This window comes from Neofelis nebulosa, chromosome 9 (assembly GCF_028018385.1).
Source record: "Neofelis nebulosa isolate mNeoNeb1 chromosome 9, mNeoNeb1.pri, whole genome shotgun sequence".
In the NCBI taxonomy this organism is placed as follows: Eukaryota; Metazoa; Chordata; class Mammalia; order Carnivora; family Felidae; genus Neofelis; species Neofelis nebulosa.
In genome coordinates, this window is record NC_080790.1 from 140,956,644 (window position 1) to 141,025,214 (window position 68,571).

General features: G+C 63.3%; 2 protein-coding genes and 1 long non-coding RNA gene across 19 annotated transcripts in view; 1 reads left to right on the forward strand and 2 right to left on the reverse strand.

Moving 5' to 3' along the window:
- Window positions 1–419: 419 nt before the first annotated feature.
- Window positions 420–53,199, reverse strand: KCNQ2 (potassium voltage-gated channel subfamily Q member 2). Of its 17 annotated transcripts, XM_058686226.1 has the most exons (19): window positions 52,785–53,199; window positions 36,343–36,433; window positions 35,545–35,671; window positions 34,954–35,129; window positions 34,088–34,213; window positions 31,136–31,246; window positions 30,335–30,430; window positions 25,675–25,769; window positions 24,500–24,529; window positions 21,567–21,635; window positions 18,327–18,356; window positions 14,442–14,531; window positions 14,288–14,341; window positions 10,876–11,099; window positions 10,224–10,329; window positions 9,762–9,893; window positions 7,947–8,054; window positions 5,323–5,446; window positions 420–5,066 (listed from the first exon to the last, which is right to left on the reverse strand). In XM_058686226.1, exons 1-19 carry the CDS (start codon window positions 53,078–53,080, stop codon window positions 4,374–4,376), a joined length of 2,778 nt encoding a protein of 925 aa, XP_058542209.1. In that variant the 5' UTR covers window positions 53,081–53,199; the 3' UTR covers window positions 420–4,373. The 17 variants fall into 17 exon arrangements, with proteins under 17 accessions (XP_058542209.1, XP_058542194.1, XP_058542193.1 ...); XM_058686211.1 differs by lacking the exon at window positions 14,442–14,531; XM_058686210.1 differs by lacking the exon at window positions 14,442–14,531 and having other exon boundaries at window positions 10,224–10,332.
- A 121-nt stretch (window positions 53,200–53,320) lies between these two features.
- LOC131486083 (uncharacterized) lies at window positions 53,321–59,774 on the forward strand. Its single transcript, XR_009249179.1, has 4 exons — window positions 53,321–53,826; window positions 55,726–55,800; window positions 58,586–59,204; window positions 59,438–59,774. It is a non-coding gene; the product is annotated as an uncharacterized LOC131486083 (long non-coding RNA).
- Window positions 59,775–65,460: 5,686 nt separating this feature from the next.
- EEF1A2 (eukaryotic translation elongation factor 1 alpha 2) overlaps window positions 65,461–68,571 on the reverse strand; it is a 9,380-nt gene continuing 6,269 nt past the window's right edge. Inside the window, exons 6-8 of the mRNA XM_058686227.1 lie at window positions 67,388–67,644; window positions 66,485–66,719; window positions 65,461–65,878 (exon numbers count right to left, since the gene is read on the reverse strand). Coding sequence (XP_058542210.1) covers window positions 65,751–65,878; window positions 66,485–66,719; window positions 67,388–67,644 — 620 coding nt within the window. The 3' untranslated portion in view covers window positions 65,461–65,750. The remainder of the gene's footprint in view (window positions 65,879–66,484; window positions 66,720–67,387; window positions 67,645–68,571) is intronic.

Sequence of the window (68,571 nt, forward strand, 5' to 3'; positions counted from 1 at the left end):
CACCTCCTACGGGAAGCCCTCCCTGGTCGTCTCTCCTACTTAGTGCTCAGCAGGGGCCCAGCGGAGCCTGCCCCCCGGGAGCAGCCACACAGGCTCCCCTGGGTGCTAGAAGCAGGCAGCCCATTACTTCTGGGCCCTACCCAGCCCTCCTGCCCCTCACCCAGCATTGGCACATCCAAGCAGGTGGCCTGAGGACCGGCTCCGGGGTCACAGAGGGCAGGTCTGTCCACACCACCGCCGGAGGCAGTGGAAGACCACGCAAGACAGCGTCGGTCGGGGAAGGGAGCGTCTGCCTCGGAGCCGCTGAGCATGGGGTGGGGGGAGGGGCACCAGGGGCACAGAGCCGTCCTGCTGCTCAGAACCCAGCCACCCTGCTCGGGTGCAAGATGTCCCCAAGCCCTCCATGGGGTGTCAAAGTGTCCCTCTGCACACCGTGTTTATTTCAAGGGCTTGTGACATCAGAGGGCGGGGACACTGTCGTCACTCTGGTCTCGCAGCATGACGTCAGAGGCAAACAAACGCCTGCACCACAGTCTGTACGCTATTTACAGTTCGGGGTGAATACAAAATAGATACAAAGAGTCAGCATTTCTACAAAGGCCTCCCAGGGGCCCTCCACACCTCTGGGCTTCAGGAAGCATCTAGAACGGTCTCAGGGCCGAGTTCCATCCACAAACAGCAGAGGCAGGGGCACCTGCTTTATGGGGTGCCCCCTGAATGTGAGGGCCAGCAGAAGAGAGGGCACCCCTCTCCCCCCCGCTTCTCTCCCGTGTTAACGTGCTGAATCCGTGAGCCTAGTACAAGGGACAAGGTTAGTTCACGATGCCGCCCCACCTGGCTGGTTCATGTGCTCGGGGACCAGGGGCAGCCACAGGGCAGTTCCCGCTCTAAGCAGATGGGCTTCTACAGAGCACCCTTTGCAGTGTGGGGTCCCAGAGCGCAGGCACCTTTCCAGCCTCCAAACGGGCTTGAGGCGAGCGCCCCTGACGAGGGGAGCGCCCTCCCGTACAAGGGGCCAGGCGGGCAGGCCGAGGGAGGCCTCTGCCACCTGGCCAGGGCCCCTCCATCCTCCAGGGAGGCCCAGCGAGGCCATGGCTCATGAGTTCATGTGGGCAGGCAGGAGATGTTGGGCCAGAGGGTGCCGGTGAGGGACAGGGTGACGCCCGTGTGGCCAGGGAGGGCAGAGGGAGCCGGTCAGGGCCCCAGGGTTACAACCGGACACCCAGGCCTCCCCAGCCCAGCCCAAGTCACGTCGTGGCATCCAGCCGAACGGAGGCTCTGGACAGCCGCCGGGCCGGCTGACGTGAGGCGCGTGGGCCCCTGACGGGTCCCGGTGGCCCCTCTGCCAGAGCTGCCCAGGAGCCTGGGACCGCCGGCCACCTGCCACTCAAAGTTGTTAGCTTCTCAGGGCATAAAGCAGACAGATCCAGAGAGAGAGGTCAGACAAAGGGCCACCAAGGTCAGATGTGCAGCGTGCACGCACACTGGGCAAGGGTGTGAGAGTGCATGCACGTGGGCGTGTGCATGTGCGAGTATGTATGGGTGAGCGTGCATGTGTGAGCTTGTGTGCGAATGTGCACGCGTGCATGTGAGCATGTGTGGGTGAGCGTGTGCGTGTGAACTTGTAAGTGTGTGTATGAGTGTGTGTGAGCATGTGTGGGTGACCGTGTGCGTGTGAAGTTGTGTGTGTGTGAGTGTGCACGTGAGCTTGTAAGTGTGTGTATGAGTGAGCCCGTGTGTGCGCATTGTGTGCATGTGTGGGTGGGCTGCACGTGTGTACGTGTGCACGAGTGTGTGCGTGCATGTGAGCGTGTGTGTGCCAAGTTACATCCCCATGGGTGCGCTTGTGTATGTGCGTGTGCTGCACGTACGCAAGCGTGTACATGAGCACAGGGCCGTGGGCTTGTGGGGGCACATACTCTGGCCTAACAAGCGCCCTTGTCTTAGGACACCTTTGCCACACCTGCCAAGGGTGACTGGCCAGCTCCGTACTCCCATCACGCACACGCCCAACCAAGGGCTCACGCTCCCTGCAGAGGCCTCCAGTCTTTTCCTGCTATGCTTCTCTGAGGGTGGGACCCCGGGGCAGGGGGCGGGTGCCGTGAGGGACACGCACCGCCCGGGCCTCGGTCCGGGCGTCCCAAGAGGGGGCCTCTATGACATCATCTCCCAAAGCCGAGCCCCTAAACCATCCCCCAGAGCTGGGTGCCTCCTCCCTTCGGAGGGGCCAGAGATCTCAGGCAGGAGGCCTCTCGTCCCCCCTGTGGACGTGGAACATGCCTGAGACCCCCCCTGCTGCGGCCTGAGAGACCCCTCCCCCTGTGCAGCGGCTCTGTGGACAGGGAGCACTTCTGAGGCCAGCTCCTCCCGTCTGCAGGGGCACACAACACAGGGAGCATGTAGGACGGGACAGCAACCTTTCTCTCGGGACAACAGGCGCCTCCACCCAGGGCCTGGAGTCCTCGATGGCCGAGACCCAACAAGGCGGGTCTGTCACCGGCGACATGCTCTCTCACAGGGCCTCGAGATCCGACCCGGCCTTGCCCGGCTCAGGGGCCGCCCACCCCTGCCCTGCCTGGCGGTCTGCAGCTGGAACCCCCCTCCCCTCCCCCGTGCCGGGAGGGCGAAGGGGGCTCAGCCCAGAGGGAGATGGCGATGGGAGAGGGACCTTCCCCGGGCCACTCCGCACAGGCCACACCAAGGCCCGCAGCGTCTGCACGGGCAAGGACTTTTCCCACCACCCTGAGGCCGGAGAAACACGGCCCTGGAGAAGGACGGTCCTCAGCATGAGGGAGCCAGCACGGCCCCAGAAGCGCTCCTTCCTGGGCCCCGTGGCAACTTCCACACCTTCCCCTCCCGGAGGCTGGGCCCTGACAGCAACAGCGGTTTCCACCTCTGAGCCTGTGCCCTCCGCCCTCCACCCTCCGCTGTGGGCAAACACAGACCCAGCACAGCCACCTGCTGCCCAGCCAGCAAGAGGTGCCTATGGTGGGACCCGGGGTGTCCTGGCAAGGGGAGGCGGCAGGCACAGAGTCCACAGCAATGGCCCCTGCCCAGTCAAGAGACATTACTCCCTAAAGAGCTCTGAGCACCCGGACCTCATGCCCGGGGCACATGACTCTCAGATACTGTTTTCCAAGCCCTTCTCCGAGGACAAAGGCAGACTCTCTCGCCAACCACTTCTGGTCCGAGTCATGACAGAGCTCCCCCAGGACCTAGTGTTTGGGGCGAGGTCACTCCATAGTGGGCTTGGCCGCGTCCAGCCCGACCACACGCGGGGGTCACTGCCGCAGAGATAGCCAGGTGCCCGGGCTGCGCCTCCAAATGCCAGATGCCTCCCACCCCACAGAGTGCTGAGACTGGCTCAGAGCTGCTGTTCCTGGGGCCAAGGTGCCAACCACAGGAGACAAGGGCCCCTGCTCCCTGAGGCTCAGGCTGGAGATGGTCATCCTTGACTCCCAGGATACCAAGAAGTCACAGCCAAGGGACCAGTCAGTGCAGAGCGGGTGGGTGGACGGTCAGCCGCAGCAGGGACGAAGGAGGCACCCTACAGGACAGGGCTGCTTCAGCTCCACGGGGGGAGGGGGCCCCCCAACCTCTGGGGGGCTTTGAAGGCTTTCCCCAGGGGTTATAGCATCGTCCTGCCCTGGGTCCTGTTGAGGCACCAGTGGGGGAGCAGTGAGGCAGGGCCCCCAGGGAAAGACAGCACGTGAACCTGCTCACCACGACCTACCCGGCCCTGGGGCCTAGAAACACCAGCCCGCGACCACCCAGCATGCTCCCTGCACACGGGGCTCTATCCGGTGCTGGCCGTGGCCTGGAGCACATGGGGGTGCCCATCCCCAGGTCTCCGGTGGCTGCAAGAGCCCCCCGCAACGGCCCCGTTCCAGAAGCCTGTGGAGCAGGCCCCTCCCCACAGGAGCCGAGGCCGGGAGGCCCTGAGGTCTCACCCCCTCCTCTGCAGGCCAGCAGCTCCCTGGAGGAGAGAAGGCGTCGTCGTGCCAGCCTTGCGGGGACAGAGGGACAAGACCAAGCCGCGCCCACGGGGCAACAGTGCTTCCTTCAGCCCAAGCTCCCTCCCCACGGGCCTCAAGGCCATCGATCCTGCCCCTCGCTGCCACCCTCAGCGGGCCCTGCTCCTTGACCGCACGCCTCTTCCCTACCGCCAGGGGTCTGTCCTCTGCCATCACCCCTGCTCACACCCCAGCCAGCGGTCTGCAGAGAGGGCACGGCCGGCCTGGCGGCCCCTTGTTAAGAAATAACTTCTGCCAGACTTCACTTCTCGAGACCAAGGCGCCCCCGCCCACGTCGCTGAGGAGCGTCCCGTCTGCAGACCTGGAAAGCCAGAGTCGGGGGGAGGCGGGCGGGCGGCCTCACTTCCGCGGCCCGGCCCAGCCCACGTCGCCGAAAGGGCCCTCCCCGGTGGCGGAGCGCGGCGGGGGCCCGCACGGGGTGCACAGGTCCGAGTCCGTGTCCGACTCGCCCTCCGCGATGTAGGGTCTGACTGTGGCGCAGGGCGCCGCGGCCGCGTAGCAGCTGTGGAGGCCGTCCAGGTTCTCCTTGGACTGGGAGATGCTGAAGCCACTGAAGGAACGTTCCAGCTCCTCGTGGTCCACGGACGGGATGGAGATAGACGTGTCGCTGTCCCGCAGGGCGGTCTCATGCCGCAGGAACTCCGTGCTGGCCCTGTTGCCCCCGCTGCAGGCGGACAGCGAGCGCTCGTGGGCGGGCGGGGGCGGGATGCGCACCAGCGAGCCGTGGTCGCCCACAGGGGAGGTGCCGTGGCCCTGGCGCGGGTGGCACTGCTGCTGCCACGAGGTGGAGGGCGGGCACTGGGCCGGGGGCGCCGAGAAGTTCTTCTGGCCCGTGGAGCTGGCGGAACGGATCAGCTTGATGATGCAGCCGTTCCTGTCCCCGTGCTCGCGGCTGTCCTCGGGGCTGTGGTAGGGCGGCGCCGGCTCGGGCTCCTTGGCCCCGAAGTACGCCTCCGTCTCCGTCGGGGGGATGCCCATGCGCTGCATGTAGATGTTCACCAGAAAGTCCAGCTTCTTCTCCATGGACAACACCTGAAACAGGGGCCGCTGGACCAGGCCTGCAGCTGCCGGGAGGCAGGCGGGCACCCTCCCCCGCGTGGGCGCAGAAGCAAATGCACGAGGGGCTCTGCGCCTGACCCCACCCGCCAGCCTGGGTGGCCTCTGGGCCGCCTTGCTGTCCACCGTGGGTCCACCCCTTGGAGCAAACCGTCCAGAGGGAAGGAAGGGCCGTGGCCTCCCCCGTCCCACCCCCCCGCCCCCCCTACCTTGGGCTGGGGGACCCTCCTACCTGCTTCTCCACCTTCCCCAGCCGCCCCATCATGCTGGGGTCCTCGGGCAACTCGGCCTCGGCTGGGCCCTTGGTGCGGTCCTTGTCTGTGATCGCCGGGCCCCGCCCCACGATCTGGTCCACTCTGCCGGGAGGAGACCCCACCCCCCAGCATGAGCTCGGGCCAGGCCACGGGCCCCCTCCGGGCTGGGCCCGGAGCCGCCCGGGGCGTGGGGGGGTGGGGGGCAGCAGGGCGCCAGGGCAGGTAGACGTGGGGCACCTGGTCTCGCCCTGCTCTCTCAGCCTGAGGGGCCTGCTCCCACCCACTGCGTTCCAGCGGGCGGCACATTAATGAGGAGTAAAGTGGAGAGGGATCGGACCGCTCACCCCCCAGCTGCCCTGCCCCCCGTGCCCCGCCCCCTCCCCTGAGCTTTACTCCTCTAAATGTGACCTCAGTCAGCCCAACCGGGGGCGGGGGGGGGGGGGGGGGGTGGGCCTGGGGAGGGCGGAGCTCCACGTCTGCGGCAGGAACAGAAGCAGATGATGAGGGCCGCGGCTCCATGCACACCGGACAGGGAGGGACACAGACCAACACAGGAAACCGCCAACGCACAACACGGGGTGGGGGCAGACAGAGCCACTGCCAACCAGTCTGTGTGCTTGCTGGGCGTGTGCACGTGTGTGTGTGCGCGTGTGCTCGCGCGTGTGGGACGGACAGCGCGGCTGAGCTCAACTCGAAGGAGGCCACGGGTCCCGAACGGCAACAGGAGGTGGAAGGTTTCCATCTGGGAGGCGGACATCGGTACGATCCCCGGCCGAACGGGATGGGCCACCGACAGGCTCGGAAGGGGCCACCGCTGCGGTGTGGGCTCCTGACACTGAGCCAAGACCCACAGGTACGCGGGGGCTCACGCGGGAACAAAGTCCCGGGCTGTGTGCAAGCCGCTGGGTCAGCCCTCCGACCGGCCCGGCAAACGGCCTCCCCGCCGGGCGGTCAGGAGCCTCCAGCACGAGGCACGCTCCTCAGGTCTCAGAGTGCAGGAGGCCTACGTGAGCTGGCCGGGGCCACGTCTTGGCCTCCTTCCTCACCCACAGGCTGCTCTGTCTGCCTCTGAATGGGGAGCAGGGCTCGGGGGGATTGTTCTCTTTCTGTTGCACGAAGCAGAAGAGGGGTTCAGGCTTGCGTCAGCCACAGTACAGCCTCATGCTCTGTCTGAACTTCATGCTTGACTCATGCACGAAGGACCAGGAAGGGCGGGGGGCAGCGGGGGGACCCTCGGGCTCCAAGCAGACGCCAGTGGAGAGGGAGGAGGGTTCCCTGGTGTTTCCAAGTGTCCACACAGTCCAGGCACAGGTGCTCAGCGCCTTCACCCCTGCCACATGACGGGCCACCTGCCTGGCCGGTCCCCCCTGGGAGCCTGGAGCTGACGCTGCCGGGGTTTGGGGGAGGGGCCTCTAAGGGGCCTGTGCCCTCCCTCCCCCTGGCCTCGGGCTGAGGGGTCAGGCTAAACCCCCACGTGCCCACGCTGTGTCTCCGGCCCCTTCTCTGTGAGAATCTGCGTGTCCTCTGGCTGCAGCCGGTCCGGAGGCCCGGGCAGTTCCGAGGGCTACAGACCCCTCCCAGCTCACGGCTCTGGATGCCCACCCCTGCCCCCTGCACAATGCCCAGGACGGGCTGGCGTCTCAAGGCGGGAGAGGACGGGCAGAGCAGCGGACCAGCAAACACTGTCAGAGGCTGCCCCGGGTCAGGCCTCCTTTGTCAGGGACCCCTTTCTGACGGAAGAGCCACCAGGCTGAGAGGTCCAGCATGCTGACCCTCAGCCTCACGTGCAGAAACCCTGGCACGCGGGGAGGACGGGTCAAACACACCAGTCCCTCCAGCGGCCAGCCCGGATCCACGTGGCAGTGTCCCTGCTGGCCTCCGGGATGCTCCTGGGCCCCTCTGCCCCTGAGCTGCCAGCAGGCCAGGGCATATCTGCCCTGGCCCTCCTCTCTGCCCTGGGGGCTCCGCTGTCCCTCGGCTGAGCAGCCCTGCCCAAGGGCCACAGGTCACGGCCACCATCTGTCCCAAGGAGGCAGAAAGGTACCGAAGTTTGAACTCGTCACTAGAACAGCTGCTTCTGTGAACTCCCCACCTAACCGTGCCCTCACCTTCCACTCCGCCCATCAGCCGGGACCGGCTTCCATACTATTCTGCCCGCTGGACATGACGCAGTGAACTGTCACGCGTCCCCTTGGCACCCGGCTGAGTGCTGGGTGCCTGAGGGGGGGGGCTTCCTTACTACTCTACCCGGGTGGCTCCAAGGCGGGAGAAGCAACAGGCGCTCCTCAGATCCACGAGGCAGCCCAGGTGAGCCCGGAAGCAGGGAGGGCGCAGGGGGAAGGGGCAGGGGGGCTGGGGCGGGAAGGACACCGCCAGCTGGGGGGCCCCCGCCCAGGCTAGACGTCACTTGGGATGTCCGTGGAAAGGAGCCCCCCACGGAAAGCTTCCCCGGGACCCTGACACAGCACCCCCCGCCAGGAGCAGCCCCCCCGCCTCCCCGATGTCCCGTCGGGATACAGGCCAGGTGCTGCCGTCATGTGGCCTGGAGCGAAGGGGGCTGGCCGTTCCACAGACACAAGGCGGGAAGGGCTGGCGTCCTGACCTAGGTGAGTACTGGGGTGACTCTCTCGGAGGGGCCGCGAGTCCTTTGCTGGGGTACTTCTTGTGCCGGGGAGTTGAAGGGGGTGGGGGGCCCACAATCATATCTATCCTGGCGAGTGAACAAGAAAAGAGACACCACCAAATGCATCGTGAAACAGCGCGGAAGGCGCTCACCTAACCTGGGAGGCGCCCGAGCGAGCCCAGAACTAGGGGGGCCCGCAACCACGCGGCTGGCCCCAGGCCTGCCCGGGCCAGCAGGTGTGTGCGCCGGAGCCACCGCAGCCGGGGCACGGCGCCGAGGGTGCCGGCGAACCACGGTGGGGCCCTGCCAGTGAGGGGCAGGTGTCCCAGCTCCTTGGGGCGGCCCATGTGCTTTGTTCTTCCGGTCAGAAGGGGGAGGGGGGCGGGTAGGACAGAGGAGCCTGGTTAACAAAATCAACCTCGGTGAGAGAGACATGGGAACAGGCCCAGCGGCCGAGCCGCTGCAGTACTCTGTCTCACACGCCCCTGTGCACGTGCACGTCCACACTCTGCACGCCTCAGCTTGCACGCACGCTGCACAGGCACACGTTTGCTTGCATGTGCATAATTGCACACGCACACACTCGCACCTCACGTATGCCCACGTGCACGGCACAGGTCTAGCTGCTGCCCCGGGGCGGTGGGGGACGGTGAGCAGCTGACCGCGCAGCCTCAGCCGTGTTGAGGACAGGGTCACCCCCCGCTACCCGCCCGACGGGAGCAGCTTAAGGCCCAGAGAGACCCTTCCCTGGCGTCCAGGTGCGGGAGGGGCACACTGACCTTCCCAGGACGAGGACTTCACTACCGCCAGGGCCTGGGGAGCCGGCTGAGCCCTACAACTGTCCCCTGACCGTCCGGACACTGCTGCAGCCAGGACCCAGGTGGCCGGGGCAGACCAGTGGAGTCTGAGGGACCACGGGCAGGGGCGGGGCTCTCGCTGGAGGAAGCGTGTGACTCACTTCCGGAGAGACCACGGCAACAGCCACGTGGGCTCCTTACACCACACACACGTGTGTGCATGTGTCCGCGCCTGTGCTCGGGTGTGCGCCCGGGTCCATGGACACGCGTGTACGTGCCCTGCTGATGCCAACCCCTCACATGTGTCCTGGAACGCAGGGGGCCGCCCGTGAGGGACAGGGGTGGACAAGCCCCTGTCCTGGAATAAGCAGCAGCTCCCGGCGGGGCTCACAAAACCCCCTCTCTCGAGGCTCCCTCTCTCGAGACAACTACCCTCACCCCCAACACACACGCACACCGGTGTGCACAGGTGCACACGTACATGCGTGGACCCACAGCACACACAGAGGCACATGCACACGCCACACGCATGCATAACGTGTGCACACACGTGCACCTGTACCGTGGCCGCAGGTGCCCACACCCGTGCACGCGCGTGTGTGCGTTCACACGATACACGCACGCGCACACGTGCATGTGAATGCACACACACGTACGCTCGCCCACCAGAGCGGGGGCAGGAGGGCAAGAAGGGAGAGACAACGGAAAGATTACAACAGACAGACCACACGAGGGTGTGCAGAAGGCCCACGTAGGGCCGGCGTGGGGCCCGAGAGGAAGGGCCCGGAGGCGGCGGCAGGCAGGGCCGACCACCGCGTCCCCACAGCCCTGTCTGCCACCCCCCCTCTGGGGGCGGCACGAGGACCCCCACGTCGCCCCCCACCCCCCGTGCTGGCCCCTGAGGGATGCCAGCCCTCCAGAGCCACCCCGGCTGTGGCCCAGAAGGACCCGGCCTCCACGCCCCAGGGCTGGCAGGTGGGAGGGGGGGAGCTCTTGCCTGGACTGCAGGTTCTTGATGCGGGACAGCATGTCCAGGTGGCCGGCCGAGTACTGCTCGATCACGTCCATCACGTCGTATGGCCGCAAGCTCTCTTTGAACTTCCGCTTGGACACCAGGAACCGCATCACACTGGGGTGGGGGCAGCCGTGAGCCCCGGGCACCCCCCAGCATCTCCAAGAACAGGCACCGGCCGACGCCACGATCATCCGGGCCGGTCACCCACCCTCTGTGTACACGGGCCACTCCCGGGCCGCAGGGTGCAGACGACCCTTGTCCCCCCCACCCCCGGGAGCCGCCTCCCGGTAGCCTCCGTGCTCTGCACCCAGGACGGGTAGGTGACAGCCGTGGCATGAGGGGCCACGGGAGCCACAAGGCACAGGTGTCTCACCAGAGCACATGCCCCCACACCAGCCCCCAGAGGGCCCGCATCCCAGGGAGAGCGGAAGCTGAGTCCCTCACCACACGGCCCGGATGCTGACTTTGAGGCCTGGGGTCAGATCTTCGGTCACAAACTCGCAGTTACAGCTCTTGTTGTCCTCTGCAGCGTCCTCCCCGGGGAGGCTCGCTTCTGGGAGGGGGCGAGACGCGGCCCGTGAGGGGCGGAGTTGCACCGAGGACAGAGGGGCCGCCCCCCTCCCCCGAGCAGTGCCCTGATTCCCCGGGGAGGCCACCTTCCAGCCCACCTGCTCCCCTCAGCCGAGCGGCTCACAGGACGGCTTCAAAGTGGACAGAAACCATGGAAGATCGTCCAGCCACGAACAGGCATGAAGCCGATTTGTGGCCCCGCATGGGCGTGTGAGCACACAGCACGTGACTCGCTTGTGTGAAAAGTGCAGAGGAGGCCAAGGCACACGGGAAGCAGCAGCCTGGCAGTGGCCGGGGCTGGGAGGGGCCCTAACAGGTGCAGGTCTGCTCTGAGCCAAAGAATGTGCTGGATTGAAAGCTGAGTGTACTGCCACCAAAGTGCTCACTGTGATGTGGCCGACCCTACGTTACGGGAGTTGCACCTCAGAAGAAAGGGTCGAGGAGAGTCGCTGCTCAAGGGGGCTCCGGGGCCCTGGGTGGTGCTCGGGGGACAGCAAGAGCGCAGGCAGACGGCGGCCTGACCCACCTTCTGAGTTCTGTCGGGACGCGGCGCCCTTGATCCGGAAGGCCTGGCGTGCCCGGCTACGGTCCCCGAAGCTCCAGCTCTTTGGCACCTTGCTGGGACTGTCCTCCAGACTCTGGTCAGCACTGGGTGACCGGCGGACGGTCTGGGCCTGCGGGGACCCCTTCCCCTTGGCGGCCACGCCTCGGGGGCTGGAGAAGACACGGTCTTTCAAACTGACCTTCTGACTGCTCCCACGAGGACCGACAGGGGCGGACACACAGAAAGACAGCAAGAGAAGTCACTGTGCAAAGGACACTCACACCCCAACGTCCGCTCACAGCCCACGCCGACAGGTGCACACACGGGCGCCCCTAGGGCCCCTCAGTGCTCGGCATGGCCGGTGGGGGGGCGGGGAAGTGGACTCTTAAATCACTTTGGGTGCTACGGAAAGGTGCTGGGCCTTCTCCACACTGTCCTGCCAGGTCTCCAACTCCACGGTGACACTCTGCGGCACGAGGGCCCCAAAATGCCCCGTGGCTGTGGCTTTTCCCTGGCAACCTTCTCTGGTTTCCCTGCCTGCCCCTCCATACCCCGTAACTGCCCCAGGGTCTGGGGCGGGGGGTGAGGTCCACAGCTGCCAAAACCCCCTCTGCCAAACCCCGGGAGCCACCTGGAGAAAGGTTTGGAGCAGGAGCAGGAAGCATGGAAGCGTGGAGGGGGCCGGGGTGTCCTGTGAGGCTCGTCTCCTCTCCCCGGCACCAGGGCCAGCACAGGCTCCCGCCCCCACATACAGGATGCATCCGGGAACTGAATGCCCACACTTCCAGGGGGTGGTAGGGACGTGCCACAGGGAGGGGCTACCGTGGCCAGCCAGGGGTCCTCAGGCCTCCCTGTGCAGTTGGGTCTGATACCCTCTGGGCAGCAGCCACGAGACAGGAGTGGGTCACTGTGATCCGGGGGCAGGTCAGGCCCAGGGACCAGTTGGCCCCTGGCTTCCTCCCACTGGACAGTTTCCACTGTGGAAGAGCATGGCTCTTGTGAACTGTGAACCTGCTCACACCCAGCACATGCAAGGAGCCACAGAACTTTCTAGAACAGCCTCTGAGCAAAGCCCTGCGCTGCTCCCGGGGCCCGACGGGGGCCTCTGCTGTCACCGGGAAGCCACCATCACCTGCTCACCATTCAGACATCGCCAGACCCCACTGTGGCTCCCCTGGGTCAGCCACCCCCATCGGCCCCAACCAGAACCCACAGCCGAGACAGGTCCCTGAGACGGCGCAGACATGACTGGCCACGGAGAAGAGACGGCCAGTGGCCTGGTCTACCCAGCCTGGAAACAGCATCCCCTCCCACCTCCCTGAGCAGCTGAGATCACCCGTCTGCTAGTGAGCAGGTCTCCCCAGGACAGGGAAAAAGGGAAGAAAGGAGCCTGTAAGAGCTAGGAGTTGAGCTGCGGTGTGGATCCCACTCGGGTGGAGCAGGCATCTGCTGGCTCGGGACACTGGCCCGAGCCCGTAACGGCTGTGCCCAGCACAAGGCCAAGAAGGCCAGACGGGTGCGAGGGACGCCGGAATCCAGGCACCGTGCGGCCCTCCGCACAGACGACCTCCTCCTTCCCAACGGAGATCAACAGCTGGTGCAGGGAGACCGGACGAAGCAACGGCCCCGCTGAGCCCCCGGAGCTGGGCCCCACGCAGCCGTCTCGAGGACGGAGCCACAGGAAGGCCTTGCTGTCCCAGCTCTCGGAATGTGCAGACCGGTGAGGGACGCTCTGCCGCAAGAGCCCGCCATGTGGGTGCCCAGACTGCACAGCTCAGTGTGTGCAGCACCCGGCCCCCGGCCCCCCAGACCCGCCCCACGTCCAGGTGTCCACGCAGCCCCTGCTGCAGCAGGTGTCGAGGGAAGGACTGCCTTAATAACCTCACAAGCCAAGGACAGAAGCGAACCAACGCGGGCTGGGGCTCTGGCCACCTGCTCCGGCGGAGAGACCCCCGGACGAGACCGCCGTGGGTGTGCAAGGGCGGTCTCTCCTGGCACCGGTGCTCTGGCATTCACACGGGACAAGGGGAGCAGGTTCCGGAGGGTCTGGGGGAGACAGCCAAGCCCCAGCCTTCTCCTCCCCTGCCTGCTGCCCACAGCGAAACCCTAAATACCCGGGGGAGGGGAGGGGAGGGGAGGGGGGGAGGCCTGCACCGACATCGGCCACGCTTGGGTCTGCACAGCCGGGGCCCAGCTCAGCGGGGAGGGAGCCAGCATCCGCGGGGAGGACCTCCCGCCCGCGCTCCACCACGGATGTGCCCAGGGAAAGTGCGAACGATGACGGGGCATCCGTGAGGCTGAGCTTGGCCTGGGCTCCTGGACTGGCCGTCTGGTCCCCCAGCAGCCTGACCGCGGCCCCTCACCCGAGGGCCCAGCCTGTGGCCAGAAGCCCCCTGGACACAAGCTCTGGACAAGCGGGTCAGCTTCTGCCGGGGCCCAGCGCCTCTGGTCCCGGAGCTGCAAGTGTCCCCCAAGCGCCGCCTCCGGTGGGGACTCGAGGCATGCAGAGATGCAGGTGGGCAAGCATGCCCCTGCCCCTGGTCCTGCTGCACAGCCCCTCCCCATGCCCGCCGCTCGACACCCGTGCGCCCAGGGCCAGCACCGCCACATGCACAAGATGACAGGCGAGTGCAGCTGCCCACACGCCGTGGGGCTGCGTGCTGCTCTGGCCGGGGAGGGGGGCAGGCGGGAGGGGGGCGGGGCGGGGGCGGGGACCCAGAGCAAGCAGGACAGACGCTTCCACACACCCCACAGCAGACAGTGGACGGAGAGTAAAGGTGCGGACAAGGAGCCCACGGGGCAGGGGGCCGTTTCCGGTCCGCCCAAAACCAGGCCTGTAGGGGGAAGGGGGAGCCGTGGGCCTCTGGCTTTCCGGCGCGTCTGGTGTGTCAGGGCCTCGGGGAGCCCGCACACACAGGACGGAGATGCCTCCCGCAGGTGAGGCGGCCGGTGAGGAGTGGCCACCCTCGGTGCGTAGTAGAGGTACTAGATGGCGAGCCCCGGAGGGAAGGCTCACCGGAGAGCGATGAGGACCCCGGAAACCACCGGTGCCCTTCCTGGCCTCAGAGCCCCTGGCCGGCCCCCAACCCCCCCCCCCCCCCGCCACCTCCTGCTTGGAGCAGGGCATCGTTTGGCTTGGGGACAAAAGCAAGTGTGCCGCCAGCAGCCAGCACCATCACCGGCCGTCATTTGGAATCAGAGGGGGCCCGGGGCTCCGCCGCGAGGGGCCGTGGAGGCCGAGTTGCCAATCAGAATTGGGGCCTGGGGGGCCGGGGCGGGGTGCCAGCCTCGCCCTCACTCATCTAGAACCTCTAATAAGCAGTGTTTGGAGCGGGAGAGGAGGTGGAGTACAGCCGTGCAGCAATGGTCGGTCCGTGCGACACGCCCGCGGTACCTAGAGTGTCCTGGGCAGCATCCACACAGGGACTCTCTGCACGGTCTGCCTTTACTGGAAATGAGGAGAGCACAGTTAGTCCTGGGCGCGCCCAGAGGGGCCTGGGCCGGGCGAGCGGGCAGAAAGCACAGGTAAACTGAGGCACCACGCCGACCCTGATGCAGCCCTGGGCTCGGGGTCCAGCAGCCGCACTTGGGTCTGAGCAATGACAGTGAGGGGCCTGCACAGAGAGTCTTCCGCCGGCCTGGAAAAGAAAATAGTGCCCTATTTTTGGAGAAAAAAATTCCCGTTTTTTTCCTCCAAAAATACCTTTTCCTTCCAGAGTCAGAGTTTTGGGCCACGTCTTCTTAAAAATGTATTATTTTTTGCTATCTTCATGCCAACCAAAAAATAATACACGGGCGAGACTTGGCAAAAGGCTTGTTCTAGATGGACAGGATTCCGGAAAGCACACATTTTAGGGGGGGAAAGCGTGCACTCTGGCGTCACAAACTGATCACCGAGGCTTTGCCGAGCCCAGCCAGCCGCCGGTCAGCAGTGGCCTCGGCACATCCAGGAGCCAGTGGCTGCCTGTCCCTGGAGGGACGCTCGGCAAAGGGGCCTTGGGGGCACCGCCCAAGTCAGTTCGTCTGGGTCTCGGTGCTGAAGCCCTGGGCTGGGCTGGGCTGGACCTGCCGGGCAGCTCAGAAAAGGCTCCCCCAGTGGTCTGCGGTCCCCAGGAACCTCCCCCGAAGGCCCCAGATCTCTCTGCACTACATCGTGCACATTTTTAAGCAAAAGTGAAAACACACAAGAGTCTTTGGTCTTCCTGAGGCCACCCTCCCTCCCCCCACCCCTGCAGCTATGGCCTGAGACAGTTGCTCTCAAACCGCGGGCACAGGAACCAGACACGCCGACCCCTCCCCTCCCCCCTGCTCACACAACCCAGCCCCAGGCAGGGCTGCCCGACGTCCACACACATAAACACTGGCGGCACCTGCCGGCGTCCCCACAGGGCGCCTCCGGTCCCCAACACTTAGCTCTCCCACCAGTGCACAGCTCAGACTGCCCAGAGCGCTCCATGCCGGCCCAGGGGCCGAGGGCCATGGGCCCCCCAGCCCTCTCCCCTCCAGGGGGGACTTCCTCCCTGTGGGGTCCTCTCGGTGAGGGAACTGGGGTCCAGCTGTATCAGAAAGTGCCCTCACGTGGGGGCAAACTTCCCTGTGACTCAGTATCCCCAGGACCCAGACCACCCTCCCCCCGCCCCCGCCACCTAGCAGCTCTGTTCACAGAAGACCCTCAAATTCGGGGCAAATGCTCTTGCCCAAGGCACACCCTTACGTCAGCCACAGTCCCACCAGAGCTAAAGACTGAGAGCCCCTTGCTGCCTCCCCCTGCCCCCCGGGGCTCCCTGGGCCTGCACACGGCCCCCAGCCCCCGCCACCCGGAGGCTCTGTCCAGGGCAAGACGGTGATGGGGGGATGGGCTTTGCCTCCAGCGCCTTAGAAGGACCTTAGCTTTGTCCAACCCCCCAAACAGCTTTGCTGCCTTCAAAACTCCCAGCATAGACGCCGGCCCCGGAAGGGCCCAACACTGCCTGGGGACACGTTCCCAGCTGCACCGAAGACATAACCACCCACCTGTCCGCCCGCTGCCTGCTTCCTGAGCACCTGCGTCAGAGGACTGGCTCTCGTGTGTCGTAAAACCTGAACCGGTCACATGTGGCCAGCGGCGCCCCCATGGGACAGTGCGCTGAGAGCCTGACCAGAGCCGGGGGGTACCCATGGCCTCCCTGAGCACTGCCCCACGGGCCTCGTGTCTCAAGGCCCCCCAACTCAGGCCCGTTCCTTCGGGGCTCAGGCCAGCGCTGGGGTTTTCCTGCCCACAGCAGCCAAGTGGAGCTCTGGCCGGTCTGAGAACCGCCAGCAGACAGCAAGGGTCCGGGAGGGGTGGGCAGGCATGCCCAGGGGGCCTGGGGGTTGCGTGACTGGAAGAGGCACCCACAGACACTCACCAAGACCAGACTGAACAGACAGGCACTCGGACACAGCACGTGGCTGCCTCGACGAGGAGGGACCCACACAGACAAGGGGAAAGCAGCTGGAGGACGGGGGGTGGGGGGGGTCTCCTCCAGGCACGGGGGGTGGGGGGCAGTGAGAAGTGGGATGGGGCAAAGGGCAGATCAGACACACCCAGAGCGGCACAGCCCGAGACCCCGCGGCCTGCCCCCGCACCCTGCCCCGGCACACACGGCCTCGGTCTGACACTGGCCCAGCCAAGGACCCCAACACAGCTGGGGCGCATGCCCGTCGTGAGCCAGGACTGGGAGGGGGTCTCACGGCAGCTGAGTGAGGGTCCCTGTGCCCACCCATCCACCTGCCCAGACTGGTAAGTGCCAGCGGATCCTGGCATGCAGGTGGCAGGAGGCCACTACCTCCCACTGCCGTGCAGGAGGGGCTGGGGAACCACACCCCCGTTAGCACTTCACGCAACAGGGTCCCCTTGCCCGGCAGCCCTGGGACAGGCCCACCCCCTTGGGGGCCCTGGCCGCAGAAGAATTTCTGGCATCCCTACGGTGCTCTGGCTGCCGAAAAGGGGATCTGTGGCCACCCCGAGTGAGGGGACAGAAATGCTGCCCTCCGTCACCTAGCTGACAAGTGTATGTCCCAGGAGAGGCCTTCTGTCCCCAGGGCTCAGCCCAGGGTGCGCCAGGAGGAGGGCCGGGCCAGGCCAGCCCTCGGGGAAGCCACTGGGTCACGGGCAGGCAGGGACACATGGATACACAGGGAGGAGACAGAGGAGTGGTGTGCGGAAAGCAGGGAGAGGGGAGCCACGGAACGTACCGGAGAGCCCGGGGGAGGGCTCCCGTGTGTCCTCACCTTGAGTCCTGCTTTCAGGGTCAGCCACCTCCTCCCCAAAGACAGACGGACGTGAAAGGGGCCCAAGAAGGGCAGTGACAAGATTAAAGGCACTTGGGGGGGCAGGCAAGAGTGTCCAAATTGGGGGGAGGGCAGGAGAGAGAGAGAGAGAGAGACGCTGAGACGAGAGTCGTGGGGAGGAGAACGAGAGGCCGCATGAGGCCGGGGGGCCTCAGATGGACCGGGGCAGAGCTGCGGGCCCGCCTCCCCCGGGCTCAGGGTGCGGAAGGGCCGACACAGCAGCAGCGATGGGGACTGAGGACGCGGGGGGCAGCCCCTGGTCCCCCACACGCCAGGCCGTGCTGGGCATGTGCTCTGCATCCCCCCTGATGGTGAGCACGGGGTCTGCGTGCCAGGTAAACCAGCCAGGTCCAGGGTCGGCTTTCTTAGCTGCTTTGAGGGGCTGGTCACCCTTGCTCCAGCGGCTGGTTCGGGGCAAGAGTGTGGCCAGTCTTCTGTCACCCCCTCTGGGGGAACATGGGGGGAGGAGCGTGCCCTCCCCCGGTGCATGGAGAGGGTAGGGCTCAGCCTAACTTGAGCGGCCAGTTAAGTGGCCTGCGGTCCAGAAGGGACTAGACTCGCGGCAGGGTGTTGGGGGGGGGGGGGCGCGCCCCGAGCTCAGCATGGTGATACACAGGCAGGCTGGGGTTTATCAGACTTGGAAGTCATGAAACAGTCGATTTTCTTCTTTGTACAGGAAAACATCAGATTGCTATCAGCCCTTCTCTGCTCCCAGCAGAGATAACCCTCGGAGTCCCCGCACACGGTGGGGTTGGGGGCGACCCCGTCTCTAACCTGCCTGACTGCACACCGGAAGGCGGCACCTGCAGGGGCCGGACAGGCGAACACTCACAGGGCCAGGGCTCAGTTTCCACCAAGGAGGCATGAGGCGGGGAGAGGGCGTCTGGCCCTGCCCTGGACTAGGGGTGCTCACAGAGGTCTCCTGCCTCAGGGCCAGGGGCGGACGGGGGGCGCTGAGCACAGGCAAAGTGATTTAAGGGCCCACAGCGTGGCCGGCAGGGTCCAGACACACAGTTCCACACGTGGGCACAGGGCCCGCGATGACAGTGCACAGACACGGAGGGGCCAGCCCCCACGCACGGCAGCATACCCGGGGCAGCGGGGGGCAAGCGGGCACTGACCTTGGAGAGGGCTCCGGCTGAGGCTCCTTCCTTTAAACAGAAGCGACAAGACTGTTAGCAGCAGGTGGGTCAGGCGGACACCACCCCACGCAGGGCCCAGTGGACCCTCCCCCCAGCCCCACCCAGCCCCACCTCAGGCCCACCCGCCCCGAGAGCCCCTGGAGGGTCCGAGGAGGCAGGTCCTGAAGGCAAGAGGGAATTCTGGAAGTGCTCGAGGCCCCACGTTAGGGGCACACGTTTTAATGAGAATCGCCAACGTTAACTGAGCGTAGATGGAAACGCTGGAGGGTTCCGGCTCCACAGCCAAGGTTCAGGACGGACAGTTGCCCCAGTTCTGGCTCCCACTGTGGCTTCTTGGGGTCACTCTTCTCCGTGATGTTTCCCAGCGGAGAGGCCACGGGGCTGTGGTCCTGGGCCTGTGCTTGGCTCGGCCCAGGGCAATTCTCCAGCGCACCCTGACTGGGGGTAGGTGACTTCCAGGGCCCACGCTCTTCATGAACTGAATGGAAGGCTGGCGGCTTGGACTTTCCTTGGCTGAATCACGGGGCGACCCCAGGTGACCCGAGTGGGCTCTTCGGGGCGTGTCCAAAGTCTTGGCGGAACAGGTACCATCCTGCTGTGGCTGGCGGAGCCGTGTGCCAGAGGAGGCAGGAGGGGTGCCAGACCGCCCACAGTCCAGCGACGCGGGGTGCAGAGGCCTCCGTGGGACCCCTCATGCCCGTCCTGTAGCCGCCCTGGAGCTCAGACGCCAAGAGCTGCGCGGCGAGTCTCCGGTGACAGCATTACAAAGACCCACAAATCTGGCGGCTTAAGACCACGGGAGCTTCTCTTTCGGTTTGGAGGCCAGAGTCAGAAATCCAGGTGTCCGTCCGCAGCTCCCCGCCTGGGGCCGGAGCGTGGGGTCCCTCCTCCTCTCCCAGCCCCTGGGGGCCCCTTGCACTCCTGAGCTTGTGGCCGTGCCCCTCCAGTCTCCGCCTCCCTGTCACAGGGCTTCTCTTCTGTGTCTGGTCTTTTCAGGACACGTGTCCCTGGGTCTAGGGGCACCCCAATCCAGGATGACCTTCCCTTGAGATCCTTAGCTACATCTTCCAACCCCCCTTTCCCAAATTAGGTCCACTCACGGTTCAAGGGCATGGACATCTTCCGGGGGCCACCACTAAACCCACTACGATCTGTGCCTTAGCACCCCAAAATTCATGTCCACCTTATACCCCAACACCCCAAAGTCTCAACCCATGACAGCATCAGCCCTACGTCCAAATCTCAACTAACGCTCAGTAGCTCAGAGAACCCATAATCGCGGGGTCTCGTTCATCTGAGCCACATGCGAGGAAAAGTGCATGTGATCCACACTTGGGTAAAAGTCCTCTCCAGGTGGGGACCCGTCAACTCTAGAAAACCAGTGATCTGTCCCCAAAATACAACAGGACAGACAGGCCCAGAGAGGCCCACCCAAACAGGGAGAAGTTGGAAGGCATAAAGGGTCACCAGTGCCCAAGGTCTGAGACCCAGCAGGAAACCCCTCTTGGTCACAAGCTCCTCGGTGGTCTCCAGGGGCCCCGGCCCGAACCCGCCCCGCACCTGCCCGGGCCCCAGCCGTTCTCCCCTCGCCCCGAGGGCCCGGCATGTTTGTGGCTGGGGAACTCCGTCAGCCTGTCTCCTGCCCGCGGGTCCCCAGACTGCCAAGCCCTCCTTCGCTCAGTCTGTCTGTCCCTGCCGGCCAGGGCATGCTGCTATAAATTCCTAACAGCCGCGTGGGCCTCCCGCACACACCACAGTGACAGGCAGTTGTGCAGGAGGGTTCCCACACATCTCTCCCGGGTGACCCACCTTACCGCCTCTGCCAAGAGAGCTTAGACCCGCCCGTCAACACACCGAGCTCTCCCACCAAGGCTGTCCCCGCCCACGACCCTCCTTCCAGAGCGCATCTCCTAACTTTGTGTCCCCCGCGGTCTCGAGGGGGCCGCGGCCCCGAGTCTTCAGGCACTGGCTTCTCTGCTCTGAGGTTGATTCAATTCCCCCTCACCGCCCCAGACAGTGTCTTCCACGAGGTTCGGCCTGTCTGCCACCGTCTGTGACAAGAGTGGCCTTCCTCCCTTAGCCGGCGATCCCCATTTCCATGCAAGACCTCACCAGCAGCGCGTACGGCACCCTCCAGCGGCCTGTGCCCTGACCAGACCGTCCCCGCCACACTCCTCACTCCCCAGAGCTCTTACTGGAACCACTCCCACGGCCATGTTTCCCGTCAATCATTTCCTCCAGGGAACCCAGGACTTTCCTGTGTCTTTTTTCCATTTCTTCCAGACCGTCCTCTCCCATATCCCATCCCAGGCACCGTGGGTAGTGCCACAGGCTCCTAACGTCTGGTTACAGACCTGCACTCATCTGCCAGGCCGCACAGGAACACAAACCAGGCAGCCTACACAACACAGGCTACTCCATCGAGCTGGGGCAGCCGAGCTCCCCTGAGGCTCTGGGCGGGGCCTGAGGGGGGTGGGTCCCTCCTGCCTCTCCCAGCTCCTGGTGGCCCCAGGCATCCTGGGCCCCTGGCCACATCCCTCCCACCTCTGCCTCCCCTCATGCGGGCACGCTGTCTTGGGATTTAGGGCCCATGCTAATCCAGAATGGTTTCGTGTTGAGATCCTTCACATAATAACACCTGCAAAGCTTTTTTCCAAAGAAGGCTGTGTTCACGGGTTCCGGGGCACAGACATACCTTCAGGGGATGGGGGCCACCGCTCAACCCTTACGGGCGGCCCACCCCGCTGACCCCTCTTCAGAGGCGGCAAGCCACGCGGGGCAGCCCTCTGCGCAGGGGCCCAGGCGGCCACCCCTCCACACACCCGGCTCTGTGCCCCTGCACTCGAGTCGCAGATTTGGGGGGATTACGAGAGAACCAGCAGGCACCGTAGCGTGTGCGTCCGCCTGCTGCCCCAGAGAGATGTGGGGATGGGCTCTCCCCCGCCTGGGACTGGCACGCCAGCCACGGGAGGAGCCCCTGGCCCCACACGGAGCAGCACCCTCTGTGCCCACCCCTCACACCGGCCACCCTCTGGAGATCGGAGCCTCAACCAGGTCAGCAGAAGCTTTGGAAACCACCAAGGCCACCAGGCCCCGTGGCCAGCAGTGCCGGGGACCTCCTGTGGCTGCCTGCCCCTCACCGAGGACCCCCAGGAGGGCTGAGACACCCCCCCCCCCGCCGCTGCCCCCCGAGCTCCAGCCCAGGTGCCCTCTGCTGACCTGAAGGTGAGCCCAGATTTACTCTTGAGGTTCCGAAGCAGCTCCAGCTGGTTGAGCGGCGGGATCAGTCTGTGGCGAGAAGAGGCACAGTGAGCTTCTGGCCACCTAGGCCTGGGGGACCCTCACCCCTGCTCTCACCAGCATCCACTGCACACACAGGCACCTACGGTGTTAATGCTGGGGGCATGGGTGTGGCCTGTCCCAGGCAGAGGGAGGGGACGGCTCCCCGGCAGTAGTGGCCCTGGGGGGCCACCCGCACTCTCCGGGCTACACCTCTCCCGGGGTCCGTGGCACTGGAGGCGGGCAGTGAGCAACATGCACGGCAGGGGGCAGGAACAGCACCCGGGCCGTCCATGGAGAGTGTGGGGAGGGTCTAGAAGGGCACTGGAGGACAGGTTGGGGGGCCATGTACTGTCTCCTCTCCCTTCCCAATCCCTGAACACCCCTGAGGGGCAGTACCGTTGCAAACAGCATCCCAACATACTCATGGTCCCAGATCCCTCCCTGCAAAGCCAGGGCGGGGACCGAGATCACAGAAAAGGGCTCTTTGCTGGGCAGAGAGAAGTCCGCTGCAGATGGGCGGCCTGGACAGCTGGAAGAAAAGGCTCTGCTCCAAGCCCCCTCTACCCAGACCGGGCCACGCCCACCCAGGACAGCCTGCTGCCCGGCCCCCGCCCGCAGGTGGGCGTTCGCCCATGTGGCCACTGGGCAGCTCCAGGCAGGACTTCCACAGGAGCCAAGGGGACAATCAAGTCTCCGCCTTGACACCAAGGCAGAGATCTGTAAATCCTGCCAGGTTCCTGGGGGACCTCGGGCCTCCCCCACCCCAGCCGCAGGACCAGAGGGGCTAACGGGGCGGGGGGGGACCCCAGTCCCCTCCCAACTTCTGGGGCAAGTTCTGTCCCTCCTCACCCACCCTCCCCTGACTCGGGAGCTCACCACTTTCTGCCCTCACACATTTCTCATCTCAGCGTAAGGAGGAAACGCCCCTGCTCCTTCCTGACCCAGCCCCCATCCTGCACTGTGACCCCCCCCCCACCCAGCTCTGTGACCCCTACTCGTCCTCAAGTGGACTCCCAACCACTCCTTTAAAACCATGCTCAAAGACCCCCACCCAGCCTCAGCCCCCCTCCCTATCGTCCTGTCCTCAGCCCCTGTCCTTCCTGACCCTGGGGACCACTGCCCCGCCCAGACCCCCCCTTGGCCCTGGTCAAGGATCAACGTCGGAGCCTTTACTTGGTGTGGAGGGTACGGCCACTTCCGGCTCAGCCCTCACCTGCTATCAGGTGTGATCCGCTCCACCCCCCCACCCCCCACCGCCCGCCTTCACGTGACGTCACTCAATGGCTCCCCCGTGCCTCCACAGTAGGCTTGCTGGCTGCCCTGAGTCCTCTGTGCTGACGGCCAGGCCTCTCCACACCCCTCCTTGTCCAGCCACACTTCCCTGAGGGCGGCCTGCCCTTGGTCTGAGGTCACAGCCTCAGAGCTGGCTGTGAAGGGGAGACCGGTGAGCTCGCTCCCCCTCCCCCCTCCCCTCCCCTCCCCTCCCCTCCCCGCAGGGCTGTCCCAGTCCCAGTGGGTCAGGACGAAGCAGGAGGTATGTGGGCAGTCAGGCTGGCTCACGGCATGGGCACAGCAGAGGCCGCAGGACTGGACATGGTGACAGAACTGGCCTCCCCACTGCCCCTCAGGCACCCACCCCTGGGCCTGGAGCAGAGACCCTGGACAGCACCCCCCACTCGGCCCCCACACACGCAGGTCCAAGTTCAGGGACACACAGATACACAGATAGGACGTCATGCCTTGGACACAGAAGCAGGGGACAGAACACAGAGGGGCAGGGTCACGGGCAGGGACGTGCACACAGCACACAGCCCCGATGACGCTGAGGGCGGTTGTGGAGGACGCGGGAGTAGGGACATGAGGGGGTGCCCCACAGGAGAGAGTGGCGGCTGGCCGGGGGTCAGCCAGCTCCGAGAGGACACCTCCAACCACCCAGGCCGGGGAGAAGCTGCTCCAGACGGGAGCCAGGGACCGGGTGGACAAGACGGACAAGGGAGGAGAGGAGCCTATAGCAGGGAACCCCCAACTGCCCGGGCAGCGATGGGTCAGTACACAGGGGGGCAGGGGGATGTACACTGACCCCCCACCCTCTCCTCTGGGCGAGGTCTCTGGGGTGTACGGCCAGTAAAGGGCAGGTGCTGGGGTGGAGATGCCCGTGGGATTCGGGGGCTGCCCGGCCCTGCCCCCACAGCACCCCCCCTCTTCCGGAACGTTCAATCAGTTCCCACGCAGGGCACCACAGGCAAGAGCTTTTGCCAGGGGGATCCCAGGCTTGGTCTACACAGGGAGGGTGGGCCCTGGGTCCAAAGGCCTGTGCCCGATGCCCCACCCATCCCACAGGGAAGGGCCTGCCGAGACGCTGCCCTGTGCAGCAGCTAAAGGTCAGCGGGAGTGAGAGCCCCACCCCCACCCCGTGCAGACACAGCAATTGGGACAGCGCTCACGGTCCTCCCGGGTCCAGGGAGGGAGCACCCCTGGCTGGGACAGCGGAAGCCGTGTCCACCCGCTCTGTGCTCTGCACATGGGGCCTGTGGGGAGGGGGGGAGGGCGGGGAGGGGCTCAGCTACTGAGACGCGAGGCAGAAGCAGGACGAGGAACAGAAGACAAGGCAGGACAGACGGATCCAGCGGGAGAAAGCAGCTGACGGGGGAGGGGACCAGTCGAGGGGGGAACCGGGCTCCAGGCAGGGAGGCCACAGGGGGACCAGGGCAGCGCCTGCGCCCGGCGTGGGGGACACAGGCTGGGCACGGGTACAGGGCTGCAGGCCGGGGCGGGCCGGGGGCCGGGGGCCGGGGGCCGGGGCGGCCCTGCACCGTCCCAGACAGAGAACAACCACACCACACACGCTGTCCATCCCATGCATCTCCTACCTGGAGGCCCCGTAGGATTGAGTTTGCGAGCTTTCAAGTGTTTTCACACACACACAAAGGGAAGAGAACGGAAATTTTAAAAGAACGGGATAAGAAAAAGAAAATGAACCAAATGGTTGAGGAAAGTGGGGGAAACAACAGAACAAAGAAAATTAGCGCCAGGGTCGGCCCACTCAGGCCCGAGGGACGGTGCCGGCAAAGCCAGAGCCTTCAGCACTCCCAGGGAAGGGGGACGTTCCAGAGAGTGCCCGCCACCGTGGCTGCTGAAGGAGGGGCGGGGCCGCGGCCTCTGCCCAGGTGACAGAGCGGGGCGGTCGTACCCTGCCTGGACATCGCTACCTCAGGATCCCCAGGGGGACGTCGTCCCAGCCCAGAGCCCCAACCCGCTCTGGCAGCCCAGGCCACTCCTCCGGTGAGGGCTCCTGGCTGGACACCAGTAGGTACAGGTAGGGGACATCCAGGGGCTCGGACGCCCCCGGGCTCAGCTTCGCCCCCGCACCCCGCCCCAGGCAAGGATGGGCCTGCAGGGCAGTGTCTGCCCCGAGGGTCCCCAGCCCCCCTCGTCTCAGACCTTGTTCTAAGCCAGAGTCCAGCACAGACAAATCCTGGGGGTGGCCGGGGACTGCCACCTGCTGGTGACCACGCTGCCTCCACCAAGTGCCCCCAGCGCGGGCTTCCGGCCCTTCTGTCCCACCCGAGGGCGCCCTCAAGCGTCTGTGTGCTCTGTGCTGTTGGGGACTCCTGCTCCTACAGCCTCGACGTGGCCCCTCCCCCACACAGAGACCCTGGTCCTCACTGAAGGACAGAGGTTACCCTTCACTTCCAAAGCTCCGGGGCCCGCCCTGGCGGGCACTACGCCGGGCCGCGGGCCTCCGCGAGTTCTCGGGAGGGGCCTGTCTTCACGATGCTCACAACATAACGTGACCCACAGCAAGGAAGGGAAGCAAAGGGTGGGTGGAGGTGGAAAGTAAGAGCCACGAGCTATAAAACAAAGAACAAAATTAATGCTGCGAAATAAATCACACACAGAACTCCGTGGAAAGTATACACGTTGTTTAAAAAAAAAAGGAGAACTCAATTAAAATAATGAACAACCAAAAAATGGGGCTTCAGAACAGACACGATGACAAGCAGGCGGTGTGCCGTGGGGCGGGGTCCCGGCGGGCAGGCGGTACCTGTACATGGGCACGGTCACCGTGCGTTCATAGTACTGCCACGTCGAGTGCAGGTCTGTGCGAGACAGGTTGGTGGCATAGAACCTCCAGGCGGACTGCGGACGGGAAGCGGGCGAGGGTCAGACCATGCCCACGCCCCTGAGGGCCTCGCCCCTGCCCGGGCCCCGTCCGGCCCCACCCCCGCCTCAGTTTACCCCCGGGAGGAGGGGCACACGCCACCACAGGTCACGCTCGCAGCCCGTCCACAGCGAGCCTTTCGTCGTCCGCCTCACCCGACCCTTGGCGGTTGGGACCTGCCACGGCGGCCGCTCCTGCACTCCCCGAGCCTGATGGGGACACCACCCTGGGTGCGGGCGGGGGGGTGGCTCAGGAGCCGGGGGGCAGGGGCAGAGCCAGGGACACACAACCGGACCCTCCCCAGTGCAGTGGCCCAGCCTCAGCCACACAGCCGGCCTGGGCTCCCGTTCCCTTTCCTTCCAATTGTGGCGAAACACACAGAGCACACGGTCCGCCGTCTCAAAGCGCGCAATCCGGGGGCAACAGGTCCACTCACACTGCCGTGCAACCACCCCCATCCAGCTCCACACTCGCATCCCCCCAAAGGGGAACACGCCCCAGCGCGGGGGCGTCGGGCATCACCTGCACCCGTCTCTACGGCGTCCCTGTCCTGGACACAACCACACAACACGTGGCCTTTTGTGACCGGCTGTTTTCACGAAGGTTTCAAGGCCCGTGCACGTCGTAGTGAGCGTTAGCGTTCTGTTCTAATGATCGAATAACGTTCGACGGCACGGAAACACCGCATTTTGTTCGTCTGTTCGCGGACATTCGAGTCGAGTCGTTTCCACTTTCTGGCTGCTGTGAATCCCCCAGGAGCAAATGTTTGTGGAAAAGTTGTTGGTTGGACATCTGTGTTCAGTTCTTTTGGGTACACACCTGGGGGGGGTTGCTGTGACGTAAGGCAGCACTTACCCCTCTGAGGCACCACCCAGGGTTCTCAAGGGGCCGCACCCCTGCACCCGCCACCAGCAATGCGCCAGCCTCCCGATCCCACCACATTCCCACCGCCTGAGGCGCTTCTGACTCGCGTTTCTCTCATGAATGACGTGGAGCATCTTTTCACGTGCCGACTAGCCGCCTCGACATCTTCTCTGGAGCCACGTCTGTCCGAATTCATCTCCTAATTGGTTTGTCTTTTTGTTGTTCAATTGCTGGAGCCCCTTACGGATTCTGGATACCAGAATCTTACCAGACACAGGATTTGCAAATACTTTCTCCCATTCTGTGGGTTGGCTTCTCACTCTCTCTACAGTGTCCTTTGATGCACAAAAGGTTTTCACTTTGATAAATTCCCATGGGTTTTTCTCTTCTGCTTGTGCTTCAGGTATCAGATCTGAGAAACCAAAGCCATGGAACTCTACACCTATTTTCTTGTAAGGACTGTATAGTTTTGGCTCTCAAATTTAGGTTTTGACCCATTTTGAGTAAATTCTGCATGAAAGCAAAACTTCACTCTTAAAACTGGATCTTCAGCAGTCCCAACACCATTTGTTGCAGAGACATTCTCTCCCGTTGGAGGTTTGCAACATCATAGTTTGGGGGATTGTTTGGGGGCCTAAAACGTGGTCTATCCTGGGGAACACTCCCGTGGGGCTGACAGGCTGTGGGGGGCTGCCCTGTGGGTATTTGCAGGTCCTGTACATCCTGCGTCCTTGTACCCAGGATGGGGGGTGGGGGTGGTGCTGACATCTCCAGCTATTATACAAGCATCTAGGTCGCCCTGTAATTCTGTCAGGCGTTGGCTGCACATACTCTGGGGTTCTGCCCCCAGCGTGGACACGTCTACCCCCGTCCCTACAGTCGGACTCTTGTCAATGTGTCATCGCCTCCTGGGTCTCTCTTAACAGTGTTTGCCTTAGTGTGGTTTGTCTGACCCGACCACAGCCCTCCCAGCTCCCCCTTCGGGCCACCGTTCCCTGAGGGGTTCCTGTCTTCGTTGCTGCACTTTTCAGCCTGTCGCTGTCCTTGGGTCTAAGGAGTCTCCACAGACAGCACACCGCCAGGCCCATCTCAAATCCGTTCTCTCAACTGCTGCCTTTCAAGCGGGAGAGGGGGGTGCACTTACGTGCAAAGTGATCACGGACAGAGCCCTCTGTGTGTGCGTGCTCCCAGCGCCTCGTTTCTGCCTTCGGTGCTCGCTTTTTCTGCTACGTTATCTTGAGCCTCTTCGGAATTTTTAGAAATTGTTTTCTTAATGGCGACCGTGTGCCTCACGGTGAGCGTCTCACAGAAGCATCTAGTCTGAACCAGCTTAGCTGCCACGGCGCACGCCCCTCCTCCACTCCCTGCCTCTCCTCCACCCCTTGCCCCTCCTCCACCCCCTGGTGTTGTGCCCCTTACATCTCTACACGCTGCACACCAGAAAAACGGATCTGTGATCACTGCCCTATACGTCTGCCTTTTAAATCACATGAAGAAACAAAAGACGAGTCACAAGTCAAAAGCACACCACGGCCGGCTTTGACATTTACCCCGCGGTTACCTTCTTACCAACGCTCACAGCCCCAGGGCCGCTCCAGCTCTGAGGTCTCCAGGCGGACAAAACACAGGCAAAGCCCTGTGCTGACCTTCTGGAACAAGGCCACGCCAGGGACTCCCCAGGGCGGAGGGCAGGGGCAGGCAGGTGCCTTTAACCCCACACACAGCCCACAGTCCTGTGCTCACAAGCACCCCCTCCCCTGGTTGTTGTAAAATTCTGATTTAGCTCCTGAGTCCCCAAAACAGGATCCGGACAGGTTTGCTAATCTGTGTGCCTTTAGCACAGAAATGAGGTGCCGGAATTCTGTCTCCCGCCACGTCCAGTGACCTCCCTGGTCCCTAAGCTTTAATCCAAACCCTCGACTCGAACATGGGGTCTTGAGAGAGAGGCTCCGGACCCCTGCACCTGTAGTCTGAGCGGTGCCTCCCCATCACCTGCCCACCGGCCCCGGGGACTCCCCAACAGGCTCTCCACGGCTCGGGGCCCCCATGTTGCCCCCTTCCCTGCCTGTGATGTTCAGGGCCCGGTATCCTCTGCACACGCATCTCCTCTCCTGCACCTCTGCGTCCAGCCAGGGCCTCACCCCTCCACTCCAGGCCTCTGGCCAGCCGCTGTGCACACCTGCCCTTCAGGGCCGACCGGCTTCCCAAACCCCACACTCCAAACCTCCTCTCAACCTCTCCACCCTCCTGGACGCTCCTAGCAAAGCCTGGGGCATCTCCTTCTGCCCTCCCCTCCCTCCCTCTCTGGGTCCTGTCCCTCCTGCCCCTCCCTCTCCAGGCCCCCATCTGGGCCCACCCTCAACCCGGATTCACAGAGAACACCAGAGCACCTTGCCCACCTGTGGGGACCTCAGCACAGGGCAGGGGATGCCTCCCCTCCCTGTCCCACTGCTATTCAGAGCCTGTCCCGGGCCATCCGAGGGAGGATGTCCATTCCCTTGGCGGTGGGGGGGCACTCTGGCAAACTGTGGACCACGTGCAAAGGCAATGGGGTGGATACCAGCCCGGGCACCTTAGCTGCCAGAAGGACACAGACCATTGGAGACTTCCAGAGCATAGAGGGCCCGGGCCTCTGCTGGGGCTTCCCCCGCTGGTCTGTTCCCGTCTGGGCGCCGGGAATCGCAGCCAGGTGACCAGCTACGCAGCTGTGCAGCTGTCCCAGCCTGTAATCCCGAGCAGCGGGGCTGCGGTCCCACCACCTGCCTCCAAAGAAGGATCCCCGAGGAGACGCAGTCCCCCGAGGCATCGCCCGTGACCGCGCGCCACTCGTGCACCGGGACTCCCTGCAGCCCCGCCCACAAGCTCAGTGTCCGTCCACCGGGTGGACACCCGAGCCTCGCCCCTGAGCTGCCTGAGTCCTGACGGGGGACAGGCACGCAGGACACTCACGGGGGGAAGCGGGACAAGCGTGCGGCTGCTGAGAGGGCCTCACACCTCGGCCCCACGTGCACGTGCGCGGTGAGGCCGTGGCCCTTGTCCCTCATGCTCTTTCGCATTTGAAAAATAGCCACTTGCAGCTTTTATGGTGAAAGGTAAACGCGCACGCGCACACACGCACGCGCGCTCGCACGCATGCAGTACGCGCACGCGCACGCCACCTGTACACACTCACACGCCGCACGCATGCGCAGGAGGCTGTCCCCAGGGAAGACCGCGGCTCCCCAGGTCCGCCGGCGCCCATGGGCTTTGGAGGGGCCCCTCGGGCAGCCTGCTGCTCAGGCTCGGGAGGCACTGCTAGATCCCGAGGGGCCCCTGTGTCCCCAGCAGTGGGGCGGGCTGTGTGAGCGCGGGCAGCAAAGCTGAGACGCCACACCTGCCCGGCAGGGGCCCCGTGAGCGGCACGTCAGGGGTACCTGTGACCGCCTGGTCTAGGGCCCGGGGCCCACGCAGGACAACGGCCACCCACTCCCCCCCCCCCCACCGCCCCCCTGGGTGTCACTACAGGTACTGCAGCCTTAGGCGTCTGCACCTGGCTTCCGTGCCCAACACGTTCCTGCAAAGGAACAAGGGCCGTGCACGTCGCCGGGGCAGGGGAGACACAGGGGCCAAGGTGGCCCCCCCTTAGCAGGGCCGTGCCAGGAGCGCCCCGGGAATCCCATGTGGGGCCACCTGGACTCACCTGGATCAGGCCCGCTGCAGGGTTCCGCCTCTTCTCAAAGTGCTTCTGCCGGTGCTGCTCTTGAACTTTCAGAGCAAAGCCAGATCCCAAAATGCCCTGCAGATCATCAGGGTCAGACCACGTGCTGGGGACCACAGCCCCACCCCCGCCCCAGCCTGCACACCCCGGGGCCTCGCTGGCTCTGCTTTCCCTCCTCCTCAGTTGCCCATCACCTGGGGACCATGCTGGGGAGAAACACTCGGATTTAGGGTAAAGGAAAACCTCCACCTTGCAGGAGAGGGCCGGGCCCACAGATTACCCTCCCTCCCGGTTGGCCTGCACTGAAGCAAGTGCAGCCCAAGCTCTGGGTGGCAGCCACCTGAGACAGCTGTGTCCCCACCAGCCACCCCTCTGACCTGTCCAGCTGTAGGTGACACCAGAAACACCCCCCCCACCCCCACCCCCGGAGATCTGACAAGGCAGCCTCATCACCACTAAGCACTGCTCTGGCTCACAGGGACCCTACTGGTCAATCCCATAGGGCTGGGAGGGGCTGACAGTGACCACAGATGCAGGGTCTGAAGCCACAGCTGGAGGACGGTCAGTGTGCTCCCACGGAGGCTCACAGAAGCCACCCGCACCCTGCCTGCACAGCCCGGGAAAGGGTGTCCTTGCACCATACCTGCTGCCTGCGACTCCTGGGGTGCCAGGGACCCTGCTGGCAGCCACGCTCCCGTCCTAGGGACCCCAAGTGGACAGGTGCCCCAAGCTGCGTGTGGCCACCCGGGGGCTCGCCAAGGCAAGAGGGGCCACAGGACTTACCGCAGGAAGAGCAAAGAAGGAGACGCCAATGAGGGTGAATGTTGCAGCCAGGAGCCTCCCGTTCCAGGTCTGGGGGTACTTGTCCCCATAACCAATGGTCGTCAGAGTGATCTGTAGGGCGGCAAGGCCAGTCACTCGGCCAGCTTGGCAGTGACCGCCGTGGACACCTGCAACCCTGAGCTGGACACTTCCAAAGCCCCCGGGAGTCTTACACGCAGCGACCTCCCACACCGTTCGGGGTGAACTGGACAGGCATGGGGACCACCCTCCCCATCACCATCCTTCCCCCCCTGCAACAACCACATCAGAACTCTCCGGATCCTTTGTCTTGCCCTACGTGCCAGGGCAGGATGTGGGGGTCACCGGAAGCCTGTGTTACCATTTCACACGCGTGAGGGCAGAAGAACCCGTCAAGCGGCCTCCCCCAGGACGGAGGCGGGGGCAGCTCTGGGCTCAAGGCCAGGCAGCAGCCAGGAAGTGCAGAGTCAGGGGCTGGACAGGAACGGTGCTGAGCAGGAGCCCCGGGGGACAGATGACGGGGACAGGATGGGGACCGTGTGGTGGGACGTGTGGAGGTGACATAAGGCCAGAATGGGAAGGGTCCCCAGAGGTGTGGCCGGAGCGCAAGCTGCCCTGTTGTACAGCGGGGAGAGCAGCGCCCACGCAGAGGGGTGCTTGGGCACACAGGAGGGCCTGCTGCCCGTGGAGCAAGCCCCAGGTGGCCCCTAGCAGACTTGCCAGTGGGGATGGGCTCACGCTGTTGGGGACAGGGGCACCTGTCACCACCCACCTGCAGCCCCTGGAAGCTGTCCCCGGGTGCCGCACAGGGCCTGCCATGAGTCTGGGAGACGCCCTGGGTAAATGGAGGCCCCGGGGGTAGGACCTTCAGGGCCTGTTTACATACAGCAAGAAACAGGCCCAGGCGAGGGGCCACCGTCCCCATTCCCGCCAGCGCAGAAAGTTCTGGAAAGTCACAGGTAATGAGGAAGGGCAGCCAGGAGTGGGTGTGGGCAGGAAGGAGACCCACTTCTCACCATAAAGCTTCCCTGGTAGAATCTTCACCTCTTGTGAGGATTACAGTCAAGATTTTTAACATAAACTAAGCGTATTTTAAAGACAGGAGACGCTTCAAACCACCACTCTCTGCAAAAAATGCCAAAGTTGTGCAAAGAAGCCCGGAGAGCAAGGGTAGGACCCGGAGGAGGGGCTCAGGGTCAGGAGGCGGGAAGAAGCCCGGAGTCCACGGGGCCACTCTGTGGCCGGACACCTTGGTCCTCACACAGAGAGAAGAAATCACATCCATATGACAAAGGAATCTTGAAAATTAAATTAAAATCAAGCAGGCGGAGATGTACGGCTGCAGACGCCTCCTCGGGGCCAGACAAGGGGTGAGGAGACAGAGATAAGAGGACACATCCTGAGGCCTGTTGGGCCCGGAGGGAGGGCAACGAGGTAGCTCACGTGCACAGGAGGACCCCCCCACCCAGCCACATTCCAGAAACACGTGGGAGAGGATCCTGGAAGTGTGGCTCCCGGCAGCCGGGAGGGCGTGGGAGTGGGACCTCGCAGACGCCCGGGTCTGAGAAAACTCTCAGAAAGCCATCGGCCTGCTCCTCCAAAATGAGGGCAGATTTGAGGGGGGCATCGGGGCGGGCCTGGGCGGGACGAGCTGCGGAGACTCCTCAACCCCCGCGAGGGTCCCCCACAGCCGCGCAGGCCTACAGGGCAGAAGAAAGGGGAGGCTCAGGCTGGACGTTTTCCAAGAATGACGAGCACAGGGGACGGGGCACCACCTCATTCTATCACAGCACAGAGTGAATAATTCACGTCTGAAGTTTAAATCCGGAAACAGCAGCGTCAGCATATTGTTGGGAGCATGGAGGCAAACCCCAAGAAAAGCCACAGGAGCTCTGCCCAGAGGGCGAGGAGGGAGTGCGGGGAACTGCGTGGTCACTCTAACACGCACACACTATTCATCATGTTTAAGTACTACTTGGATAAAACACTTAAGTAGCCGTTTCGGTTCCGTTCTTCAAGATGGGAAGGCCATGGCCCACGAACAAGGCCTGGGGCAGGGCAAGCCTGGTCACCGGCGACTGGCCCACGGCCCACCCCGCTCCTTCCCGCTCGGCTAGGGCACAGCACACAGACTCCAGGCTGCACGGCAATCGATAAGATGATTCTGGATAAAGTGCGTTCTCACTGAGATGCGTGTAAAAGCTACATATTCCTTTCGCCACTGGATCTGAAGTATCTGCCCAAGGCCACGCAGCCAGCATTTGTGGAAGGGGGCCTGGGGTCCCAGGACCGGCCACACATCCCCAGGCCAAGCGCCCCGCACCCTCGGGGCATTCCAGCACCCTGCCTGGGGACATCCATCCGTGGTTTTGGGCAAGGAGCCAGGCCAGGCTCCATCTAGCTAATGGGGATGAAGCCCACAGGGCAGGGCCACAGACACAAGGCTACCCCACGCAGGGTGGGAGGGACCCTTCAGAGGCTGGCCCAGGAAGAGGCGGGTGACAGGGGAGGGGCGCTCCGGGGCCCTGGGAGCTGGGTGGCCGTGAGCAGGGGCTGTGGGCCCACAGACTCTCTGCCTGCCCTGACGGGCAGCCCGGAAGGTGAGGCCCAGGAGGGCCAGGGGCTCGATTTCGCTTTTCCAGACTCTCCGTGTGACAGAAGGGCTGTCCCCTCCTCCCTCCAGCACAGAGGCCTCACACACCGGTGGCCAGTAAGGAAGGTGGGTGACCAGGCAGGGCCTCTCCGCCCACTGCCCAGCCCCAGAGAGACCTCTGCAGCCAGAGAGCCCCTGTGACTCTGCCATGCCCTGGGGGCAGGGGGCACATCCTGGAGGTGGGGTGGGGGACAGCAGGCAGGAGGAGGGCCCCCTAGGAAGGCGGTGCCAAGCAAGCGGGTCCCCAGTGAAGGACGATGACCCCAGCTGCCAGGACTCACCAGGCCCCACCAGAGGGCATCAGCGTAGGTATCAAAGTGATCGTTCTCGCCCTTCTCTGCCAAGTACACCAGAAACGAGGCCAGGATGAGGCAGAGGAAGCCGATGTACCAGGCAGTCACCAGCTCCTGAAAGAGAGGGTCACGTCCCGGCTCCCTGGCCCCAGCAGGCACCACGCCCAATCCAGCTCTCTGTCCCCACAGAGCCCTCGGCAGCCCAGGCCAGCACCCGCTTGGCCGCATGGCCCTTAGCACAGGGCCGCTGCGGGGGTGGGAGGGATGCTGTGTGTGGTCCTGGCTGTGTGGTCCCCGTGCCACGTGGCCCCTGCACCTGCTCACACAAACCCAGAGGACGGCCGCTCAGTACAGCCCAGCTCACCCCGTCCACCAGGTATGGGGAGCACCCCCACAATCCTGAGGCATTCCCGCTGCAGATCTGGGACTGCTGAGAACCTGTCCCACCTCCCCACACCTGGAGCAGGCAGCCCGACTGCCCACTGGCTGCCCTCCTTGGGGACAGACCCCCTCCCCGTCCAGCCTCAGGACTCAGACAAGGACAGGAAAGGAGGCCATTTGGGCTGGCGGGGTGCGGTGTGGGCCTCGTGGGGGCTGCCTGGGACACAGGGCTGGGCTCCTGCCAGGACGTGGGGCAGGGGCACCTCAGGGCAGCTGCTGTGAGCCCGGGCGGCACAGACCCAGGCTCACCCACCAAGCACAGAGCGAGCCGCAGAACAGCCGCTCTGGAGAGAGACGACCAGATGGACCGGGTCATGGAAAGACGCCCCCAGAAGAGGGGATGGGCTGGTTCCCAGCTGACCCGCCCCCTGGGCTCCGTTCCCCAGGGCTTGTGACCCCGCGCCAGCGCTCACCTTGCTGTGGGCGTAGACCACGGAGCCCAGCAGCTTCCAGGTGCCGCCGCGCCGGTCCATACGGATCATCCTGAGGATCTGTAGGAAGCGCAGGCTCCGGAGAGCCGACGTGGCGAACACGTTGCCCTGGGAGCCAGCGGCCAGCACGGCGATGGAGGCGATGAGCACCATGATGTCTGCGGGGGACGTCGCGGCTCGAGGCGGGGCCGGCCCCCTGCACCTCCGTGCCTGGTGCAGATGAGGGCGGGGCCCCCAGCCACGTGGACGAGTGGCAGCACGGGGACGCCACGGCCGTCCACCTAGTCCAGCCTTGCCCGGCACGGCTGCTGTCCTGCCACCTGTCCCCTCCTCCCGCCACCAGGCCGAGCTCACCACAGGCTCGGATGCCAAGAGGGCAGGTGGGAGAAACTTCCAGAAGGAGCCAGTCCTCAGCTTCAGCCTCAGCCCGCCTCCCGTGCCCACACACACTCAGCTCTTCCCGGAGCTGGCAGCCCCCGCCTGCATGCACACATGCACACACGCACACACATGCCCCACTCACCTGTCACACACGCACATGTGCACACACGTGCACACGCGCACCCCGCTCACCTATTACGCAGAAAGGCTTCCGGGCAAACTTGAGCCGCCCCCTCCAGCCGCGGTACCGGCAGCAGCAGCCGGCCGCCCAGATCCGCACGAAGTACTCCACCCCGAACACCACGATGGTCACGATTTCCTGCAGGAGAGGCCGCGTTGAGCCACCCCCGGGCCTGCGTCAGGGCTGGGACCAGCCTGGCTGAGCGGGAGTTAGGGCGGGGGGCCCGGCCTGTGTGGGCCGGTGTCAGTGGGAGGGGTCCCACACTCTGGACCCGGATCAGCCTCCTCGAGCGGCCCCTCTGTCGCCAACAGCAACGGAGACATCGCTCTGTGGTTGCCATGGCGCCCGCCCCTGCCTGTCAATTGCTGTCAGCTTCTCAACCCCCGTCCCACGCCCACGCCCGCCAGGAAACACCCCACACCTCGGGGCCAGGGGGCGCCTGGGCCCTCGGGCTCCAGTGAGCAGGGGGGGAAGGGGTGGGGAAGTGGGGTGGCTGTCAGATGCTGTGGGGACACAGGGAGGGCAGCGGGGTGGACCGTGTGTGGGGAGAAGTGGGTGGGAGCACTGTGACAGTCGTGGTGGACACTGCGAGATGGCTCATGTCAGGAGGTGAGGCCGGAAGGGGCCCAGGTCCACCAGGCTGGAGCTGGAAGAGCAGGGGCCACGGTGGGGGTGGGGGGCGTCTCTGCGGGGGAGGCCAGGCTCACGCAGGAGCAGGTCGGGGGGCGAGGGGGGTGGTCAGAGGCTCGGAGGGATGGGGATGGACCAGCGACCACAGCCTCCGTGGCTGCACACCCACGGGGGCTCACCAAGATATAGAGTGCGCCCTCGGAGCTCTTCTCGTACTCCTTGATGGTGGAGAAGACGGACAGCACGAGGCAGGAGAAAACCAGCAGGAAGCTGCGGGCAGAGGCAGAGGGTGTCAGCGGCCGCCACAGAGGGGCCAGGGAAAAGCGCGCCGCACGCACGCACACGGCGCCCCCGGGACTCCTGCCTCAACAGCCCCGGGCTTTGAGACGGTCCCCAGGCTCTCGGGGGGACACCGGCTACCCTGTGGACATCCCTCAATGAAACTCATCCTCCTTGTTTGTAACATCCCTTTCTCGGCTCCGAAACGGAAACCGCCGATCTTCCAAGTAGCACCGGCCTAGGGCCTTGGCCGCGGACCCGCGTCCGGGCCGCACCCGGCGGGCACGCAGAAGACCCATCGGTTCCCGAGAGGTGGAAGCAGGAGGCCCCATTTGACACCAGCCAGGGTGTCCGTCCAAAGGCTGAGGGTGGGGTCTGAGGGCACAAAGCACACAGTGTGGGGAAGCCGGACGGGGGCCCGCACACCATACCCCTCCCGTGTGTTACTGCCACCCGGGACGTGCCAGGGGGAGAGACCACAGTGGGGAGGCTGCTGCGTGGTCCGCCACGAGCCCTGCCCCCCGGCCACCTCCAGCCGGACGTCCTGCCGGCACATGCAGCCCCCAGACGTCAGGGCCTCGGCCGGATCCCGGGGCATCTCGGGCAGCCCGGCCCACGCTCCCCGAAGATGGGCAACCGCGTGCAGAGACACACGACCCTCCCAGGAGCGTGGCTGGTGAGGGCGCTCCCGGCGCGCACCCCACTCCGGAGCAGAGGCACGGACAGCAGATGACAAAGGCCAAGCCGGTGCCCGCTGGCACACACAAAACCACGCGAAGAAACAGTCACATCTCAAAACCACAATTAATTTCCTTTGCTCATTAGACAATTTATTCAATTAACCGAGCGCTGGAAAAAAAACATCCAGCTATCTCATGTGTCTTATACTTATTCATAATTCTCTGCCTGATGGTATTTTTTCCCGACTCAGTCAGTGGGGAAGCAGCATTTACACACAGTGCCTCTGCCAGGAATGGGGGACCCGGAGACTCCAGGGCTCTGGGTCAGGACCCCGGAGGCCTGGGTGACGGGAGAGCCCATGGCAAGGAGGCCACCCAGCCCAGCTTGGCCCGGGGCAGAGGTGCAGAGAGCCCAGGGGAGACGTGAAATCTGGCAGGCTTCCCTGAGAAGGTGTCCACAAAGGCAGAAAGGAATTGGTGGGGCCAAGAAGGGAGAAGGGAAGGGGTGGTCCAGAGAAAGGGACGACAGGGGGTCCCAGGACTCAGCAGAGGGCAAGTCCAACCAGACTATGAAGAATGGGGCCCGATGGGCCTGATGCCATTGTCACCCATGTGGGGGGACCCGGAGAGTCCACACTCAGACTCACACTGTACGAAAACATTACCCTGAAGTAAAAAGGGAAGGCCCAAGTCCCAAAGCAACCGGGCCCTCCCGGCCCTGCTTCCTGAGGGCAGCTCTGACTGGCATCTTGGAACATTCCGGAATGGCCTGGCCGTGCTCTACGGACGCGGAGCCCTTCCCAGAAGGCAGGGACTGGGATGTCCAGGGCCACGCCAGCAATACAGGAGAAGAAAAACCCGAAGCCAGACACGGTGAATGTTCCTAGGCCACCAGGTGAGCAGAGTGAACCTGACGGCTTCTGAGGTTCCGGAGCAGGTGGCCACAGACGGCAGGCGGGTCTGCACAACGGGGGAAAGGGGTGGGGCCTGCCCACCCGTGAGGAGGAGGAAGGAGGCAGGCAGCCGCGTGGGGCACCCCACTCCCGCAGCAAAGACAAGCAGATCCCCATGGAGAGAGGCCGCCCACCCGCCCAGCCTCCAGGCCCAGGACTCGAGTCCCCAACAGATCCCAGAGCCTTCCCTTGCTCCCCAGCGGGCCCTGCAGGCCGCTGAGCAACGGGGAATACACTTCTTTCCAGGCCTCTTGCCATCTGCAGGCACCTTGGTGACAAGGGTGCCCTGCCATGCCCCCTGCCACATCCACACTCATACCCACCTTACACAGGGGGACACTGAGTCTCAGAAAGGTGGTAGGGGGCTCTGCCTCTGGCCTCATGATGCCAGAGCACAGTGTCCTTGGTGATGGGGACACGTGAGTGGGATCCAGCCCTGGGGAGCCTGGAGGAGGGGCCAGCCTCCCGCAAGGCAACAGGGGAGAGTCACCAAAGCCCCGCAGCCCGTGGCAGGGCCCCTGGGCTGTAGCGGTTGGGGCCCTGGGCAGACCTGGAGTTTCCTGTGGGTGCTCAGGGGTCTGCAAATGGCCAGTGTTCCCACAGTCCTTTCCCTCAGCGACCCCGTGACCCTCAGTCCCGGCTCCTGACAGCTGTGGGAGGAAGGGGCCCTTCTTCCCACCCCTCGCCCTAGGAGAGGTGTTGGGGACGGTGCACAGGGAAGACCAGCACCACCGCGGGGGCCCCTCACGGCACGGCCACGTGCTCAGAGTGCGTCCCCTCCAGGCCCCGAGGACCGACGTGGCTCATGAGGAAACGTTCAGATAGAAATCTGTGCTGTGCTGGCGCAGGATGGCTGGTCTGCCTCCTCTTGATGGGGACAGGTGAGTGGCTCTACCCACCCACAGGCTCATCCCAGCCTGGTCTCTCCAACACCCAAAGGCCCAGGTGGGGGAGGGCCTTCTCATGCCCTCCGGCCTGGGAACCGTCCAGGCTGCAGGGAAAGAAAGGAGGGAGGAAGCGTCCCCAGTGCCAGAATGGGGCGGTTTCCCTGCAGCCCGAGAATGGTTACGATCGCGAATTCTCCGGCAGCGGTTGCCAAGGAGACCAGTATCTCAAGCAGCCCAGATTCCAGGGGCTGGGATGGGGGGGCAAGGAGGGGGAGCCAGGGTGACAAGGGACCTCAGATGATGCTCACGAGCATCGAGGAAGCGGGCCACCTGGAGACGCAGCTCTGGCTGGAAGCACTCCCCCGCTGGCTGCCTGCTGCTGCGCCCCAGGACCCACAGCAAACGCTGTCTGCACCCGGCAGCAGGAGAAACCGCAGCCAGACGTCAGGAGGGACATCTGAGCCACAGCCCGAGCTCTGAGCAGAGGACCGGCAGGGTCCTGAGGGCTGGGGTCCTGACACATGGACAGCGGGGAGGGGCCCAGAGCAGACGCGAGGTGACAGGAGAGGCAGAGGACAGTGGAGGCAATCACGTTGGCCGGAGGGGCCCCCCCTGGCGGTCAGCCTGCAGCCACACCTGCACGTCACGGGGTGCGCCCTGTGGGCGTGTGCGCCTGTGTGGGTGTGCACACGCCCGTGCGGGTGTGCACCTGTGCGGGTGTGTGCACGTGTGTGCTCTGCCTGCCCTTGCACTTGAGACAGAGGGGCAGCGCCCACCTCCAGGGAGAGACTCCTCCGCTTCTGCTTCCGTCTCCCCATCCCACACCCTCGCCCCATCTGGCAGCAGGGAATTATTTATTTTCTGGGAAAATAGACAGAACCCCTGCCACCTGGCTCCTCAGTCCTGATTCACTGCTGTGGGGCCAACTGGGAGGGTCCCTCGGCACTGGCAGGGCAAAGCCCCCGTGGTCAGGCCCACCCCAGACCCCGTCACAGCCTCCAAAGACTAACTCAGGAGATGGCTGGGGCTGTTAATCTCATTTGTGTACTTAGTGAAATCACCATCTAACAAGGGAGCAGCCGGGATCGGAGGAGGTTGCCAGCACACCACTGTCCCTCCAGCCCCCACTGGCTGCTCTTCAGCAAGTGGGGAAGGGTCTCTGACATCCAGCCCCGCCCCTCCAGGCTAGAATTCACAGTGAGTCTACTATGCACCAGGCCCACGACAGCCCTAAAGGCAGAAAATGTTCTCACCCATTTAACAGACGGGAAAACAGAGGCTCTGAAGCAGCTCACCGTGGCCATTCAGGGTCGAGCCTGAGCACCGTCTTCCGCCGTAGAAATTCCCTCTCCCCAGAATGATGTCCACCCCCATCAGGCTGTGCCCCCCTGGGGGCTGGGTGGCCCAGAAGCCCAGCAGGGCCCGGGGCTGGGCTGGCTTCCAGTGTGAGGCCGAAGCAGGCCCTCCCGCCCAGACTGGCCGCCGGGCCGCGGGAGCCTCCCGCTCACCTCGTCCGCTAGGACTGCGGCCGGCGCTACAGCCCGGAATCTAATTTCGCCCCTAATGAACTGCTCTGCCTGCAGGACATGCTGCCACTTCCAATCTCCAGTAGCGACAGAGCCCGGACTGCTGACGGCTGCTCCAGGCGCAAACCAGATGTGAAAAATCACTTTGAGGTCCCGCCAGCGTTGGAGGGAGGCCAAGGCCGCACTCCTGAGACCCCTCTTCTGGAGCCAAGTCTCACCCGTGGGCATGGCCTGCCCCCAGCCCACCTGAGCCTGCTAATCAGAGAACGGAGGCTTCTCGGTGGCACCCACCTGCACCTGAGGCTGGGGAGGTGATGGGGGTGCGACGAATGCCTCAACTCAGGAAGTCCCAGACCTCAGAAGGTCCGGCTCTTGGCCCGGCACTTGAGTCCCCCATAAACAGCCTTGGCCTGCCCAGACCCCACCCCCACCTCACTGCACCCATCCACCAACTGGCGCCCGTGGCCACCCCACAGCCACACCTTTCACACTAACGCCCCTTCCTCTCCCAACACCCAGGGCAGGAAGGTGCTCTCAGGGGACCCCTTGAAGCCCCCCACTGGCCAGTGACCCCAGGATGGCCAGGGTCCCTCCAAGGTCTCTCTGGACAGGGGGCCATGCAGGTCAGATGTCCTTCCCTCCCCGAGCCTCGCCCCCTAGTCATCCACCCATCAGAAGCCCCAAGTTCACAGGGGCCCCCAGCCCCCCTTTTGCCCACTGCAGACCTTGCCCCCCTCCCCAAGAGAGCCAGCATCCTGGTGAAGCGCCAGGTGCTCCAGGACTGGGAGGTGTGTAAAGGGACTGAACCCAAGGGGCCCGGGCAGGAAGCCCGCTGGCTCAGCACACAATAAAGGCCATTTCCCCAGGTGCCTCCTGCTCGATCCTGGGAGACCGGGGTAATTACCACCTGGCTCACGCGAGCACACCAGAGGGGCTCCCCCCACCCCACACCCCGCCCACACAGGGGCTGCGCCGCAGTCTCTACTTTGCACCCCTGGGTCTTCTCTGCCTCCCCAACCCCACCCTTCTCATAGACGATTGTGACCTCCTCCAGGCTCACAGCCTCCGGTCAGAACCCTTCTAGGTGTCTCCCTTCCTCCAAAGACCTCATCTTGGCTCTTCCATCTGATGCACCCCGTGTCCCGTGTCCACCGTGCCCCACTGCAAACACCTGCCACCCCCACCAGAGACCATAGGAAGTGTGCTTCGCTCCCCTTTTGTCTAGTTCTCAGCTTCCGCAAGCCAGCTTCCCTGCCCCAGGGCCTTTGCACACACTCCTCTTACTGCCTGGAGTTCTCTCCTGCTTGCACATCCGCCATAGGGCTGCCTCCTCCTTGTCCTCAGGTTTCTGACAGGCTGCCCAGCCTTCCTACACTGGTACCCTCTAAGCAGGAGTCCATTCATTTCCTCTCCTGCTCTCTCTGCTGGCCCCCGAGTACACAGTCAGAACCCACACACAGGGGTGGCATGTGCATCCAGACGCATGACAGCCAAGATGGCCCTCGTGAGGTCAGATCCAACTGGAGAGCAGCCCCCGGCCCCATTCAGACAAGGCTCAGTGGTGGATCCTGAACAGTCTCTAAACACCACTGGAAAGAACTGGAAAGAAGGGGCCCACGGGTAGGAGGCCTGTGTCCTAGAGGGACCCAGAGAGCTTTCAAAGGCAGAGCATGGGGGTCCTGAGACCAGGAGGGGCTTGGCCCTGTCTGAGGAGCCTGGCCACACAGGAACCCACAAAAGGGTAGATGTGGCTCACTTCCAGCAAGGCCACACCCCAGAGGAAATGACGGAGGTAACTCGTGCCCATCCATACAATCACAGGGGAGCCTCGTGCAGGATGAGGAGGGTTCCTCTGAGGCAGCCAGCACTGCTGTGGATGTGAGCTCTGGGGTCAGGACACAGCAGAACTGTCATCTGCCGAGAAGACATCACCTTTTGGGGAGAAGGTGCTCAGCAGTGGGATCAGTTAGGACCACGCCCCACAAAACATCCCACATTCCCTACATGAGCACAGGAACCAACAGACCTGCCTCCCTGCCCCACTGCCCCCTGATGTTGATGGGACAGCCAGGCCTGCCTCCCCCAGGGTCAGTCTCCCCCAGACTCTTCCTGAAGAGCCTCCAACTGGCTCTTGGGCTGGCCCATACCCTGTGCTCCCACGGCTCACAGCTCTGGCATACTGGTCCCCTAAAATCATCCCTAGTGAGTGTTTTCTTGGACTCCACTCACATGCCTCCAAGTGACAGGAGGCTCACCCACAGGCAGAACCCCTTTTTAACATGCCCCCTCCTTGGTCCCAGTCCTCCCCCAGGCATGTGCGTGGGGTCCATTCTCCAGGCCAGCACCCACAGCCACTGTCTCCTCCCAAGCTATAAGCCACCGAGGGCACAAGGTGAGGGGAGTCAGGGACAGGGCCACCTTGTCACCTAGGGAGCACCAGAAGCTCTTATGACAGAGACAAAGCCCAGTGCTCGCCAAACAGGCACATGTAATTCCACAGGGAAACCACAATATGTCGTTAGCGTGGAAAAGGATTAGAGAAGTCTGAATCTTATCTCGTTTAAAAAACGCATAGGATGGGCACAGATGCCTGAAAATAAACCAGGTGACACAAACGTTCTTCCCCTGTTTGACTGTATCTCCCCAGCTCCCCACAAGGGGCGTGTATTATTTCTGTCATCAGCAAAGACGACAGACCATACCCAACGGTTTAAGAAGCTGCTGGCGCCCCTCACTCAGGTAGGGTTGAAACACCTGCTTTCTGTCCAGGACACATTCATTCAGCTTTCGGCTAGTTAAACCACACGTGCCTCAGACATGCAGGCAAGAATGCTAACTGGGAAGAAAGGATCGCTGGGAGCACAAGCTAAATCTGGAGATGCAAGCAAGTGGTCCAGGTGAAAAGGGCTGGTGCTTGTGCAGCCTCCCCAGCCCCTTCCCAGCACCAGCCAAGGGGCCAAGGGGCCCCTCACGCCCCATGGGCCTTGGCTGGTGCCCATGAAGGGCCAGGGCCGTGGGCTCCTGTTCAGCACCATGGCCAGCACCCTGGCCAGCACCCTGGCCAGCACCCTCTCCTGCCCACAGGCCTGGGGTAGGCCAAGGGAAACCCATCTGCCTTCTTCTTAATCCCATCTGGGACCTAAGCTCCAAAATGCTCCCCTGCTCTGCCCTTGTGCACGTGATGAACAGCACACTGGGTCAGGCCCTGCCCTCCTGAGAGAGGCTCACTGAGGCTCTGTCTGTGGGTAAACAAACTCCCATGGGCCCAGCAGGCTCCTGCGGCAAGCTGTCGGCTGCTGGGCCAGAATCGGCACTTCCACATCCTCTCCCAGTGAACTGGCTTCTCTCTGCGCCTCCCGCAGCTTGTCACCACCTCCCCACAAACCTGGGGTCCCAGGAGAAACTGGCCTTTTCCTCCAAACACTTCAAACATTTTTTTCCAAGCCTAAATGGAAAAGCAAACTCAGAAGTTCTAAGCTCTCTAATTCCGTGGATGGAAAGAGCAAAGCAGACAAGACCTAGGGGAAAGGAGTGCAGCTGGGCAGGGGACGGCCGCACCCTGCAGGCCACCAGGAACAATCCAGGGGGACGCCCTCTGCGGCCGGGCTCACTCGGCACTACCCATCCATCCACTGTGAGCAGCCGACCTGCCACCATCACAGATGATTAAGGGACATCCGGATACACTGTTCCCAATGACTCCCATTAGGACTTTCTGTACATTTACAACATTATTCCAAGTAATCCAAAAAAATTAGAGACCTAATTGTATTCAGGCTAGATAACCAGTAGAGACTAATGACACTCAGCTCTGCAGCACATCCTGGAGATGAAAGTCAGGCTCAGGGATGACCCGGAACACACCCATCCCCCATCTCCCCCAAGGGGAGCAGCCGTGGCCCCAACCTTCATGGTCTCTGCAAGGAGCCGCCAGGAAAGCCAGGGCCCTGCCCCCCCCCCCCCCCCCAGCATCCCTTCCCTTCAACCAACCCCAGGTGCTAAGCAGTGGGACCAAGGTTCTGGGCAGCTGGTGGCTGGGGGGGGGGGGGGGGAGGGGAAGCCAGACCACCCCCCAAGTCAGGTCACCTCTCCCATTTGTGGGGGCTGTTGGAGAAGGCCATGACCTCTTTGACCCAGCACCTGCCAAGCCTGAATCCCGGCTGCCCCACTTACCATCAAGCAGCCTTGAGTCCATGACCACTCACCTGGGGTCCTGACCTCAGCATCCGGGGGCTGACGGACAGCAGGTGTGTGGAGCACCTGAAAACAATCCTGTTCCCACCCCTGCTCATCATCCTGGAGACTTGGGGAAGGGTCAGAGGACCCCCTTTCTGAGACCTGACTGCCCCTGTGACTGAACCCCACAGGAACCAGAGTCCGGGGGGCAAGAGGAAGGGTTAGGTTCAACACCGCACTGGGGCCAGCGTCCCCAAGGGCCACAGTCCCCTCTCTGCACCAGGAAAGGGTGAGGCTACAGGTGTATGGCAGGGTTGGTGGTGGATTGCTTTAGGGACAAGAGGCTCCTTAATCAGCACTCAGACCCACAGCCAGTGCCCATCAGTGTGACTATACCAGGCCCTTCCTTCCCCACAATGAGTCCCCAGCCTAGTCCCCTTGGGCGCCCCACGAGGACCCATCCTGCCACGCTCAGCAAGACCCTTGCAGAGAAAGCCACACAAACTTACTGAGAGCAAATCATTCTAGGAGCACCTACTCCCCTGGAAATGTGGAGCGGACAGCTGCCCCTGGGCAGCTCAGCCGGAGGGCCCCCAGTCCAGGGACCCTGCGGTCCTCAGGGCCTTCAGCATGACCTAGACCAGCTTCAAGCAATAAAAACTCCAGCCCTCCCTGCCCCCAGCTCCAGACCAGTCCATCTGCTGAACAGCCCGTGGACCCCCTCCCCTCCGACTCTGTGGCCCCGGCTTTTTAAATTCACATGAGGAACAGGCTACAGGGAGAGCCATCTCTGCCACTGATGACCCTCTCTGACACGCACGCACCTCCCCAAGAACTACAGAAGGAGAGCAAACTCACTCCGGGGGTTCACCACTGTGCCACCAGCAGCCGGGAAAGCGAGCTGAGAACGAACGGATCAGTGCGTCGCATCACCACCGCAAAGGGTGGGGCCCAGCTGCTGAAAGGGGCCCCCGGGGACAAGGACAAACGGGAGTCATTTCCAGAAGCACTGCTTTCTTCAAAACCCTCCCCCCAGCACAGACGACGTTGTTCTCTGGGGACAATCTTAGGTCTGCACGGCCCTCTTCTTCGTACCTAGGACCCAGCTAAGCTGTTCCAGCTTTGCTGGGCAGGGTGGACGGGTGCCACGCAGCCACAACAGGAGGACACACTTCCTCCGGCAGCGACGGCCCGGCACGTCGTCACAAGTGAGGTGCCGTTTTAAGAGGCTGCTGGAGCTGTCAGCACATTGATGCTGGAAAGCACCACTGGCTCCAGCCTTGCAGAAGAAAGCAGCCATGTCCGCAGCGTCTCCCACGCTCTGGGGACAGCGCGCTCGAAGGTGGGCTCAGCCTTGAGGCCCACACACACCTAAGTCACTACATGACTTAGCCGAGGACGGTGGGGGGGCTGGTCAGGACGCCCAGGTGGAAACCAGATGTCCCCAGCGAGGTTCTTTCGGGTCCCAAGAGTCCGCCCGTCCAACCCGCCCGCAACGGTGTTCTTCAAGCCCAAACCATTCTGCCTCCATGTCTGGAGGCTCAGGATGCTGGGGATGTGTGTCATTCGGCTGTGAAAACAGAAGACGTGTCCCCGGACCCTGGCGGCTGTAGAGCAAGCAACTTCCTTCAGGAAAACATCAGGTCCCCCTGCAACACACAAGCAAGCGTCTGAAGTGTCAGAGGCCTCATGTTTACGTGCGGGCTCGTTAACAGCAGCCACAAACCTCCTGATCCAGGCCGGCTACTGGCTGATGGCTGAGGACTGGCCGTGGCTGGGCCAAGGGGCAGATGGCTGAGGGCGCTGTCCAGGACATGCTTGCTAACCGTCGTCCACCTGGCTGGCCAGTCTCTATGCAGGACGATGCTTTTCATTTTGCTAAGCCACAACCACGGAGACCTAGCAACAACGGCCACGAGCTTCGTGAGCACCACACACATCAAACACCACGCCGAGTGATTTGCAGGAGATAAACACGGAGCTCTTAGCCCCCGTTACAGACAAGAAGGCTTGGTCCCGGGATGTCAGTGGAGGCAGGACCCCAGTCAGGTGAGCCTAGAGCTAGTGGTCCCCACCACTCGCCATCTTTCACAGGAACGTGCCCTCTGGACCATCTCCACTGGCTACAACGTCACGCCATGAATAGTGAGCGGCTAAGTGACACACCCAATAGGAGGAATTGAGACAGCATGACCTCAGCGAGGGCGAATGTAGTGACATCCGCTACCAACGCGCCCCCTGCAACGTCCATCCAGGAACGACCCAACATTTGTACTTGAGAATACTTAAAAAGAGCCACCTGCGAGGTATCCCAGCACCACCACGGTAACAAGACAATGGGCACACACCAGTCACCGGTGTCCCTTATAAGCTCTGTCCCCGAAGGGGAACAGCCTGCAGCCCAGGGCCCATCCGCCATCATGAGCCTTTTAACAGGACGGGTCCTGACGCCCAGACCTGCCTCTGGCCCCACCCGCCCTGTCCAGCCTCGGGCAGATGCTCAGGGGGCACAGAACACGCACTCCGTGGGCTTCCCTGTCCCGCACAAAGGTTCAAGCCTCTGAGGGGGTCTCCCCTCCCCTCAGCCAAGACCCCGTTGTCAGTGCCTCCCGTGAAATGTCCCAAGAGCTCAGTCCTCTGGACCTTATACGTTCTACGGGACGGGTAGAAAGCCAGCTCCCAAAGGTAGCCCTGTGGCTCCCCTAACAAGGACCCAGAACGTCTGCCGAGTAACGCTCATGCAGAGACCCACAGGGCCTGCCTCGGTCAGGCAGGAGTGCACGTATTAACAAAGATCTGCAGATTAACGTGTCAACTAAAACAAACTGGTAAAACCCAACCTGGAAGCACTCCATCCAGGGGCGCCTGGAGGGCTCAGTCAGTTAAGCATCCGACTCTTGATTTCAGCTCAGGTCATGATCTCGAAATTCATGGGTTCAAGGCCCATGTCAAGCTCTGTGCTGTGAGCACAGAGCCTGCTTGGGATTCTCTCTCTCCCTGTCTCTCTGCCCCTCCCCGACTTGTTCTTCCCCCTCTCTCCCTCTCTCTCTCTCTCTCTCTCTCTCAAAATAAATAAAAATAAACTTTAAAAAAAGAAAAAAAAGGAACTCCATCCGGACTCAGCCTGTGCCTCCTGGAAGTAATCTGGCTCAGTAACCTGACCTTCTGGGGTTTAAGCTTCGTTAGAAGCAGGGTGGCCCTCCCACCACGTGGTGAGCATCTGGGGTCTCAGGGTCCCCAACGCACGGTGGCGCCCATGTCACTAGCCAAGCCGAGCCTCCCTCCTTCTGAGACTTCGGACTTGGAATATTTGACTTGTACGGATTTCTAATAAAACCGAGATTTTTTTTCTGCTTGAATCTGTGAAGCTGTCCAGCACTGAGCCTCCCACCTACCCTATCGCCTTGCAGACCCAAGAATGTGTGTGGAGACTGACCCCGTGTGACAGTGGACAGTGATCAAAAAATGTTATACTGGTACAGAGTGATCTCACTTTCAACGGAGGGTGGGAAGTTCTGCAAAGACGCCCGAGGTCTCCAGGCCAGCGAGGATGGTCTGCTAAGCCCTGGTTTCCCTGGAAACCACAACTCTCCTGGCATTCCCACCTTTGTGGAAATTTCCATAAGATTCTCCAAGTCCCGGTGGACACTTTCTCCCCAGGCCTATAGAGAGGTCGGCGACTGGAAAGCAGTTGAGAATACAGCCTTCTTCTGGAAACACAGAATGCTCCGTCAGCAGAGGAGGGACCCCGCCACCGCCCCGGGGCCACACGCAACCCCCAAATGCGGTCAGACCAAGGAACAGAGTGGCCAACACTCAGGGTCACGTTGAGGGCCAAGGCTCCACCTCCCACCCAGGTGGCCCACCGGTGGAGGATGAGCGGGAGGGGACAGCAGGCGGCCTGTGCGGGCCAACAGTGTGACCCCACTTGGGTTAGCCAAGGCCACGCAGGGGACTGGAGCAAGGCCCTGAGGCCCCGGACCCCAGCCTGCTGCTGGGGGGGGCAAGAGGTCACACGGGGCCCCACAGCCCCCAGCACCGGCCCCACAGCAGATGCCATCTGAGGACACAGAGGGCTTGGCAGTCGAGCCCAAGAGAAAACAGCTCACAAAAAGTGAGCCAGTCAAGTGAGCCCAGACTTCACGGGCTCAGCCCCGTGGCCGTCACCGGCATTTTCCACCCGGCCTATTTTAAATGCAATTTCATCCTGGCAACTTAAAGTGGCTTTCAGATGTTGGAAAGGTTAAGCAATCTGTACCCCCAAACTCTCATCTCCAAGGCAGAGAGCCCTTTCGGTCTGAGTGGGGCAGCTCTGGAACCCTCTCAACCTGGCCTGGCCTCAGTCTCCCCACCAGTGAGAATGGGCACCTCCCAGGCTCCCAGGGACACATCCGAGACCCGCACACTGTAGACACAAAATAAACCCCACCCCCAGCTGCAGCCAGAGAGACCACCCTAAGGAGATCCCCCTGAAGGACTCCCATCGAGCGCGGGGGACACACCCCTGAAAGGTGGCCTAAGCCTTTTCTGTGGCTCACATCCGCTTTGAGAAAGTCATGGAAACTCCAGACCTTCTATCTCGAAAACCCTCTCACACAAAAACGCCCCCCCTGTCAGGGTGCACAGAACGTCAGAACCCTGAGGCTCCAACCTGAAAAGTGAGGAGGGGCAGGCAGTGGGGAGGAGAGGAGGGGGGTGAGGAAAATCTGTGGGCCTCCTGCAGCTGAGTCTGACCCCTTTCCCACCCCACATGCCCAGGTCCTCAACACAGGGCCCCACCCAGTGCTGACAACACGCTCAGGTCCCCGGCAACCTCCCCCTGGACCCATGTGCAGCCTGGGCTGCTCACCCGAATCTGGGTGGGCCGTCACATGGGGCAGGTCAGCCGGGGCCGGCTGTCTATCTCACTACGAGCAGAGGAAGGGACCCTCAGGGCCGTCAGGGCTGGGGGGGTGGTGCAAGCTGTTTCTGCCCAGGAGGGCCCACACCTCAGCCGGTGTCGGATCCCCCCTGACGCAGGGAAGTCTCCTGTCTCCAGAAGCAGGTCTCAAAAAGCTCACACCAGGAAGGAGTGATGGCCATAGCTCTGGTCCCAGAGGCGTGTCTTCGGAGAAAGCCCCTTCCACAGACGGAAGAGGGGGAACCTGCCTGAGGCCCACCAAGCCGGGAGGCCACAGGGCGGCCACCCTCCCTCCCCACCTCTGAGAGCCACTGCCCCCAGGGTCCCCTGGGACACCCAGAGGGGCTGGCACACCTCCATCTTCCAGAAGCCAGGCTGTGGTGGCAAGAGGAGAAGAAATGTGGTCCCAGGGGGCTCGGGGCTGCCCCAGGCCCGAGGACTCCTTTCTGGCCGGGACAGACTGTATAGGCCTTGTGCCTGCCCTCCACTGGCTTCCCCAGGCCCACTCAGTGCCACGCAGGGAAGAGGGGCTTGGACTTCATTTAATTAATAAATCAACAAACCAAATGACGCTCAAATACGGGCCAGTCCTTGCGCCGGGCAAGGGGATGCGAGGGTTGCCGCACCGTCGAGTAACTTGGGCCTCGAGCAGGAGACCAGCACCAGGGTGGGGCTGGGCCCCAAGCACGGGCACAGGGACAGGGGAGAACTCCACACCTGGGGGCCTGGGGGCTGAACAGGAGCTACAAAAGCAGGCAGGAGACACGTCACCATCCGGGGAGAGCCACTGGGCCACCCTGAGAGAGCAGCTCAGGTCCCCGGGGCCCTGGGAACAGGGAGTATGATGCCCATTTCACTGTGGGAAGACTGAGGCCTGCACATTCTGTGACTGCACTCAAGTGTCGCACCCAGCAGCTGCCCTCTGCTCCCCTCCTGCCAGTGAGCGAGGCGGGGAGGGGGGGTGGAGGGAGGAGGGGGGTGAGGGGTGCCGAGAGAGCTCTGTGCCCTCGGTGGAGAAGCAGGAAGGGGCTGAGCAGGCCGCCTGGGCAGCGAGGACCACTGTCCCCCATGCCCCCACACGCCGCAGGTCTGGACATCCAGGCTCACAGACACCTGAGGTGGACCCCAGCACAGACCCCACAGACACGAGAGCCACAACCAGACTCAGGCTTCCCTCACGCTCTGCTTTGCTCTCTCCCCGTTCTGGATGCTGCAGCTTTTAGGGGGCAGGAGGGGCTGGCTGCTTCAGGCCCCGGCAGGGAGGAGCCACTCAGGGCTGGAGACGGGGCCACACAGACGGGACCCCCAGGACGTCCTGCCAGCCAGGGACGTGCGGGGCCAAAGCACAGCGCTCGCTCGGGCAGCCGCACCACGGGTCTGGCAGAGGCACCCAGGGGCTGGGGGTGGGCTCTGGCCGCACACCGGAGGCCACCTTGGGCCGGGACCGGATGACCAGAGCTGGTCCCACCAGGCGGGGAGGGAGGTGGTGATAGGAGGGCCACTGGTGAGGAGACACAGGGCTCTTCCCAGGATGAGCAGCATACCTGAGTACGCCTACATGGGAAGAGCCAGTCCCCTCACTGGGGCCGGTGGCGGGGGGACACTCATGTTGCCAGACCAGCCCCGCCCGTCTGGACTCCCAGGTGGTTCAGCGCTGGGCCTGGAGACGTGCCCGAGGCACCTGCCAGGGCCGTGGTCCCTCCCCAAGACACCCTCCCCTCCAGCATTTCCCTCCCGGGATGTTCTCCCCCATCCCACGGAGGATCTGTCCAGGGCACACACTCACAGGCACATGGGCACATTCATGGGACACACACGCCTCCCGTCCCGAGGGGGCACATGGAGGTGCTTTCCCAGAATCCGTCCCTCAATCCCATCCCAAAATGCCTCTTTCATACAAAATGGCCGAGTCTCGGTCCCAGTCTAACTGGGATGGCAGAGAGCGCCTGCCTGCTCAGAGACTGTGCATGCCAACGGCCCAGTCCACACACAGCAGCTCCCGCAACACCACACACGTGAACACTCATGTGCGCACAAGGCCGGTCCGAGACCACCGGACCTGCCCCAGGAGCCAGGAGTTCCCTGAACAGGGCCTGGGAAACCAGGAGCCCGTTCCTGGGCCAGCAGCACCGCTCCTCCTGGGTGACCACTCTACCAAGGAGGGGCTCCAGAGCCCAGAATGTGCACTGCGTTAGACACATACCTGCCCCTCCAGCTGACAGGGGTCAGGGCTGCTGTGTGCGGGGGGTGGGGGGTCCAGGCTGGGCCAAGGAGAAGGGCAGGAACCGCGGGGCAAGACAGACCACAACCCTCAGCCTAGAGCTGGGACAGGGAGGTAATATTTGGACACCCCTCCTCCCCATTTCAGCAGCCCTGAGGCTCACCCTAGCTGGAGAGTGAGCGGCTTGGGGGTTGAGGAACAGTAGGCCAGCCCCTTCCCCCAGCCCCTTGCCCCCTTCCTTGGGGGAGTCTAGGCCAGAGGGGGCCTCCAGGAGTCCAGATCCAGGGGCAGGACCGGCAGCGCCACCCTCCCTCCTGGCCGGCCCTTTGTTCAGCGCAGCGGCCGTGGGGAGGGGCCTCGGGCCGAGGAAGGGAGGCTGGGGCGCCGCACATCTCCCCATCCTGCGGGGGAGGGGCTGATGAAACCCAACCAGGCCGCTGGCGGTAGGGGGATGGCTCCCCCACACCCGCCTGAACGCCCGGGCCCCAGAACTCCTTCCAAATCGCACTACCGTCTCCGCCCTTCGCTTTAGCCAGGGAACGCGGTCCCCCGGCTCAGAGCACGGCACCGGCGTGACCGACACGGGCGCTCGGACACACAGAGGCCCCCCCCCCACCGCCCCGCGCCCCCCCGCCGGCGTGCACTCATACAGAGCCCCCCCCCACCGCCGTGCGCCCCGCGACCCCGCCGGCGCTCACTCACACATAGGCCCCCCACGCTGCCCCGCGACCCCGCGTCCGCGTCCCCCGCGACCCCCGCCGGCGCGCACTCACCCGCAGAGCCCCCCACCGCCCGAGCCCCCCGCTGGCGCGCGCTCACCTGCAGACCCCCCACCGCCCCCCGCCGGCGCGCACTCACCCGTAGGCCCCCCCACCACCCTCCGCGGGTGCGCGCTCACCCGTGGGCCCCCCACCGCCCCTCTCGCCCCCCGCCGGCGCGCACTCACCCGTAGACCCCCACCCCCCACCGCCCCTCGCGCCCCCCGCCGGCGCCACTCACACGTAGGCGTGGTAGACGAACGCCCAGCCGCGCGGCCGCTCCAGCACGTTGTAGAGGAAATTCTGCAGCTTGCGGTAGAAGGCGTTGCGCTTGGGGGGCTTCCCGGCGCCCGCGCCTCCCGCGCGCGGCTTGCTGAGGATGCTGCCGCGCTTGGGGGCCTCGGAGCCGGCGATGAGCAGCGCGCCGTCCCGGGTGGAGTCGGGCGCGCCGGGGTCCAACCCCACGAAGCCCACCTTGAGCTTCTTCTCCCCGCTCGGGCCGGGGTACACGCCGCCGTTGCGCGACTTCTGCACCATGGTGCCGGGCGGCGCCCCGGCGGGCGCGGGCTCAGCGGGCGAGGCGCGCGGGGGGCGGCGCGGGCCCGAGCCCAGGCCCCCGGCCCGGGAGCCGCATGGCCGAGGCGGCGGCGGCGGCGGCTCCGCGCTCCTGCCGGCCCGGGCCGCGCGCCGGGGACGCTGCGGCCGCCTGGCTCCGCCCGCCGCCTCGCCCCGCCCCCGTTAACCCCCGCGACGCCGCGCCGGCCGCGGGAGGGGAGGGGGGAGGGGACCCGGCTGCTCCAGGCGTCTGGCCGCCCCGGGCCGCCTGGCCCCGCTCCCGCGGCCCGGTGTGCCCTGACGAGGGAATCCGGCCCCCTGGTCGTTCCCTGGCCAGACAAGCGCGCCGCCTGAGCGGCCCCCAGCTCTCCGTGGATCGGAGCGCCTGGCCCCAGTCGGATTCTTACCAGCTGGGCCCCTGGAATGGACGCCTGGGAGCAGGACGGAGGGACGCCCAGGACGGAGAGACAGGCACCGGCTCTTGCCAGACCCTCCGTGAAGGCCCAGCCCACTAGGAACTTATGCTCTTGGCCTCTAGGTGGGCCAGGCATGAAGACCCCTTAGACGCAGGTCCCCTGAGTGTACAGGGAGGCATCCGGAGACACTTCCCAAGAGGTTACCTGAACTGGGCTTTGGAGAAGGAGTCCTGAAGGGAGGCAGCAGGGGAAAGGCGAGGAGGGTTTGCAGAGGCCCCTGCAGCAGGAAGAGGGGCAAAGGTGGTCAGAGAGGTGAGACCTGAGACACTTGCCCCTGGGGGGCCTGGGCTTTCTAAGGCAGACCCCAGAAAGGGCCCGCGGCAGGGGGGTGGCCGGTGGGCCCCAGGGCAAGACACAGGCCGGAGGCCAATGGGGAAACGGATGCCACAGTCCAGGAGGGAAGGTTCTGGACACCAGATGGCACGGAGTCCTCCTGAGGGCAGTTGGCAGAGGTTGCCTCCTACAGCCAGGGAGCCAGGGTGTCCCGGGGGGGAGGGGTCTTTCTAGAACCTGCTTCTGGGAAGCCAAAGGACCCATGCTTCAGCCACTTAGAGGCCCCGGTGCACTCCATGCTGACAGTCCTCACCGTGTCCCCCCCCCCCCCCGGAGCCTCCCTCTGTCCCCCGTGGATGGTGTTGGCCGCAGGTGCCTCTCCCGACTGCAACCAGCCTCTCCCCACATTTGCCCGGCACCGAGGGGTCCACTGAGAAAGGCCCTGTGCTGAACTACCCTCACCAGTTACTAGGCTCACAAGCCAGCACACTCTACCGCACCGGGTCCGCTGTGTCGTTTGCCCCTTTCTTTCTCTTTTTTTTTTTTTTAACATTTTTTTTTTTCAACGTTTTTTATTTTTATTTTTGGGACAGAGAGAGACAGAGCATGAACGGGGGAGGGGCAGAGAGAGAGGGAGACACAGAGTCGGAAACAGGCTCCAGGCTCCGAGCCATCAGCCCAGAGCCTGACGCGGGGCTCGAACTCACAGACCGCAAGATCGTGACCTGGCTGAAGTCGGACGCTTAACCGACTGCGCCACCCAGGCGCCCCATCATTTTTATTTATTTTTGAGACAGGGAGAGACAGAACATGAACAGGGGAGGATCAGAGAGAGGGAGACACAGAATCTGAAACAGGCTGCAGGCTCTGAGCTGTCAGCCCAGAGCCCGACGCGGGGCTCGAACTCCCGGACCGCGAGATCATGACCCGAGCCGAAGTCGGCCGCTTAACCAACTGAGCCACCCAGGCGCCCCTGCCCCTTTCTTTCTATAGCTTTCTATATTCAGCGGAAAACAGAATGGTCAATGCAGGCACAGTGCTCATTTGTAAGTCATCTAGAATGTTGGGGATGGAGTGCCACTTAGGCCCCACATACACTTGTGCACACAGGTGTGTCCCAGGGACCACACTCTTGACCCCTACCTCCCTGCCCCTCAGTCATTAGCTAACGACCAGCCAGCATGTCCCCAAATGGCTGCAGTTTTCTTGAGTATGTGTACCATCGCTGAGGTCAAGCGCAGGAAGGGGGACCCACCTGGTCACTTCAAGGGGAAGACAATGGCCTAGATCGCAAAAGGAAAGAAGCTGCCGAGACTGGCCCTGCTGCTCAGACTCTGAGCAGCCCTCGTTCCCCCTCGTCCTGTTAAGAGGAAGCCCTGGTTTGTGGGGTGCCACGTATGCTGGGCATGGCCTTTCCTCGGGGAGCCCCTTGTCAGGGCTCAATGTGAGAGTGAAGTGGATCCGTGGTTAGGGTCGTTTCGCAGTGGATGAAGCACCGACTCCCAGGTATCGGTTTTGCAGACGCATGAGCATCGAGTGGGGGCAAAGTGTGTGCCTCTGGCGTCCAGGACAAGACGTGGGTCTAAGCGTTTCCTTTAGAAAGGTGTCTGGTGCTGTTACACCCTGGACACAGGCGAACCACATTTTCAAACGCTATTTCTACTGTTGCGTGACACCGTTTGATAGCGGTGAGACCCCAGACCCCTCCTTGGACGCTAGGTGTCTGCTTTACTCATCACCTGCAAGCATTTTTTTAAAACGGCGTTCCTAGTATTTCTGTTTGTCCAAGTTGTTCACCCATACCCCACCGCGTGCTCACAGACTTCTCTCCTCCGTGACGGTTCCCCCCAGGTGACCCGACGTTGTTCCCTGTTGTAGGTGGGCTCGGTGAAGCTGACCTGGAGACATCGGTTCCCAGCCTACATCACCAACTTGGTCTCCATTGTCTTCGTGGTAAGTTCCGGAAGGCTAAGGCGGGAGAGATCAGGGAGGCCCGCAGGGAGAGTTGTGTGCTCGCCAAGACCAGAGTCAGGCGTCAACGTGACATTTGTTCCCATCCCAGAGTGTAGGGTGCCCCGAAGGGGGGAGGGGACCAGGATTCCGCAGAGACCCCAAGGGGACCCACATGCCCCAGGTTGCCTTCACGGTCCCCTGGGGGCGGCCCCTGCAGCAGGAGCACCGACAGCCAGGCTGGAGGGGAGGCTGCCGGGGACGCGCAAGCCCGCTGTTCTCTTGCACACGCAGCTTTGCCTCGACCCTCAAGGGCTGCGGCGCGTGAAGCCCACCTCAAGGCGTGAAGATCTTTGCTTCCTCTATTTAGGATGTCCTTTCAGTGAGCTGGCTCATTGAACACGTATGCTTTCAGTGTGGTGCCACGTACAAGGATTGCATTGTCGGCAACCTGGTCAACAGTGCCCTCCACCCCTGCAGCCCAGGGAAGCAGTTCGTTGAAAATGCTACGTTGGGGGGCGCCTGGGTGGCGCAGTCGGTTAAGCGTCCGACTTCAGCCAGGTCACGATCTCGCGGTCCGTGGGTTCGAGCCCCGCGTCAGGCTCTGGGCTGATGGCTTGGAGCCTGGAGCCTGTTTCCGATTCTGTGTCTCCCTCTCTCTCTGCCCCTCTCCCGTTCATGCTCTGCCTCTCTCTGTCCCAAAAATAAATTAAAAAAAAAAAGAAAAGAAAAGAAAATGCTACGTTGGGGTGAATTCCATACAAGAGACAGGAATTTCATTTATTTAAAAACAGATGGGAAAGACTTTCAGGCTCAAGCCATCTTTGCCAAAACTGCACTGTGGGATCCAGAAAAGAGAAGTGGAAAGATCCAGATGCACACAGCACCCAGCTCGGGTCCGGAGGGACCTTTCACCAGGACGCGGGCGGGAGACTGTGCTGTGCGCTGTCTTTTCAGCACCTCCAGCTCCGGTCACTCCCCCCAGAACCTAGGGCCTAGCACCCTGCTCCTGGCTCTCCTCTCGGTGCCTCCTTCTGTCCCCGCATCACTGGCTACACCAAGCAGCCAAGATCGGACTCCTGAGCTGAGAAGCGAACATTGGCCACCGTTGCCATCTTACGGAAGGACGACTCTGAGTTCTCACAAGTCCCCACCTGCCCCCAAAGCACTCTTGTGTGTTCCCTTCCGATCAGGGACTCACCACACGGGGCTGTGACCCCACTTCCCAGCCTGGCACCCCTGCCTTTGTGTGTATCCTGCCGTGTCCCCCAGAGACTGGCACAGGGTCCACAATGTGTGGACAGTACGTATCACAGCTGCCGCTGGTGCGGGCCAAATCAAAGCACATCTGGATGATACCCTCCGTGGAGAAGCTACATGGTGACTCTTCCCACAGTGGTCAGGACAGGGAGTGGGCTTGGCATTTCCTGGAATGCAGTCCTGGGAAGTCACGACCCTAGTCTCACAGACAACACGGGACGGCGGGTCCAGAAGACATCAGAGTGCAGGGGAAGTGAGTCTAGAAGAAACAGGCTTCCACTGGCTGCTTGTCCTGGCCGAGGAAGGTCAGCAGTGAGGCTGCACTGGCCCTTCCGTGGTAGAGTAGGGGCTGCTCTGTCACCCTGCCTGTGGGGGCCCTTCTAGTACAGCCCCAGCCTGATGCTCTGTTGACAGACAAGATATTTATGCCCAGGTGTCTGGAGACACTTGAGTTCCGTGGGCCAGTGACCATGGGGACACTGGGGACAGACATTGAAAATCAGACTTCCGTGTACCCACCCGCCTCCTCCCAGTAGAGGAGGACCAAGCTTCTTCCCCAATCGCGGTGCCTTCAGGAAAACAGATGATCCTGGCGGAGGCCCAGAGAGGACACTCCACCAGGCCAAGAAACAAGACCTAATTTGGGGAAATGAGAAGAGACAGCCTCTCAATCTCCTAACCTGGGTCAGAGCTGTTGTCTTAATTCTGTAATTTGGACAACAGGAAGTGCCTACCCGACAGAAAGTCCCAGCCCTCCCCTCCGGGGAATTTTCCATCATTAGGAGGAGGAAGGGCTGAATTTATCCAGTTCATGGGGGAGCAGGACAATAAGGAAAAGATTCAATACGAGAGCATTGATTTTTTTTGAAACATCTCACACTAAAGTCAATGGAAATTTAACGTATAGGTTTTTTTTCAAGGATCAGAGCCCCCAAAAAGCTTCCCCAGCCCCCAGCAGAACAGCTAATCATGTGAGGGCTGATTGGTATTTATCAGCCACAGGCCCTTCCTTGCACCAGGAGCCTGTGGTCGCCTGTGACAGTGGAAATGGGCTGGGGAGTGGAGGTGGATCTGGACAAGGTTCTGGGCCTTCAAGGGAGCCCCCTGCTCACGGCCCCACGCCCTCCCACCCCCTTGCCCCCCTCTCCAGGAGGGAACACGGAACACACAGGGTGGCGGTTGGGAGGGGTGACCCCTGGCCTGACCTCTGCCGTAACTGCCGGCACAGGGAGGTCTCTGGGCATCTTCTCTGGGAGGCCCTGCTTACGGGTCTTCCCTGAAGTGGACCCCCGCCCTCCTTCTCAGTTCTGGTTCCCCAGAGTGGTAGGAAGCCGTGTCACGTGTTTGCTGCCTCCTGTTCATCTCCCCACTGGACAGGCAGTACACATACTCACAGCCCCCTGCACACACCCACAGCCCAGTGCATACACTCACAGCCCCCTGCACACACTCACAGCCCCCTGCACACACTCACAGCCCACAGAAGCTGTTCATCAACATTCTGTGAATGACAGTCACTTTGTTCTAGGGCTGGACATCGCTTGGAGCCTCGAGCCAGGATGTGCCCTTGATGACTGCAGCCTGGGGCTTGCGTGGCTCAGGGGCTGCTGGGGTAGACCATGGAGGACATGGGCAGCTGGAGCTCAATGCCATGGAGACTGGCTCCCTGCCATCAGAGTGGTCAGCTCCCCCACACACAGGCTATCAGCATCTGGGCCCTGGCTGCCTGCCCACTGCTGGCCTGGGCTCATTCGAGTGCCCTGCCTGCTTGGCCAGATGTCCAGTAGGCTTTGGACAGAGCCATCTAACCTGGGGCAGAACCCATGGGCTGTCAGAGGCCTTCACCCACCCCTTCACCCAGCACAAGGTCACCACCAAGCCAAGCTAGGAGGAAGGGACAAAAAGGCTGGACTCTCCAGCCAGCAGACCGGCGACACGTCAGCCCAGACGGAGCTGGAGTCCTTGGCCAGCACCAAGGGCTCTGCTGGGGTGGCCCCTGATGACCCACTCTGCCAGCAGCACCAGGCTGCACCCCAACACCAGCCTGCGCCCCGTAGCATCACGGAGGCAGGGTGTTGTTGCTGCAGAGGGCAGCACTGAGATGGCCCGGTGAGCTCATCTGAGCCCTGAGACCTTGGGCAGACCAGGTAAGCGAGCTGGCAGGGCCCTGGCTCCCTCACTGGTCAGGCGGAGAGAAATGGCTCCCACCTGGTGGGGCTGCGGGGGCACTGAATGGAGCAGAGCAGCACAGTGCCCTGAGCAGCGTCGGCTGAGTGGTGTCCGGGGTCTGTGTGTGTGTGTGTGGGGGGGGGGGGGCAGGAGGTGCCCCAGCAGTCCCGGTTCCCCACTTGGAGGCTCCCTCTCCCCTCATTTCTTACAGACCTCCACACACAGGCTGCAGTTGAAGAAAGTGCTCCATCCTTCCTCCCAGCTCAGGTGTGCTGACCCCATCCCTTCCTGACGTCCTACCCACAGAGATGAGATCCATCAGGCCAGTCGCTGTCCCCTAGGGGTGGTCTCTCTCCCCTAGGGGTGGTCTCGTTCCCCGGAGACATCTTTGTCTAACATGCCTGGGGCAGGTGTTACTGGCCCCTCCTACAAGGCACAGAAAAGCCCTCCCACCGCCGCAACAGAGAATTATCTATCCCTGGATGTCAATAGTGCTGAGGTTAAGACACCATGATTTAGGTTAACAAGGTCTTCTCTTAAAATGCAAATATTTCTTGGGGCGCCTGGGTGGCGCAGTCGGTTAAGCGTCCGACTTCAGCCAGGTCACGATCTCGCGGTCCGTGAGTTCGAGCCCCGCGTCAGGCTCTGGGCTGATGGCTCGGAGCCTGGAGCCTGTTTCCGATTCTGTGTCTCCCTCTCTCTCTGCCCCTCCCCCATTCATGCTCTGTCTCTCTCTGTCCCAAAAATAAATAAAAAACGTTGGAAAAAAAAATTTTTTTTAAAAAATGCAAATATTTCTGGTAAGTTAACCATCCACACCTTAGCATAAAATAGTGCAAATACGTGGATTTTTCTCCCTAAGGCTCCTAACAATACCCAAGCCAAGCGATGAGCATTTTCATGGAAAAGGAGGCAGGAATCTGGGAGGGGTTGGAAAGGAGGGCGCCGCGCCAAGGGCTTTGGGCAGGCGAGCATCTGTGTGAGGGTCCACACAGGTCGGGCTCCTCATCAGCTCGTGGTCAGAGCGTAACACAAGAGCCCCGCACCTTCCACGATGCTTTTTTCTAGCTTGATGACAAAACACTACTCTCACCCCATCACAGAACAATGGAGTCTTTGCAGTTTCACAGTTCGGAGGCTTAATTTACATGTGTGACTTTGGGCAAGTTGCTGAACCTCTCTGTACCACACAGTTCCTCAGCCTGTAAATGGGGCCTAATAACAGTACATACATCACAGGGTTGTTACGACAGTGAGATGAGGTAAGGTTTGTAAAGCATTTAGACCGTGCCTGGCACGAGGGAGACTTCTATAAGCATCAAAGGAAACACAAATGAACCCATCCCAGGGCCGGCTCTGAGTGCATTGAATTTACAACGTGTACTGCCTTCCTCCACCAAGATGAAGACCGCGGGTGTCGGGAGACACACAGAGTGAAGACAGGGAGGAGAGAGGGCACCCAAGGCACCCAACGTCCCGGGAGCACCCCCACCCCAGCAGAGACGGCCGCAGCCTTCCGGGAAAGCTGGGGGACACGGGAGAGCCATTTTACCCAGACGGCAGCCCTAAGGGTGCAGACAGCTGCTGTGCGGGCCCCACCCGCTCTGGGGAGCAAGAGGTTTGCTCAAAGGCCAGGAGGTGAACGGAGACATTTTACAGCCCCCCACCACGGGACCCCTCTGCTCCACCTCCCCTCCCTCCGCGTGCCCCCGGCTCCCCGTTTGGTTCAGCGCTGCCCTACACCGTGCAGGCAGCTGAGCCCTGGAACCCAGGGGCCCCGGCCCGCCTGACAGGCGCAGTTTCAAGTGGCGGCTGGCAGTCGCCAGATCCCAGGGTGGGCTCTCCGGGCCAGGCACCCCACCAGGGCCATCGGGCACTGTGTGCCAGCCCACAGCCCCCAAGCCCCCTCCTGGGAGCCTGGGGGAACAAAGCTCCCCTTCCAACCAGAGCTGCCAGCATCGACCCCTCCGAGTATCTTCAGGGCCACAGCCCAGAGACTGACTGGCACTCGCCCTCACTGACCCCTCCGGGCCCACCCACTCTGCCCAAGGTGGACACAGGATAAGGAGAACCCAGATGCCGTCACCTCCCCCAACCCTGGCTTTGGCCCCCACTCAGACCCAGTCCGGGCCCAGACCCTGCTGTGATGAGGCTGATTGGGCCTCCTTGCTGGCCGCCACCACGGCCCGACTCCCGGCCCACGAGCCCGTGTCTGGGCTGGTCTTGACTCGAGGCCCCCTCCACCCTCTTTCACCTCCTCCCCCGCTGACCCCCACGGTGAGACACCAGGAGCAGCACGTGAGGCCAGGAAAGGAGCCGGCACCCTGAATCTCCTACTGACACCGTGCTCCGCTCCCACGGACTCACCCCAGCGGCATTGGGAGCAACTGAGACATCGTACCCCTGACGGTGCGCCCGCCCCCGCTAGCTTCTCCCCGCAGGGCTATGGGACAGAGAGGACTGCCGGCAAGGCCTGGACCCGGCCTCCCACAGATGCCTCCCAGGAGCTCAGCTCTGACTCTGCAGCCTGCCAGCGGCACAGGAAGGGCCGGGACACGCGCTCGTGCGTGCACGCACATCACCTACACCCTCAGGCACTTGCACACACACGTGCGCACGCACACCGCACCAGCTCCCGAGGGCTCCGCGACGCCCACCGAGTTCTCCCCACGCCCCACGGAGCCACACACGGATGCGCAGAGTTCCACATCCGGGTCACGCACAGGAACGCAGAGCCCACACTGGGAACGCGCCAGGGGCACTCCCGTGGTCCCAGTCTGAGCCACACTAGGGCACCCAGGAGGGGACTCACCCACGGCCACCCACAAGACGGTGGCTCTCTTGTGAGGAACCCCAAAATCCCATTGTTGGGTCTGAAACTGCTGCTCAGACCCAAAACTGTCACTGCCAGGGCTACCCTGGACCCTGGGGGACGGTGAGAACACGCTTTCTGCTTTGAGGGGAGGGCGCCAGGAGCCCCGGGCAGACAAGGGCAGGAGACAGATCAGATCTGGCCAGCTCAGCAGGACCCCACAGACTCATGAATTTTTCAGAGGCACCCAAAGTGAAGAGCGAAGCTGCCAGTGGGGTCCCGGGGGTCCTGCTTTAAATTATTCACAGCTGAGCAAGGGTGGTAGCATCTGGCCCCAAGGCCCCGACTTCAGGTGTAGCCTCCCTGAGCCCAGGCCGGAGCCAGCCCTGTGGCCGGCAGGCAGGGCACCTCCCTGGGCCTCCACATCTTCCTCGGCAGCCCAGGCACACGAGCCCTTTGTGAGTGCCACTCCGTGTCCCCGGCTTGGTCCCCCAGGCCTGAGGTTGTGGCTCCCCCACCCCGGGCGGCACCGTAGGGCTGTGGTGCCCACCCTCCCCCACCCACAACCCCCGCCCAGCTGCCCAAGGGGCTCCTCAAGCTGACACCCTACCCCCCAAGCCCGGTGGACCCTGCCCCTCACCCTGCTCGGCAGCCCCTGCTTGCGGTAGGAAAGGGCCCCCCCGCCACTGGGCAAAGGAGGGCCCCCCAGCTCCCTCCACACCCCAAGCCTGCACCCCCACCTGACTCCTGCAGGCCACCGCCGCGGCTCCAGCGGCCACTCCGGAGCTGGACAGCAGCAGAGACAGGAGGGGAGCCCACCGGCCGCACCTGCGAGCACGCACTTAGTGCCGCTCATTCAAACACCTGCTCTGTCCCTCGCGCCTTGCCACCTGCAATGCTACTGAGACCAGGGGCTGTCAAAGTTTGGTCTGGGCCCCTCAGGTCCCAAGAACCTTCTAGAAGGCCCTAGAGGTCGAAACTGCTTCCGTAGTCCTACCAAGACCTTGTCTCTGTCACTACTGTTCTCTCTTATATGTGGAGTTTTCCAGAGGCCGTGACGTGTGATGACGCCACACGTTTGTCACTGTGTGACGGGGTGAGAACCGAGGGCCAGAGTGTCACACGAGAGGCTGTGCGAGTCTCCCCACCCCAGCCCTCCCCTGTGACAGGGGCTCATCTCCCTGCAGTGTCTCAAGCCCGAGGTGTGGCCAGTGCCCACCGGACCCCAGAAACCCACCTTCCGAGTGTGGGCGGCTCCAGGAACAGCCTGGGCACTTCCCGCCGTCCTGCTGGCAGAGTGCTGGAGGCAGGGGAGCCCCCTTGCTGGACCCTGGGGAAAATCCCGGGGAGGCGTGCTGCCCCTGTGGAGGCCCAGAGCCACCGCACCCCGCCGGGCTGAGGCCCCGGGTTTCTGCCTCCTCCAGCCGCGATCCCCTGCCCGTCCCATGGGCCATACACTGAGCCTGGTACCAGGCAGGGGTGCTTCAAGGCCCGGAGCCCTGCCAGGCTCCAGATCCGGGCGCTTGGACCTTCCTGGGCCTGCCTCCATCACCTCACCCGGGGCCAGCAGAGGGGCTGTGAGCACAGACCTCTGGTGGGCAGGACCTGACCTCGTCCCACCTGAAGTATCTAGGTGACCAGGACTCCCAGAGGGAGCCAGGTGGCGACAGCTTGGGACAGGAGGTCAGGGACCACTACAGACCATGAAGTGCTTTCACCCCAGTGGGGCTTTCTGTCACTCGTACCCTGTCCCCGGCTCACAGCTTTCTTCGACTTGACAGCCTCCTGGAGCAGACAGATTGCAGGGTCAGCGGGTCCCCCACCGGTGGCGGTAGCCTGCATCAGGAGGCACCTGGTCTCCCAAGGTCGCAGACAAAACAGACAGTCCAGTTTGAATCTCAGATAAAGAACAAGGACTTTTCTGGTGTGAATACTGCATACGACATATTAAAGAATTATCCGCTGTTTATCTGAAATCCAAATTTGACTGGGTTTCCTGTGTGTGTGTTTTCCTCCTCAGGCCATCTCCCTTGGCGGCCTCCACAGATCAACCCAGACCCTTCCCATGTGGTTTTGCCCCACCAGTGCCACTGCCCGGGACACAGACTGGGAACCGCACTCTGCCTGGCTACTCGGCCCTTCCTTCTCATCACACGCTGTTCATGCGCCTGCCTGAGACCCATGCTCGCTTTGGGACAGGTGGGGACACACAGCGGCCCCTCCGCGGCCCATCTCTCCTGGCTGGCAGCCTCACCCAGTGTGGTGGCCTGCCTGTGCCCCCGCAGGTTTCCCAATCCCTGGAACCTTGATGGGGCCTGTGAGGCCAGAAAGGGTCCTGCGGAAGTGACTAAATCCTGGATCTCAAGATGAGGAGACTAGCCCGGATTATCATGTAAGCCAACTACATGCGTCCTTATAAGAGGAGACGGAGAGAGATCTGACACACAGAAGGGATGCCACGTGACCATGGGGCAGACATTGGAGGGGACGCAGCCACAAGCCAAGCCACTTTTGGAGCCACCGGAAGCTGCGAGAGGTGAGGAACAGACCCTCCCTTAGAGCCTCTGGGGCAAACACAGCCCTGCCAAGGCCTGAATTTCGTCCCACTGGTGGTGACTTTGGCCGGTAAGAGAGGACACCTCTGTCATTTTAAGCCACCAGTTTGAGGTGATTTGTTGCAGTGACCCTAGGAGACTCACGTGGTTGACCTGCTGCCCACCCTGGAGGGGAAGCCCCCAGCCCATTCCCCACCACAGGCAACGGAGTCTGCACTGTGAGCCTGGGTGACCCAGCTGCCCATCCCCACCCCCACCCCGAGCTCCTTCTGCAACACCAACACCAGGCACAGGCTGGGGCTGCTTTCCTGGAGCAGGGATGGGGGAGCAGGGGTGGGCCTGCCATCCCCGCCCCCTCCCCCCCAACCTTGATGACCAAAGTCAGGGCTTTCTCTAGGGTTTTGCGCGGCTAGAGCTCCTGGGCGAGGGGAGGGCTCAGCTGAGGAGCCGGGAGCGGGAGGTAGGTGGTGGTGCCCCTCCAGCCACAGGTGACTGGCTGGGGAGGGGAGTGAGACGCGGGGGCCAGTGTGCCTGACAATCACTGGTGGGGGAGGAGCCCTCAGCTCTCAGAGACCCTCAAAACAGTCCGCCCCCTTCTGTGGATCCGAAGTGACTGATTGTGCTGGATGCCCCCAGGAGGGCATTCCAAAACTCGCCCCCCTCCGTAGCCAGCCAGACCAGCTGCACTGCGGATCGGGCCTCCAGTACTGGGCCACAGCGTGTGTGGGGACCCCCGCCCCACCACCCACCCTGGGTAAACGCGGGAGGCCATCTGGGCCGGAAGGAAGGGGCTAGGAGAGAGCGCAGGGCGGCCCCCGGGCGGCCCCCGCCCACCCCACCCCACCCAGAAGCAGGCGCACACGGCTCTGGGGTCGCTCAGTTTATTGGTAAAACGGGCACTGAGCGCGGCGAAGTCTGGGCGCGGAAGCGGGGGCGGCGGGGGCGCTTTTCCTCTTAAAGAACTTCCACTGGACCTTGATGGCGAGCATCCAGTCGCTGACCGAGAGCCTCTTACAAGCGGAGGTGCAGACATGCGCCTGGCGGGGGGGCGGGGCGCCGGGCCGGGGGCGGGGCCGGGGCCGGGGCCGGGGGCGGGGCCGAGGGCGGGGCCGGTACGCGGCGCCGCCGGGGAGGGTCGCGCCGCGGGCGCCCGTGCTTCACTTGCCCGCCTTCTGAGCCTTCTGCGCGGACTTGGTGACCTTGCCGGCGCCGCCGCTCTTCTTTTCCACGTTCTTGATGACGCCCACGGCCACCGTCTGCCGCATGTCGCGCACGGCGAAGCGGCCTGCGGGGAGAGGGCGTGAGGGGTGGGCGAGGGCCGGCCTGGCCCCGCCCCGGCCGGGACACGCCGGGCGCAGGCGCACTCGCGCCCGCTGCTACCTGCCCAGCGGGGCTGCAGGTGGCGCGGCGCGGCCACGGCCCGAGGAGTGTGGGACGCTAGCGCTATCAGGTTCTCGGGTGGCAGGAACGACTGCAGGACCCGCCCCGGGCGTGTGGGGGTCCCGGGACGCGCGGACGCTCTTGGAGCGCGCCTGGCGAGGCACAGCTACGACGAAGCTGGCCGGCAGCCTGCACAAGGCAGCTCTCGCATAGAGGCCGGTGCGGCCAGCCAGCTGCTGTCCAGCTCCGGCAGTCAGCCCTAATGCTGCCACTAGACTGGCTATGGGGCCCGGGGCCTTCATCTACAGAGGAGGACACCATCCCAGAGCTGGCCGGCAGGGCTGCTTCATGCATGGGATGGAGGCCGCAGGTCTCCTGCTAAACTCTAAGCGGGGCAAACTGAAGGACCCCCCCCCCCCCCCCCGCCAAACCCCCCACCCGGAAGTGGTCCTCTGGCAGCCCGACCAGCCCCACCCAGGCCGCACCTCCCTCCACCACCTGCCCAGCTCACCGAGAGGTGGGTACTGTGAGAAGCTCTCCACACACATGGGCTTCCCAGGGACCATCTCCACGATGGCTGCGTCACCGGACTTCAGGGCTTTGGGGTTGTCCTCCAGCTTCTTGCCCGAGCGCCGGTCAATCTTCTCCTTCAGCTCGGCAAACTTGCAGGCGATGTGTGCCGTGTGGCAGTCGATGACCGGTGAGTAGCCGGCACTGATCTGCCCTGGGTGGTTCAGGATGATAACCTGGAGAAAGAGGTGCACGAGGGCACAAGGCCGTCAGGCGTGCCCAGAGGGGGTGAGACGGCATCGGAGCGAAGCTTTAGGCCCAGGGGCCCAGGTGCTGGCCGTGGGGAAAGGTCAGGGACCCACACCCCTGACATGGACCCCAGGGTCCTCATCAAGCATTTGGCAAACCACAGGAGAGAAACAGCCAGCAAGTGCACTGCATGAAGGGCCACTGGGCAGGACTCATACTGTCTGCACCGGCCAGAGCTGAGGCAGGGGGATGAGAAAAGCGGACCTCAGTTATTACACTTCGGTTATATGTCAAGGAAGCCAATTTTTACACCTGTTGTCACACGAAGAGGTGATCAAGAGGGTGCCGTGAAAATGTCGAGAAGAGAAGAAAAGAAAAGAAAAATGTAGAGATGTCTCCGGCAATAAACTACTAAAAACATGTTCAGGACTCAAGCGGGACCTCAGTGAGGTTCAGAGGCCGGGCCCCTCCGGTGTCCGCTCTTCCCGTGAGTGTCCTCAGCCCTGATCCAGCCTCTCCAGGCCTGGGTGGCCTCGTTTGTAAAGCAGGGGTCTACATTTTCCCAGGCGCCAGGCTAAGGGGCGCCCAGCACCGTGCGATGACAGCCCCACCACCCTTGAGGGAACGGGCCACACCGGCCTCTGCAGCCACGCACCTGGGAAGTGAACTGGGCAGCCTCCTGGGGTGGGTCGGACTTGCTGTCCCCACACACGTTGCCTCGGCGGATGTCCTTGACCGACACGTTCTTCACGTTGAAGCCAACGTTGTCGCCAGGCAGGGCCTCGCTCAGGGCCTCATGGTGCATTTCCACTGACTTCACCTCCGTGGTGATGTTGACAGGTGCAAAGGTCACCACCATGCCCGGCCGAAGGATGCCCGTCTCCACTCGGCCCACGGGCACGGTGCCAATGCCTGGGTGGAGGGAAAGAGGGCTGTGAGGGGTGGGGGAGAGGTGTGGCCACATGGGCAGAGTGCAGAGACGGGGGAGACCCCAGACAAGGCAGACACTGAGGTTCAGACGGAAGTGGAGGCTCCCCTGGCCTGTTCTGTCGGGAACAGAGAGGACTGAACAAGAAAGAACCCCTAGTCGTGCTGGGCAGGAGCAAAGTGGGGGGGGGGGGAGCATGGGCAGAGGGAGGCCCATCTTGACCAGGGGCGGTACTGTGGGGACCCCTCCCTTCTCTGAGGCCCCTCCTGGCGAGGCAGCAGCAGCAGCACGGGTCAAGGCCATCCACCCAGGACTGCCTGCCTGTCTCGGGGAGCCACCCCCAGAGGGACACTGTGGCACCAGCGCTTCTCATGGATCTGCTGACGCCTGTGTGCCTGCTCAGTGGCTATGCGGGGTCCCCCAGCGTGCGTGCAGGGAGACCCTACTCCCATATCCCTGGCTGTGGTATGACAGACATCGAGGCTGGTGGCTGTTTTCTGTGCGAGGTGAGTGTGACACCCCCGTTCTGCACGAGCCCCCTGGCTGGGGGTCTCCACGGTGCTCCTTGTGGGCCTCATGTTTGCTTGTGGTTTCTCTGTCATCTCACGAATAGCATTTCTCATGCCTGGGGTAGGTCATGTCTCCCACAGGACTGGGACGGTCATGGGGGAAGGGGACGTGTGAGTTACCCTTATGCCACCAACTCCTGGCACAGGGCTCAGTGCTTACTTGAAGAGAGAAAGACCCTGGACAGATGGATGAACGGGTAAGGGTGGTAGGTGTGTGGATGGATGGATGGATGGATGGATGGATGGATGGATGGGCAGATAAATGGATAGATGGATGGGAGGGGTGGGTGGATGTCTGGGTGGACAGATAGGCAGATGTTGGGTAGATGGATGGATGGACAG

Coding starts and splice junctions, on each gene's coding strand:
- KCNQ2 (XM_058686226.1), bottom strand. CDS start 53,080: ATGGTGCAGAAGTCGCGCAACGGCGGCGTGTACCCCGGCCCGAGCGGG. Junction 30,431..31,135: donor CCTTCTTTGCTCTTCCTGCG/GTAAGTCCTGTG, acceptor GATGATCTGCAG/GGCATTTTGGGATCTGGCTT. Junction 14,342..14,441: donor GAGCCCAGGGCTGCATCAGG/GTCGGCGTGGTG, acceptor CCTCATTTCCAG/TAAAGGCAGACCGTGCAGAG.